Raw genomic sequence first — 72089 nt, forward strand, 5'->3', positions numbered from 1 at the left:
ATTAGGCCGAGTCACACTCCGGTAATAATACGATTTTAATTGTGCAGGGGCCAGCCTCTAATTCCACTATCTTTGGATCGCTTGCTGGGGTTCCAGAAGATTTAATTTGTGTGGGAATGAAGTGAAAGCAGAAGAAAAGTCTCAATTGGGCTCCCAATAAGCATCACCATAGGATGCAGGAAGTGAAATATGTCATCAATGCACACCACACACTAAAAAATGTGTTAAAAAATACCCCAATTTCAACCCAACTGCTGGTTCAGAAAAGGACAAACCCCTTATTTGAGTTATTTTAACTCAACATTTTGGGTTAATTTTTTTAACCCAACTTTTGCGATGAATTATTTAACCAAAAAGTTGAGTTATGATAACTTAATGTTGGGTTATTCCTAACCAAACTATTGGGTTGAATTATTTAACCCAAATTTGAGTTATGCTAACTCAATGTTGGTTGATTCATAACCCGACCATTGGGTTGAATTTATTTAACACAAAAGCTGAGTTATGATAACTTAATGTTGGGTTATTCCCAACAAAAACTTTTGGGTTGAATTATTTAACACAAAAGTTGAGTTATGATAACTTAATGTTGGGTTATTCCTAATCAAACTATAGGGTTTAATTATTTAACCCAAAAGTTGAGTTATGCAACTCAATGTTGGTTGATTCATAACCCAACCATTGGGTTGAATTTATTTAACACAAAAGCTGAGTTATGATAACTTAATGTTGGGTTATTCCCAACCAAACTTTTGGGTTGAATTATTTAACCCAAAAGTTGAGTTATGCAACTCAGTGTTGGTTGATTCATAACCCAACCATTGGGTTGAATTTATTTAACACAAAAGCTGAGTTATGATAACTTAATGTTGGGTTATTCCCAACCAAAACTTTTGGGTTGAATTATTTAACCAAAAAGTTGAGTTATGATAACTTAATGTTGGGTTATTCCTAACCAAACTATAGGGTTTAATTATTTAACCCAAAAGTTGAGTTATGCAACTCAGTGTTGGTTGATTCATAACCCAACCATTGGGTTGAATTTATTTAACACAAAAGCTGAGTTATGATAACTTAATGTTGGGTTATTCCCAACCAAACTTTTGGGATGAATTATTTAACCCAAAAGTTGAGTTATGCTAACTCAATGTTGGTTGATTAATAACCCAACCATTGGGTTGAATTCATTTAACACAAAAGCTGAGTTATGATAACTTAATGTTGGGTTATTCCCAACCAAAACTTTTGGGTTGAATTATTTAACCAAAAAGCTGAGTTATGATAACTTAATGTTGGGTTATTCCCAACCAAACTTTTGGATTGAGATATTTAACCCAAAAGTTGAGTTATGCAACTCAATGTTGGTTGATTCATAACTCAACCATTTGGTTAAATTTATTTAACACAAAAGCTGAGTTATGCTCACTACATGGTTGGGTAATCATAATCATATTTATTTTTATATTGTTTTTATATTGGTTTATATTTATTTATTTTTTGTTTTTATTGTAAGGATAATGTTTGAATATTGTTTTTAATATTGTTGTGTAGCACTTTGGAAACATTTTTGTTGTTTAAATGTGCTATATAAATAAAGTGGATTGGATTGGATTGGATTATTCCAGACCCAACTATTGGGTTGCGCAATTTAGTGCTCTTTGACGCAATAGTTGGATAAATTTTTTTTTTTTTTTTGCTGGTTTGTCCTACTCCTTCCCAACTACTGATCAAAATGATTTGTATTCCATCAAAATGTACTCAAAAGCAATATACGAGTGAGTCGGGGTCGCATTTTACTGTGTGGATCCTTCTCCCAGGATGCAGACGGGACTCTGGAGGCAAGGTGCGGGTAAGGAAATGATTTATTGTCCATAAATCATGCGGGATACAAACAAGAGAACACCAGTGTGCTGATAGCACGGGAAACTGACGGAATAGCGAACAAGAAAAGCTTAGCAAGTAAACAGGAAAACAAACATCCTAATCTACAATTTGACTCCCTCGAATGGTCTTGACGCTGTGAACAACAGGACCAGGCTGTTCTGAAAACATCCCCGAGGACACCTCAATGATGGACGCTTTTGACCTCCCTCCCTCCTCAACGACACGCATGCAGAACGGCCCCAGGCCTATGAACACTACATCAACACACCCAAGACAATGGGCATATACACACACACACACACACACTCCCCCACCCCACACCTTCACCACCGCTTGATTCCCCTCGGGGTGATGGACGGCTGGCAGCGCTTCATAGCAGCAGTCAACCTCCAGGGTCCCAACTCCCCGCCACTCTGTTGCGAGTTGTCGTGATTATATGTAACATGTTTATGTGTGCACTGCATGGAGGTTTTTTCCCACTCCCGACTAGGCCCCCTTAGGAGCCAAGTCTAGATTGTATTTTTTTACTCATCTTCTTCCACAGCATTTTACCTTTTTCTCATCTTTTTACGGGGCGTCTTTGGCGACCCATCAGCGTTCCTGGCGAAGGAATCAAATTAGTAGCCCTCGTAACTGTTGCGTGGAAGCAAATAAGAAAGCCAGACTGAGTGTGGCGAAAAGCAGGGAATAAGTAGCTCTCTGATTAGTGCCCAGGAGCAGGTGAGCGTCCCGAACACTAATAAGAGGCAGGTGAAAACATTCTGCAGTCATGGCAAGTAAAAGACAAACTCAGGGGTGCTCAAAACAGGAACGGAGGGAGTCAAAAACTAAACAAACATGATCCAGGCAGCGGATCATGACAATAGTAGTTTTATACAGCATGCTCAAATATTTTCATGTACATAAGATGTGTGATTGTAAATAATGTTAATGAGGTTAATCCTTAATAAAATTCCCTTCAAGAATTAGAATGGCTAACCTCCTCCAACCTCCGAGGACAAAGCTACGAACAATGGGAGACCGGGCTTTCTGATCCGCCGCTCCTAGTCTGTGGAACGCTCTCCCTGACCACCTGAGGGCACCACAGACTGTGGATGCTTTTAAAAAAGGCTTAAAGCCCTTCTTTTTAAAAAAGCCTTTTTTTTTTAGATATATGCATACTAGTTATAGCTATTTGGCTGTTCTAGTTTTTATTTTTTTTCATTGTATTTATTTTTTTTAATTTATTTTTTAATACACTGTAGCACTTTGAGATTGTTTACTCAATATAAAGTGTTTTATTTTACAAATAAAATATATTATTATTATTACTTAAAAAGTACCTTTTTAATAAAAAAAAAGCCTTCCACTCATTGAAAAACAGCCCAAAAATGGTTCATAGTTTTGATATCCCAGAAATTGAGTTGAAATAATACCATTATAACCCCAAAAAATGGATTTCTCTTCATAAAAAATAACTCCAAAATTTAACCCAATACTCGTAACTCATGAATTGGGTTATCAAAATAACCCAGCCTTTTTGTTAGTGTGCAGAATGATCGGGCCAGGAAATAGAACACGAGCCAGGCGCTCCAAAGCAATATGAAATGTTTACTTGTTGAATGTTCTATCACTTTAGGTTTATCTCCCTCCCTCCCCTCGCGTTATCTATGCGGCGGGTAGTGGGCTTTGCATCAGGGCTGTGTCGGGCTGATTAGAGCAGTGATAGATGGGAGGGTGGATGACCTTAGCTTCCGACTAAACACAAGGTTGGACATTTGTCTCCGAACAGCATTTGCATGCTTTCCGCCCGCTCCTGGCAATTTGTCACCTCGCTGGCGGTGCCAAAGAGAGAGAGACGCCAAAATTTAAAGAAGCACGCTCGGTGTTAGAACCCCAAGCAGGTTATGATGAAGCGCTTTCATCAAGATGAATGTGCAAAAACTCAAATAAAGCGATTAATTAAATGCACGTTGGTGCAAGGATTACTCTTCGGGGAAACTTATGTGTTGTATGTGGGGAAGTTTCAGCTCAACAAAAAAGTACACACACAGAGACAAAGTGATCAACGGCCTGTCAGGCTGTTTAGTCGTCAGTGTATCATTCACAGTCCTAATAAATCAGGGGCCTCATCTTAGCAAAGGACTGCACGTCATCCTAAACCGCAAAACAGGTTAGTGCGAGATAGTAAATATGTCTGGTGTTTAATTCATAACAAGTACAACTTCATTTTAAAGGGCAACCTTGTCAGATTCAAACACCGAACTATCTATTACACTGAACACCACAAAAACCAAGGAACTCATCTTTGACTTCAGGAAAAACACTGCAGACTCCGCCCCCCCCCCCCCCTCTACATCAACGGCGAGGAGGTGGAGAGAGTCAGCTCCTTCAAGTTCCTCGGCACCCTCATATCTGCTGACCTCTCCTGGACCCAAATTATAACTGCGGTCAGCTGATGGTGACCTTCTATCGCTCGGCTGTCGAGAGCCTGCTGACGTACTGCATAACAGCGTGGTACGCCAGCTGCACTGAAGCAGACAAACAGGCGATTCAGAGGGTCATAAAGTCTGCACAAAAAATCATCGGCTGCCCCCTCCCCTTCTTGAAGGATTTACACAACTCCCGTTGCCTCAACAGAGCAAAACGTATCACCAAGGACAGCACACACCCTGGCTTCCACCTGTTTGACCTGCTACCATCGGGCAGGCGCTATAGGTGCATCAGAGCCAGAACAAACAGACTCAGAGACAGCTTCTTTCCCAGAGCTGTCACCATCTTGAACTCTAACTTATAATAATAATTCACCCCTATACAATATCCTACCCTACTACGCTACTGTGCAATATTACCCTTCGAGTACAATACGTCCGACACTGATTGTTATTTATCACTCCGGTACTCTTGTCTTGTTCTGTATATTGTACCGTATTTTGTATTTCTATAGTGTTTTGTATATTGTACAGGATTGCTTATTAATTTTATTGGATAGTAGTCTGTTTATTTCAATTGTTAGTTTTTTCTTTATTACCTGTTGTGTCATTTAATTTATTTTTACCCCATATTTGTTCCCACTACCGCACCTTAAGTTGGAGTCCTTAATGTCGTTATATACAAATATAATGACAATAACGTCCATTCTATTCTATTATATTCTATTATATTATATTACACAAGACAAGAAGAAGGAATCAGACAGAGACAGAGTTCAATTTTGCTCATGAGGAGAAACCTATTGGGCTGCCCACTCAGTTACAGTTTCACCCTACGCTCTAAGGTGCAGCCCCCGCGCTCCTCTATTTATTCAGGAGTTCCCTAGTTAACAACACTGAGGCTGCTTCTGAAGGGAGGGGTAATGCAAGCAGCCCCAGTAGACACAATACATGATAATTCAGAATGGAAATGTGCCGACACTCGTGATTTCGCCCTGTCTCTGTTTTATCTGTGTTGAGGTACTCGATGTCAGTCCTTGGCTGTCAGCAAAACAAACTGCTGCTGTGAGACAACTCGCAATGGAGGATTACATGTTGTGTGCCTTTGCACGGATAGAAAAGTACAACTTGAGGACAATAGATAATAACTATAGCAACGGCCTTTAAGCATAAGAGAGTGGTGTGATAACTTATACATAATTATTCTAACAAACCTGCACTTTTAGGGGGGAATTGTGCCTATTATTCACAAACCCTGAGTGAGTACACGCATGATTTTCTCTTTTATGTGCGTTCGGAATAGTGAAAAACTGCGGCTGACAATGCAAGTAATGGGATTCAACTGCTTGGCCTGTGAAGCGCTTTAAAAACAACCAAAAAAAAAATGCCAACAATTAACAAAGCTATAACAATATAGTTATTGTAAGAGCTAGCACAGAGGAAGTACTTTTCTGGCAGAGAGGTACAGCGCCTCGCTTACACTGCTCCTCCTACTGTTGGCAGCTTTGGCTGCTAAAAACAATAATTGTGACCCGTCATAAAATAAAGAAGAAGGATCCTGGATTTTTAACTTTGCGCCTATAACAATCCGGATGGTTATTTTCCTCTTTGGTCCGGAGGACACAGTTTCCGAAAAAACAATTTGAAATGTGGACTCGTCAGGCCACAGAACACTTTAAAACTTTGCGTTGAGCTCGGGCCTGGCGAAGCCGGCGGCGTTCCTGGGTGTTGTTGATAAATGGCTTTTGCTTTGCATAGTAAGAATTTTAACTTGCACTTACAGATGTAGCGACAAACTGTAGTTACTGACAGTGGTTTTCTGAAGTGTTCCTGAGCCCATGTGGTGATATCCTTTACACACTGATGTCGGTTTTTGATGCAGTACCGCCTGAGGGATCACATGTTGTGTAAATGGTAGATAAACACAGAATACGATGATTTGCAAATCGTTTTCAACATATATTCAATTGAATAGACTGCAAAGACAAGATACTTAACGTTTGGACTGGAAAACTTTGTTATTTTTTGCAAATATTAGCTCATTTAGAATTTTATGCCTGCAACATGTTTAAAAAAGCTGGCAGAAGTGGCAAAAATAGACTGATAAAGTTGAGGAATGCTCATCAAACACTTATTCGGAACACCCCACAGGTGAACAGGCTAATTGGGAACAGGTGGGTGCCATGATTGGGTGTAAAAGCAGCTTCCATGAAATGCTCAGTCATTCACAAACAAGGATGGGGCGAGGGTCACCACTTTGTCAACAAATGCGTGAGCAAATTGTCCAACAGTTTAAGAACAACATTTCTCAACCAGCTTTTGCAAGGAATGTAGAGATTTCACCATCTACGATTTGTAATATCCTCAAAATGTTCAGAGAATCTGGAGAAATCACTGCACGTAAGCGATGACATTATGGACCTTCGATCCCTCAGGCGGTGCTGCATGAAAAAGTGACATCAGTGTGTAAATGATATCACCACATGGGCTCAGAAACACTTCAGAAAACCACTGTCAGTAACTACAGTTGGTCGCTACATCTGTAAGTGCAAGTTAAAGGCCTACTGAAAGCCACTACTACCAACCACGCAGTCTGATAGTTTATATATCAATGATGAAATCTTAACATTGCAACACATGCCAATACGGCCAGGTTAACTTATAAAGTGCAATTTTTAATTTCCCGCTAAACTTCCGGTTGAAAACGTCTATGTATGATGACGTATGCGCGTGATGTCAATCGTTGAAACGGAAGTATTCGGACACCATTGAATCCAATACAAAAAGCTCTGTTTTCATCTCAAAATTCCACAGTATTCTGGACATCTGTGTTGGTTAATCTTTTGCAATTTGTTTAATGAACAATGGAGACTGCAAAGAAGAAAGTTGTGGGTGGGATCGGTGTATTAGCGGCGGACTACAATACAACCAGGAGGACCTTGAAATGGATAGCAGACGCGCTAGCCGCCGACCTCACCTTGACTTCCTCCGTCTCCGGGCCGCCGACCGCATCTATGATCGGGTGAAGTCCTTCGTCGCTCCGTCGATTGCTGGAACGCAGGTGAGCACGGGTGTTGATGAGCAGATGACGGCTGGCGTAGGTGGATAGCTAATGTTTTTAGCATAGCTCTGTGAGGTCCCGTTGCTAAGTTAGCTTCAATGGCGTCGTTAGCAACAGCATTGTTAAGCTTCGCCAGGCTGGAAAGCATTAACCGTGTAGTTACATGTCCATGGTTTAATAGTATTGTTGATCTTCTGTCTATCCTTCCAGTCAGGGGTTTATTTCTTTTGTTTCTATCTGCATTTAAGCACGATGCTATCACGTTAGCGCCGTAGCTAAAGAGCTTCGCCGATGTATTGTCGTGGAGATAAAAGTCACTGTGAATGTCCATTTCGTGTTCTCGACTCTCATTTTCAAGAGGATATAGTATCCCAGGTGGTTTAAAATACAAATCCGTGATCCACAATAGAAAAAGGAGAAAGTGTGGAATCCAATGAGCCAGCTTGTACCTAAGTTACGGTCAGAGCGAAAAAAGATACGTCCTGCACTGCACTCTAGTCCTTCACTCTCATGTTCCTCATCCACAAATCTTTCATCCTCGCTCAAATTAATGGGGTAATCGTCGCTTTCTCGGTCCGAATCGCTCTGGCTGCTGGTGTAAACAATGTGGAAATGTGAGGAGCCTTTCAACCTGTGACGTCACGCTACTTCCGCTACAGGCAAGGCTTTTTTTTATCAGCGACCAAAAGTTGCGAACTTTATCGTCGATGTTCTCTACTAAATCCTTTCAGCAAAAATATGGCAATATCGCGAAATGATCAAGTATGACACATAGAATGGATCTGCTATCCCCGTTTAAATAAAAACATTTCATTTCAGTAGGCCTTTAAGGATTGTAGATGATGGGCAAGGTTTGAAAAAAAAGTTGCAGTTCCCCCTTAAGTGTTTTTCTTATCTTTACTGTTCTGTTTGTAGAAATATGTTTAATACCTGCCTTGACTATGTTTAATTTATCATACATTGTCTTCATATCTCTGTCTGGCATCCCTAACAACCTTTGCTGGCACCTTCCGTGTCACTCACCCGGGCTCTTGTGTTTATGAATACTAGGACAGATTAGGTCGTGGCGACAGGGCCACACATCACACACGCAGATGACACAGAGTGGCCCCATCTAGACACTTTCAGGTCCCTAACGAGGTTGCTAATTAACTCTGCCTCTTGCGGTTTTTTTTTTTGGTTTTTTTTGAATGTGGAAAATTGTCGGGCAATTAAATCATCTGAAGATGAGCACTTCTGCAGCTGGTGTTTAATGGCTAAATGTTAACGTTCATTTTCACAAGTGAAAGCGTGGAAGTGAGAGACAGATGTCACTCACACGACAATACGTCGTACCGCATCACGTAAACGCTTCACAATACGTTTTTTTTTTTTTTATCAAAATGGTTTACAGTTTTTTGTCAGGTTCAAACACTGATGACATCTAATAATCCGACAAGAAGCAAGGAATCATGCAGAGACAGAGTTCAATTTAGCTCGAGGAGACACGTGTTTTGGGCTGTATTCTAGTTACAGATCCAAACTACGTTCTAAAAGTCAAGCCCGCGTGCCTCCTATATTTATTTGGAAGGTCCCTATTACCAGGCCTGGCCCTAACCAATCTGGCGCCCTAGGCAAGATTTTAGGTGGCGCCCCCCCACATCGGCATTGAAGTGTATATACTCACAAGAAACCGAATAGCTTTGTCTTTGACCTTTTTTTTTACTTAAAGAAAGCAAATTAACATATTATATGAGAATGTTTTGTTATGATTATCTTTAACCGAATCACAGCAGTGCTTAAATCAAAAAACAGCATTCCCTCTCATGTGATATTGCTTAATTAACATTAATGATGTGCACTTTAACAACTAGGCTTACAACTATACCTAATGTACAAAGGAGTGGAAAAGTGACTATTACCTGCAAGGCAAACATTAGCTAACCAGAAGGCAATAACAATGTAAACAAAAAACAACTGCTTAAAAGATTTAATACAAATGTCCCTGAGGAATGTAAGGTGGGAGTACTGTAATTACCTAACGTTACATTATTATTGTCCATAGCAATTTAGCCCCCTCCACAATATTAAAAATTACGTTAAAACAGAACTAGCTATTTATTGATTAGCAATTGCCGAATCATGTAACATTAGCTTAATGCTAAAAAGCCAGGTTACTATCACATTCTGTAACAGACACATAATTTCATGTAGGCTAACGTTACCTACCTGCTACTTCTGTCTTTTTCTCGTTTCCCCTCCTCTTCTTTTCTATTTTTTTCTTCCCTGGGCACCTGACAGTTTTGGCCGTTTTGACATCTTGTGTTGATTTCTTAAAGTGGTACGTCCAAAAAGAGTCAGGATACGGAAAGGGAGGGGGCGCATCGTGCGGGGGGAGGGGGGGGGGGGGGCGTAATGTTGTAACAAATAATATTTCTATTAAATAGGCTTTACTTTGCATTTTAATTAATGTGCGATTATTTTTTGTATTTAGAAATAATAGTACCAACTTTTTTTTTTTTTCTTTTTTTTTTCTGCAACATTTGTGGCACTAGCGTGGCGCCCCCTGATGGACGGCGCCCTTAGCATTTGCCTATACGGCCTATGCCACGGGCCGGCCCTGCCTATTACATCACTGAAGCTGTCGCTGAGGGAAGGGGGTAATCTCCACAACTCCAGTTAGACACAATATATGATTATAGAATAAATGAAAATTAGTTGACGCAGGTCATATCGCCTTGTCTCTGCCCTGTCTGCGTCACGGCGGTGTTCGGCCTTGGCCGTCAGCAGGCCGAGTCTGGACACAACACTGATAAAGACGACTGGCACAGATACAAAAATACCACTTCAGCACAATTGACAATAATTTATAACAACGGCCCTTACGCATAAAGTTAGTGTGATAATATATACATAATTATTCTAACATTTTTACAATGCCTTGATTTGGTAACTACGGAACTCTCCCGGGTCAGCCTGGAGGATATGCCGCTGCAGACAACAACACAACACAGACAGTTTTGTGTTTGTACTGCATTGATATCAATGGGGCGAGTTTGCACAGTATCTGCACAATTGAACGCAAAGGACGTTTTTGGGAACTTTTTCAGCAGACAGCAGCTTTAATATTGTCCATTCTTAACATGTACAAGACACATAAGAACTGAAATTACATTTTCGGCACAATCCCACTGAGAGCAGACATACGTTACAGGGAGACAAGACGGGACCGCCAACGGATCAGCCACTTTCAGCGATCCTTAAAAAGGTGGGAAAAAGGCGACATTGGGAAAGGGGGAAGAGTAAAACAATATCAGTCTGAGGCTGGACCCTCAGGAGGGGTCCAGACTGAGTCCGAGGAAAAAACCTCACATAGCATGGCACACATAAACATGGTACATGTAATCACAACAACTCGTAACAGAGGAGGGGGGAGTTGGGACCCTGGATGCCGGCTGCCGCTATAAAGCGCTACTCAGCCCCCACAACCCCAGAGGAATTAAGCTGTTTGCACATGCAGGTGCAAAGTTGGCAAATGCCCGTTTAAGTTTTATTCATCATTTTTATGTACATACACTATATTGCCAAAAGTATTTGGCCACCTGCCTTTACTCATGTATGAACTTGAAGTGTGTTAGAATAATCACGTATATATATTATTACACAACTTTAGTATGCTTAAAGTCCGTTGCTATAGTTATTAGCTATTGTGCTCAAGTTAGACTTTTTTGTATTATGTGCAAGGACGAAACTTCTTGTCTGAGGGGTGGCCTCAGCCTCAGATGTTATCTTTGTTTTAGCACGCTAACAGCCAAGGACTTCAAGGACCTCAACGCAGAAAAGACAACAGCACGCAGACGAAGCAGAGACAAGGCGAAATCACAAGGCCCCCAGCACATTCCGTCACGTATTGTGCATACTGGACCTGCTTTGCATGATATATGTGACCACTCCTTTTAGAGGCGGCCTCAGTGATGTTGATTGTGGAACTCCTGAATAAATAGAGGGACGCGGGAGCTGAACCTTAGAGCGTAGGGCAAGACTGTGACTAAGTGTGCAGCTCCATGCGTTCTCCTCATGAGCTAAATTGAACTCTGTCTCTGCATGATTCCTTGCTTCTTGTCTGATTAATAAATGTCATTAGTGTTTGAACCTGACAATATAAATGTTTTAAATTACACTTTTCCCTAAGGTTATATTTCTCCTCTTTTTTTAAAACAATTGTTGTATATTCTTGGGTAGCAGGCTATAGTTTGCTTTGTAGATAAAGAAATGTTAATGCTTAAACACACTTTGTGTTTGTGTATGTGGGCTCTGTACCGAGGATGTCGTTGTGGCTTGTACAGCCCTTTGAGACACTTGTGATTTAGGGCTATATAAATAAACATTGATTGATTGATTGATGATTTGTCTTTATGTATGAATAATAGTATTTTTCAAAATAAAAGCAAATAGTTACCAAGTAAAAGGAGGGTGATGGTGAGTGGGGGTTAGGGGCAGGAGTGTGGACATGGGTGGTGCGCGGGGGGGAGGGTGCATCTGCGATTTTTGTGAGCCAGTTTGGAACAAAATGTCCAAGTCAGGGCCACATTTTGTGTTAATTTCCCCCTCTGGACAGTTCTTTTGTGAAACCAGTGTCTCTGACCGGTTCTAAGGAAGATATTAGACTAATGCGAGTACACACACAATCAATGTTCATCTCATCGCAGCTCGCCACGTCCCCCGGCCTCCTCTCAAACTGATTTGTGTCTCCTATTTTGTTAACCTCGCTTGCAATTAACCCCACGCTGCGAGCCGGCCACGCACGGGCCCATAGAGGCGAGTAGAGTACGAGTGCCCGGCTCGGTGTGAATCCCCGCTTTTGTGTCATCCATCCTCAAAAGAAAATAGCGTGGAGGCTGCAGAATGGGAGACAGTTTTTGGCACCCCCCCCCCCCCCCCCCCCCCCCCCGGGGGTGACGACAGCAGTAGAGTGTGTGTGCAGTGGGGAGGAGGCGGGGACGGGGGTCCACCAAGGGCAGGTTCTTTTGTTAAAAAAAAGGGGGTGGTGAGGTTGTGTGGGGGTGATGGCGTGGGGGGGGGTTAGCGAGGGGTCATTAACCCGCTCCACTGTTCCTCGACACTTAAAGAACGGATTAAATGGCTCAGAGTACATATATATATAACACACATGATCATACCCCACACTAGGGTAGTACGGTATACCGGTATTAGTATAGTACCGCGATACTAATGAATCATATTCGGTACTATACCGCCCCTGAAAAGTACCGCCTGCCACCCCCGTCGTCGTCACGTCATGTCGTTGCTAGTTTACGAGCAGAAGAGCATGTTCGGCAGTGCACGCACACAGAGTACATACAAACAGACACAGTGTGTAGACAGAAAAGGGAGAACAGACGCATTTGGGCCTAAAAAATAACGCTAAAGGTGAAGGTATGACACTGAAGACGCCCTCAGGAAGAAGTGCTTTAAGACATTGCAAGCTAGCGGCTAAAGTCCAGCCCCAGTCGGTAGTGTTTTAGCTACTTCTAAATCACTAATAATCGCATCCATGGCGACACATAAAGTACGTTTCTTACAAGTATCATCCCTGCAGGACGAGGTATAGCTAAACATGCCTCACTACACACCATAGCTCGCCGGCGTCGAAATGTGAACAAACGCCATTGGTGGATCTACACCTAACATCCACTGTAATGATACCAAGTACAGGAACGTATCTAGTCGATACTACTATGTTTACGTCAATACATTTTGGCATTAAATCTTCTTTCGTTTTTTTTTTTTATGTATATTATGTTTATAAACTCAGGAAATATGTCCCTGGACACATGAGGACCACTCAGTGGACTAGTGGGATCGGTAGGTTGTGAGTTCAAACCCCGGGCGAGTCATGCCAAAGACTATAAAAATGGGACCCATTACCTCCCTGCTTGGCACTCAGCATCAAGTGTTGGAATTGGGGGTTAAATCACCAAAAATGATTCCCGGGCGCGGCCACCGCTGCTGCTCACTGCTCCCCTCACCTTCCAGGGGGGTGAACAAGGGGATGGGTCAAATGCAGAGGACACATTTCAACACACCTAGTGTGTGTGTGACAATCATTGGTACTTTAACTTAATTTTAACTTAACTTGACATCCATTGTAATGATACCAAGTACAGGAGCGTATCTAGTCGATACTACTATGATTACGTCAATCATTTTTGGTATTGCATCTTCTTTTTTTTTTTTTTTAATGTATAATATGTTTATAAACTCAGGAAATATGTCCCTGGACACATGAGGACTTTGAATATGACCAATGTATGATCCTGTAACTACTTGGTATCGGGTTGAACCCAAATTTGTGGTATCATCCAAAACTAATATAAAGTATTCAAATAAAAGAGAAGAATAAGTGATTACTACATTTTAACATAAGTGTAGATAGAACATGTTAAAAGAGAAAGTAAGCAGATATTAACAGTAAACGAACAAGTAGATTAATAATTCATTTTCTACCACTTCTCCTTAATAATTTTGACAAAACAATAGAATGATAAATGACACAATATGTTACTGCATATGTCAGCAGACTAAATTAGGAGCCTTTTTTTGTTTACTTACTAATAAAAGACAAGTTGTCTTGTATGTTCACTATTTTATTTAAGGACAAAATTACAATAATAAACATATGTTTAATGTACCCTAAGATTTTTTGCTAAAATAAAGCCAATAATGTAATTTTGTGTGGTCCCCTTTATTTAGAAAAGTACCGAAATAATTTTGGTACCGGTACCAAAATATTGGTATCGGGACAACACTACCCCACACATAGCAAGTGTGTGTGCGTGTAGGTTTAGTTTGTGCCATTACACTCTGTAGCACTTATTTGCATTGCTGTACACTGCAAAAATTCAGTGTTCAAAAACAAACAAAAAAATACAAAAATGAGGGGTAATTTATTTGAACTAAGCAAAATTATCTGCCAATAGAACAAGAACATTTGGCTTGTCAAGACTTTCCAAAACAAGTTAAATTAGCTAACATCAATGAACCCAAAAATACCGTAAAATAAGTATATTCTCACTAATAAAAACTGTACTACTATATGAGTACGTATTTTCTATTGTTTCATTGAAAATAAAACAGCAAAGTCAATTTGGCTGTCATCTGTTTTAATTATGAGACACAATTGTTACAAAGTCATGATTTTTTTTTTCATGCTTGAAATAAGAAATTATTACTTTGAAAAAGTAGTTTTATACTTGTGAGTGTTGATGACACAGCTTTGCAACAGTTGATATCCTAGTTTCAAGCGTGTTTTACTCAATATAGCTCATCAAATCTCAGCAACAAGCTGTAATATCTTACTGAGATCATTTAGGACCAAAACCCTTAAAACAAGTAAAACACTCTAACATCAAATGTTATGTATGGCCAAGCAAGTCCCGGGATGCCCAAAATGTCCATAACACACCCAGCCGGGATAATAGTTGGAAAGGACGGCAAAAGTCCCAAACATTTCAAAATACCTACCCAGGTTGGAGTCCCACAAGTCCCGCCGCCGGCCGGAATGCCCAAAATGTCCAAAACGCGCCCAGCAAAGTCCCACGGGAAGGCGGGCAGAAAAGTCAGAAAAGTCGGTAAAATGTTCAAAAATCACACCCAGGTTCGAGTGCCACAAGTCTTAAGACTTGTGGCACTCCATGTGGGACTCGAACCTGGGTAGGTATTTTGAACATTTTTGGGACTTTTGCCGACTTTTCCAACTTTTATCCCCCCTCCCCGTGGGACTCGGCTGGGTGTGTTATGGACATTTTGGGCATCCCGGGACTTGCGCGGCCGGCGGCGGGACTTGTGGGACTCCAACCTGGGTAGGTATTTTGAGCATTTTTGGGGGCTTTTGCTGACTTTTCTCACTTTTCTCCCCCACTTCCCGTACGACTTTGCTGGGTGCGTTTTGGACATTTTTGGCATCCCGGGACTTGTGCGGTCGGCGGCGGGACTCGTGAGACTGGAACCCGGGGAGGTATTTTCGACAAAATTGGGACTTTTTACCATTTTGGCCGCCTTTTCCCCTCTTCTTCCCCGCCTTCCTGTGAACCATTGCTGGGTGTGTTTTGGATATTTGGACACAAATAGTTTCAAGCATGTTTTACTCAATATAGGTCATCAAATCTCAGCAACAAGCTGTAATATCTTACTGAGATCATTTAGGACCAAAACCTTTAAAACAAGTAAAACACTCTAACATAAAATCTGCTTAGTGAGAAGAATGATCTTATCAGACAGAAAATAAGCAAATATCACCCTTATTTGAGATATTTAATATTACTCAGATTTCAGTTTTTGCAGTGTAAACTGCAAAAAGTCAGTGTTCAAAATCAAGAAAAAAATATACAAAAATTAGGGGTATTTTATTTGAACTAAGCAAAATTATCTGCCAATTGAACAAGAAAATTCGTCTTGTCAAGACTTTCCAAAACAAGTAAAACTAGCTAACCTCAATGAACCCAAAAATACCTTAAAATAAGTATATTCTCACTAATAACAAGTGCACTTTTCTTGGTACAAAAAAAAAGACCTTTCTGCTCAATATGTTGAAAAATATTCTTAAATGAAGTAAATGCTAGTGCCATTATCTTGACATAATGATATGCGCTCGGCATTACATTTCTTGAAACCAGCAAACTTATACTAAAAACTAATTTATTGTTCTTAATGGAAAGGCAACAAGGCAAGCGCTTGTTACTCTCGGGGTCTCCCAGGCATTACATGGTCTAAAAATTCATTTTTCCATCGACAACATGACATCATCGCGCCAAGTGTGTGCTCTTTCAGTCAATTAGTGCGCAGCTGTAATATCTTACTGAGATCATTTAGGACCAAAACCTTTAAAACAAGTAAAACACTCTAACATAAAATCTGCTTAGTGAGAAGAATGATCTTATCAGACATAAAATAAGCAAATATCACCCTTTTTTGAGATAATTCATCTTACTTAGATTTCAGTTTTTGCAGTGTATGCAATGCAAATAAGTGAGCAGAACCCGTGCACTCTGAACGGCTTATTTTAATAGAATTTCTGCATGTGCTCATTAAGACGGAAAAAAAGGTCAGAGTCTAGTACTGTGAAAGGTAGAGGGTGTTAAGCCGAGACCCTCGATTTCTTTACTCTTCTCCAAGTTCTCCAACTTAAACAAATGAGCAGCCAAGGGGCTTTTTTATTGCAAATGGAATTCATTTCTCTAGACAACTGTGAAATTTGCCATTGACATTAGTCATTAGCCCAAGGCTAACGAAAAGATGATCTCGGTTATTAAATGATGCCTAACAAGAAGCGCTCTCCGCCGCACTCCCATTGTGCTAATGTCAGGGGCAGCTGTTAGCAGATCAGCGCTTCTAACACAAACTCCGCTTTCATTTGGCTGCTGGGCGCCGTTTTCCTTCTCCTCGTTTTTTTTCCCGCCTCCTTCTGACCTATCTCCTTTTGCCGCTTCCCCCCCGACCCACACCTCCCCGTCGCCGCTCTCTGCATCACCCCGGCTTTACCAAGTGGCCTCATTAGAGCCTGGGCTCCGGAAGCTTCCGGCGTAGTTTTTTTGGTATTGCGGCGCTTCCGGGGGCCGACAAAAGGCACATTTCCGAGACGAGCGATCCATCGGGAGCAGATGTGAGTGGCAGCGGAAGGCCTGTAGAGACGTGCGCCGCATGTGTCGTGTCTGTTCGGGGAAGGAAGGCACTCATTAAATGGCTCATCATCTGGAAAGGACTCTGACCCTCCAGCTGGCCCCGGCCATCACTGATATCAAACAAAGAGGAGGCAGCCCGGAATCAGATTACGTGCGGCTCACTACTCCGACGTTGTTATCCGACAATCTACCCTTCCTAATTTTGTCTTAAAATGGTACAAACCCCATTTCCATATGAGTTGGGAAATTGTGTTAGATGTAAATATAAACGGAATACAATGATTTGCAAATAATGTTCAAGCCATATTCAGTTGAATATGCTACAAAGACAACATATTTGATGTTCAAACTGATAAACTTTTTTTTTTTTTTTGGCAAATAATCATTAACTTTAGAATTTGATGGCAGCAACACGTGACAAAGAAGTTGGGAAAGGTGGCAATAAATACTGATAAAGTTGAGGAATGCTCATCAAACACTTATTTGGAACATCCCACAGGTGTGCAGGCTAATTGGGAACAGGTGGGTGCCATGATTGGGTATAAAAAACCGCTTCCCAAAAAATGCTCAGTCTTTCACAAGAAAGGATGGGGCGAGGTACACCACTTTGTCCACAACTGCGTGAGCAAATAGTCAAACCGTTTAAGAACAACATTTCTCAAAGTGCAATTGCAAGAAATTGAGGGATTTCAACATCTACGCTCCATAATATCATCAAAAGGTTCAGAGAATGTGGAGAAATCACTCCACGTAAGCAGCATGGCCGGAAACCAACATTAAATGACCGTGACCTTCCATCCCTCAGACGGCACTGTATCAAAAAGCGACATCAATCTCTAAAGCAGTGGTCCCCAACCACCGGTCCGTGGACCGATTGGCCGCACAAGAAATTAAAAAAAAAAAAAAAATGTTTTTTTTTTTTTTTTTTTTTTTTTTTTTTTAAATTAAATCAACATAAAAAACACAATATATACATTATATATCAATATAGATCAATACAGTCTGCAGGGATACAGTCCGCAAGCACACATGATTGTATTTCTTTATGGAGAAAAAAAAAAAAATAAATAAATTAAATACATCCCCCGCCCCACCCCCACCGGTCCGTGGGACACATTTTCAAGCGTTGACCGGTCCGCAGCTACAAAAAGGTTGGGCACCACTGCTCTAAAGGATATCACCACATGGGCTCAGGAACACTTCAGAAAACCACTGTCACTAAATACAGTTGGTCGCTACATCTGTAAGTGCAAGTTAAAGCTCTACTATGCAAAGTGAAAGACATTTATCAACAACACCCAGAAACGCCGCCGGCTTCTCTGGGCCCGAGATCATCTAAGATGGACTGATGCAAAGTGGAAAAGTGTTCTGTGGTCTGACGAGTCCACATTTCAAATTGTTTTTGGAAATATTCGACATCGTGTCATCCGGACCAAAGGGGAAGCGAACCATTCAGACTGTTATCGACACAAAGTTCAAAAGCCAGCATGTGTGATGGTATGGGGGTGTATTAGTGCCCAAGTCATGGGTAACTTACACATCTGTGAAGGCACCATTAATGCTGAAAGGTACATACAGCTTTTGGAACAACATATGTTGCCATCTAAGCGCCGTCTTTTTCATGGACGCCCCTGCTTATTTCAGCGAGACAATGCCAAGCTACATTCAGCACGTGTTACAACAGCGGCGCTTCGTAAAAAAAGAGTGCGGGTACTTTTCTGGCCCGCCTGCAGTCCAGACCTGTCTCCCATCGAAAATGTGTGGCGCATAATGAAGCGTAAAATACGACAGCGGAGACCCCGGACTGTTGAACGACTGAAGCTCTACATAAAACTGGACTTTCACAATATTATGTCAGACCCACTCGACATCCATTGCTTTCGGTCTCCCCTAGAGGGGGGGGGGGGGGGTTACCCACATATGCGGTCCTCTCCAAGGTTTCTCAAAGTCATTCACATCGACGTCCCACTGGGGTGAGTTTTCCTTGCCCGTATGTGGGCTCTGAACCGAGGATGTCGTTGTGGCTTGTGCAGCCCTTTGAGACACTTGTGATTTAGGGCTATATAAATAAACATTGATTGATTGATTGATAAAACAAGAATGGGAAATAATTCCACTTTCAAAGCTTCAACAATTAGTTTCCTCAGTTCCCAATCGTTTACTGAGTGTTGTTAAAAGGAAAGGTGATGTAACACAGTGGAGAACATGCCCTTTCCCAACTACTTTGGCAAGTGTTGCAGCCATGAAATTCTAAGTTAATTATTATTTGCAAAATAATTGTCTTTGTAGTGCATTAAACTGAATATGGGTTGAAAAGGATTTGCAAATCATTGTATTCCGTTTATATTTACATCCAACACAATTTCCCAACTCATATGGAAACGGGGTTTGTATATATAATATATATATATATATATATATATATATATATATATATATATATATATATATATATATATATATATATATATATATATATATATATATATATATATATATATATATTTTTTTTTTATTATCATCCATCCATCAATTTTCTACCGCTTGTCCCTTTTGGGGTCGCTTTATACACTACCGTTCAAAAGTTTGAGGGTCACATTGAAATGTCCTTATTTTTGAAGGAAAAGCACTGTACTTTTCAATGAAGATAACTTTAAACTAGTCTTAACTTGAAAGAAATACACTCTATACATTGCTAATGTGGTAAATGACTATTCTAGCTGCAAATGTCTGCTTTTTGGTGCAATATCTACATAGGTGTATAGAGGCCCATTTCCAGGAACTATCACTCCAGTGTTCTAATGGTACAATGTGTTTGCTCATTGGCTCAGAAGGCTAATTGATGATTAGAAAACCCTTGTGCAATCATGTTCACACATCTGAAAACACTTTAGCTCGTTACAGAAGCTACAAAACTGACCTTCCTTTGAGCAGATTGAGTTTCTGGAGCATCACATTTGTGGGGTCAATTAAACGCTCAAAATGGCCAGAAAAAGAGAACTTTCATCTGAAACTCGACAGTCTATTCTTGTTCTTAGAAATGAAGGCTATTCCACAAAATTGTTTGGGTGACCCCAAACTTTTGAACGGTAGTGTATATATATTTATATTATATATATATATATATATATATATATATATATATATATATATATATATATATATATATATATATATATGAAATAATTGAATTTCAGTGAATTCTAGCTATAAATATACTCCTCCCCCTTAACCCCGCCCCCCCCCGGCCCCGCCCACCTCAATCTCCCAAATTCGGAGGTCTCAAGGTTGGCAAGTATGTAGCTGCTACGCAAGGCCCTAACCACGACCCATCAGGAGCAAGGGTGAAGTGTCTTGCTCAAGGACACAACGGACATGACAAGGTTGGTAGAAGGTGGGGATTGAACCAGGAACCCTCAGGTTGCTGGCACGGCCACTCTTCCAACCACCCCACACCGTCCCCGTTAAAATATGAACGATCGGGATGCAGGGGCTTCGGCGGATGTCCGCTTTTGAACAGTTTTTTTTGGGCCAGGCCAGCCTTCAACATCTGATGCGTAACACACATAACACAATAGATCGCCATCTCCCCCCCCCCCCCCCCCCCCCTTGTCGCAGGTCCAATTTATTGAAGTAACCGAGCAGAAAATGCACTGACAGCTGTAGCACTTTATTGCGAATTAGTATATACATTCCAACCCCGCGAGAAAAGCCAGGCCTCATTGTATTTCTGTAATTGCGGCGGCACGGCGGGACGAAGGCGCAACGGCGGGCTGTGGCAATTACAAGCTCAGACTGACAGGAGAGAGGGCGACTGTGCCAATTACTTGAAAAAAGTCAACATCTATTTCTTAATACTTGAATCAGACAAGGAAGTGATTTTTTTTTGGTAACACTTTAGTATGGGGAACATATTCACCATGAATTAGTTGCTTATTAACATGCAAATTAGTAACATATTGGCTTTTAATTAGTCATTATTAACTACTTATTAATGCCTTATTCTGCATGGCCTTATTATACAACCAGTAAGCCATTAACTAAGAGTCTTCCCTCAATAACATCAGAATTATTGCTTATTAGTAACCCTAACCCTAACCCTTACTTGGGGACAAGTTGGGAGAGTGGCCGTGCCAGCAACCTGAGGGTTCCTGGTTCAATCCCCACCTTCTTACCAACCTCGTCACGTCCGTTGTGTCCTTGAGCAAGACACTTCACCCTTGCTCCTGATGGGTGGTGGTTAGGGCCTTGCAGGGCAGCTCCCGCCATCAGTGTGTGAATGTGTGTGTGTGAATGGGTGAATGTGGAAATAGTGTCAAAACGCTTTGAGTACCTTGAAGGTAGAAAAGTGCTGTACAATCAATCAATCAATCAATGTTTATTTATATAGCCCTAAATCACACGTGTCTCAAAGCCACAACGACATCCTCGGTTCAGAGCCCACATAAGGGCAAAGAAAAACTCACAACCCAGCGGGACGTCAATGTGAATGACTATGAGAAACCTTGGAGAGGACCGCATATGTGGGTGATACAGTACATACAGTAGTTTTATGTAATAATACATTATAATGGTATAGCTTTTACTTTGGGGAACAGACAAATTCCAGTCTCCTTTGTGGATTCTCCGTCCAGCCTTGCCAAGTCCACACATTATGTGTGTTTTTCTCGTGGCCTCTGGCAACCCAATACACGAGGGACGGACATGAGATGTCACTTACGGGTTGGAAAAACAGAACTCCCCTGAAGAGCAGGGACACCTGCGATACAGCCTTGTAAGGAAGAAATAGCCTGTGTGTTTTTTCCTTGACCTAACGTATATTCCACTCTACCCCGGTATTGAGCACTTATAAACCACAGTAACCTCGACTATATATATATATATATATATATATATATATATATATATATATATATATATATATATATATATACACTACCGTTCAAAAGTTTGGAATCACCCAAACAATTTTGTGGAATAGCCTTCATTTCTAAGAACAAGAATAGACTGTCGAGTTTCAGATGGAAGTTCTCTTTTTCTGGCCATTTTCAGCGTTTAATTGACCCCACAAATGTGATGCTCCAGAAACTCAATCTGCTCAAAGGAAGGTCAGTTTTGTAGCTTCTGTAACGAGCTAAAGTGTTTTCAGATGTGTGAACATGATTGCACAAGGGTTTTCTAATCATCAATTAGCCTTCTGAGCCAATGAGCAAACACATTGTACCATTAGAACACTGGAGTGATAGTTGCTGGAAATGGGCCTCTATACACCTATGTAGATACTGCACCAAAAAGCAGACATTTGCAGCTAGAATAGTCATTTACCACATTAGCAATGTATAGAGTGTATTTCTTTCAAGTTAAGACTAGTTTAAAGTTATCTTCATTGAAAAGTACAGTGCTTTTCCTTCAAAAATAAGGACATTTCAATGTGACCCCAAACTTTTGAACGGTAGTGTATATATATATATATATATATATATATATATATATATATATATATATATATATATATATATATATATATATATATATATATATATATATATATATATATATATATATATATATATATATATATATATATATATATATATATATATATACATGCACCTGGGGATAAGTTGATTGGCAACACTAAATTGGCCCTAGTGTGTGAATGTGAGTGTGAATGTTGTCTGTTTATCTGTGTTGGTGTACCCCGCCTTCTGCCCATGTGCAGCTGGGATAGGCTCCAGCACCCCCCGCGACCCCGTAAGGCACAATCAGTAGAAAATGGATGGATGGATATATACAGGTATATATATATATGCATACATATATACATATTTGACAAGGCAAATGTGACAAAAAATTGTTTTTAGGTATGCAAACTAAACATTTTTAAGTAATTGGAGATGTTTTAGTAGGTAGGTAGTGTGACAAATATAACTATTTCTGTACTAAACATCATTGGCCAAAACGAGATCTATTTGACACAAATCTTCCATTCCATTCAACGGTTATCCGACGTTAAAAAAACAAACCGGGTGTCTGCAAATCAAAGTACAAGGAACAGAGGGTCCATAGCTAAGTAGGCCTCTGCAAATTATTACCAGGATGAAAAAGGGTGCCTATAATTCCTATCATTTATATGGAAAGGATCCGACAAGAAATCTGCGTTCAAAGAACTCCGGTTTATTAGTGATTCCCAGAGCCAAAAAAAAGTCTGCGGGCTATAGAGTGTTTTCTATTCGGGCTCCAGTACTATGGAATGCCCTCCCGGTAACAGTTAGAGATGCTACCTCAGTAGAAGCATTTAAGTCCAATCTTAAAACTCATTTGTATACTCTAGCCTTTAAATAGACTCCCTTTTTAGACCAGTTGATCTGCCGTTTCTTTTCTTCTCTCCTCTGCTCCCCTCTTCCTTGGGAGGGGGGATTGCACAGGTCCGGTGGCCATGGATGAAGTGCTGGCTGTCCAGAGTCGGGACCCCGGGTGGACCGCTAGCTTGTGCATCGGTTGGGGACATCTCTGCGCTGCTGACCCGTCTCCGCTCGGGACGGTTTCCTGCTGGCCCCACTATGGACTGGACTCTCGCTGATGTGTTGGATCCACTGTGGACTGGACTTTCACAATATTATGTCAGACCCACTCGACATCCATTGCTTTCGGTCTCCCCTAGAGGGGGGGGGGTTACCCACATATGCGGTCCTCTCCAAGGTTTCTCATAGTCATTCACATCGACGTCCCACTGGGGTGAGTTTTTCCTTGCCCGTATGTGGGCTCTGTACCGAGGATGTCGTTGTGGCTTGTGCAGCCCTTTGAGACACTTGTGATTTAGGGCTATATAAATAAACATTGATTGATTGATTGATCTTAAAGATACATCGTTGTCACACCTCTCACTTTAGTACACTCAGACTTGGCCAATCATGCTTGGGCTCAATTTATACCTAAAGTCCAGTATATTTGGCTAATATTAGAAAGATCTAATTAATGTGATCGCTCTTCTGGCAAGTGTAATCAATGGTCATTGTATCAGAAAGACTGGAAATAGTTCACTTAGTCAGAGAAAACATTTAAACAGTGTAGAAGTGATCGGAAAAAAAGCAACTGTACAACTTTTGGATTTGTTTGCACACATTCAAAAAAGAAAGTTAATGGCAAGTATGCCATTGTTGTAAATGTAATGACAATGTTGAAGTAGTTTTTTTTTTGAAGTTACTGAATTTTTTTGGGGGGCGGGGGCTAAAATATGATAGGTCTATACCAGGGGTCGGCAACCCAAAGCGGTGAAAGAGCCATATTGGACAAAAGATACAAAAAACAAAACTGTCTGGAGCCGCAAAAAATTAAAAGCCGTATATAAGCCTTATAATAAAGGCAACACATGATGTAAGTGTCTATATTAGCCTACTATCAAAATGACTATGTGTCGCAGGCTGTAGCAAATCTCCGTTGACAGAAATGTTGAAATGGAATATTCATTCTACACATTTTTACAACAAAAAAATCGGAGGGAAAATTACTGGCTTTTTAATGGCCAAAAGTATAGATGTGTGTGTCCAAGTTAAAGGAAACGGCAGGCTGTCTTCTTTTAATAGATTTATTACAATCTAGGTAATGTTTTCCTGTGGTCTGGAACAACATGGCACACAGACAACTATCTCAAATGCAGCCAATATTACATATAGATAATGTGTCATGAGACATGCAAAGCTAAATTATATACAAAGAGGATACAAGTAAAGGATATCAAATGAGCTCAAATATACCTACAAATGAGGCATAATGATGCAATATGTACATACAGCTAGCCTAAACAGCATGATAGCATTGATTAACTTGCAGTCATGCACTGAGCAATTATGCCTGATTAGCAATCCAACAAGTCAATAACATCAACAAAGCGCACCTTCGTGTATCCACGCACAGCATAAAACGTTTGGTGTACGAAATGAGACAAAAGAAGGAGTGGAAGATATTACATGTAAACAAACTGTTGAGTCCACAGTCCACACTATGGTGAGTTCAAGAACCGCCGAAAACTAGTAGGAAAAAACGATGTTCACCAAATACTGTCATCAGTGAAGCATACACACAAACATATTAAATCAATCAATCAATCAATGTTTATTTATATAGCCCTAAATCACAAGTGTCTCAAAGGGCTGTACAAGCCACAACGACATCCTACACTTCTCTTTTGTAAAGTCAATCTGAACAGCCGATATGGGCATCTCAGCAACTATATGATTTGCCTGAGAAGCTGGACAGGACAACAACAAAAGATTTTTTAAAAAAATTTTAAAAAAAAATTATAAAAATAATTTTTTATTTTATTTGTGGCAGACGTAATTATTTCGTGGCGGGCCGCCACAAATAAATGAATGTGTGGGAAACACTGGAATATGAAATCAATACAAAATCAAGAGTACAGTTCCTGATTTAGTGTTAATATTTGAGTGGGTCCCGGACCCCTCTGTTGTGTAAAAGTTGGGCCCCGAGGTCAGGACCCCTGGATTAATTGATACACAGGATTATCACCAGTGGATAATATGTACAATATATTTCCAAAAGTATTTGGCCACCCATCCAAATGATGAGAATCACATGTCCTAGTCCCTTGGATGAACTTGACTGGCCTGCACAGAGTCCTGACCTGAACCCGATAGAACACCTTTGGGATGAATTAGAACGGCAACTGAGAGCCAGGCCTTCTCCACCAACATCAGTGTACGATAACTTTATTTTTAAGTTATCGTGCCGTGGCACTGACAAAGCTTAACCTATTGTTACTATAACAATCTACAAGGTTATATAGGTTGCTTCTCTTTCTCCCCCTCCATTTTTCTGCATTCTTTTATATCTCTAGTTATCGTTACGTATATGCATCGTTGCATTTGAACAACTGTATCGTTGATAATAGAAGTATTGAAACTTTTATTAGTAGATTGCACAGTACAGTACATATTCCGTACAATTGACCACTAAATGGTAACACCCCAATAAGTTTTTCAACTTGTTTAAGTCGGGGTCCACGTTAATCAATTCATGGTAAGTAATTTATTGGTATTGTTCATTATCAATAACGCTATTTCTATTGGTATTTGTATTGATCCATTTGTAGTGTAATAATGCTCATTGTCATTTCTGTATTATTATTTGTTTCGCTGACTGCGTCTTTGCTATCACTTTTACCATCATATTTGTACATATCCTATTTGCTGATGTTGCTCTGTTGTTGTTGTTGTTGTCTCTCTGTCTTATCCCCTTCTTGTCCCCACAATTTCCCCCTCTGTCTTCCTTTTTTACCCTCTTTCTATCCCCTCCTGCACCAAATGATAATATAAATACATTTAATAAAGTCAAAATACAAATAAGGCAACAAGAGAAGTATCCTGCACTTCTCTTTCGTAAAGTAAATATTAACAGCCGATATGGGCATCTACCCTCTACATCAAAAATATGATTAGCCTGAGAAGCTGGACAGGACAAAAAAAATAAATAAAATAAAAATAATAATAAAAATTAAAAAAAAAAAAAAAAATTAAAAAAAAAAAAAAAAAAATATATATATATATATATATATATATATATATATATATATATATATATATATATATATATATATATATATATATATATATATATATATATATATAAATAAAATACAACTGTATTGTTGATAATAGAAGTAAATTATTGGTATTGTTCATTATCAATAGCGCTATTTCTATTGGTATTTGTATTGATCCATTTGTAGTGTAATAATGCTCATTGTCATTTCTGTATTATTATTTATTTCGCTAACTGCTTCTTTGCTAGCACTTTTACTATCATATTTGTAGGTTTTACCCTTTAAAATCGTTTTTAATCATATTTATTTTGTATATTGTTTCTGTATTAAACAGTGGGCTAACAATTGGGAAGGTTTGTGTCATGTTACTCTGTTAGAATAATCGTGTATATATATTATCACACAACTTTAGTATGCTTAAAGTCTGTTGCTATAGTTATTAGCTATTGTGCTCAAGCTGCATTTTTTCTATCTGTGTAAGGACAACATTTCTTGTCTGAGGGGTGGCCTCAGCCGCAGATGTTATCTTTGTTTTAGCCCGCTAACAGCCAAGGACTTCAAGGACCTCAAAGAAGATAAGACGACAGCACGCAGACGAAGCAGAAACAAGGCAATCACAAGGCTTCAGCACATTCCGTCAAGTATTGTGCGTACTTTGCATGATATATGTGACCACTCCTTTTAGAGGCGGCCTCAGTGATGTTGACTGTGGAACTCCTGAATATATAGAGGGACGCTGGAGCTGTACCTTAGAGCGTAGGGCGAGACAGTGACTAAGTGTGCAGCTCCATGCGTTCTCCTCATGAGCTAAATTGAACTCTGTCTCTGCAAGATCCCTTGGTTCTTGTCTGATTAATAGATGTCATCAGTGTTTGAACCTGACATACTCCTTAAACAAAAAACATACTAAACAAAAACATTATTTCCCCCCCCATCTTTTTCCATTTTCAATCCTTTTTTAAAAATCCAGGGAGCCACTAAGAGAGCCGCGGATTTCTGACCCCCGGTCTATACCATAATAACAATTGTATGATGTGAACTTAATGAATGGATGAAAGCTTGTATCTTATTATTTAATTGAATTGAGTGTATTCTAACATCAAATAGTCTTCACTGTTGAACTATAACCATATGAAGTGTCCTGTGAGAAAACGCCATGTCTGGAGCACAAAATCAGGTAAATCAAGCAAAAGTGATAACCATCAAGAACTGTGATCGGCATCATCCAAAGAGGCACTGCTTCCTTTAGTTTGCACAGAGTTCCTGTGGCCCTGGGGTGCTAACAAACGAGATGCAGACTACTTGGCATGTAAAACGCACAGAGCTGCAATGTAAACACTTGTCTGCCTTCATATTAGATTTTTCATCACCTTCATTGTGGCATCTTTTAGCAAGCAAGGAAAAAAATGCACGCCGGCATTTCAATTTGCAACAGCGCCTCTTTTCCAAACAACATGCTCATTTGTCGCCGTTATCACTTTATCATGTCCTATAAATTTATGACAAGGCAAAATAAATTTGCATGGCTTGTTTTGCCGGCAGTCTGATTATGAGGTCAAGTGTGCTAACGGATGATGCAGGCGATGGGAGAGGCGTCGCACAGTCCACTTCTCATCTGACTCATCCTAACAAGCAACTTACAGTAAGTGGCTCTCGTGCTGATTTCTCTCAGACTAGAAATTGTTTTCTGAATGTTCTATTACGCCGGACACTCGGCGGGCAAACTGCCTCCAGAACCCCCTAGTCCTAATCAGTGACTTTACAGTGAGGTTAATGGCTAGTGTGGGACTGAAATTTATTGCAAAAGTCTGTCAGTCACTTTGTCTCTCTGTAGAATAACATTTATCTGCCGAATAGCAAGAATAATGATGTTAAACTTACTTTAAAGACAAAGGATGTCATGGTGTATAAATAAAAGTTTCTGCAAAAATTATATTAGTGGTATGCTGAAAAAGAAACAGGTATGAGCCATCCAACAAAGTTCTCAAAAGATTGTGCATAGGGGAGGCTCAGTTCGTGCCCAAGAACATTTTAAAAAACTATTGGAATCATACAGAAAGTGCATTTACAACACAGTTTAACTGACCCATACTGTTATGTTTACAGGAGGAGTAGACGGCACAGACAACAGGGGGCATGATAAAACTCTATATTTAATTATTATATATGCACAATATATAATCGTATTCAGGACTGAAGTGTGACTAAATCCAAGAGTGTATGGTGTGCGACTATGTGTAGGAATTAATGAGTGTTGAGCGAGTGGTGAGGAAGTCCAGGGGGGTACAAGACAAGCTCGGAGGTCCGTGAGCAGGCAGGAAATCGGGGCGATAGAGAGACGTCGAAGGTCCGTGTCCAAGCGGGAGGTCGAGATCCAAGAGGCAGCCAGACTTCATGTGACCTTTCAATTAGCCCACGTACAGTACGCAGAGAGCTTCATGGAATAGGTTTCCATGGCCGAGCAGTTTCATCCAAGCCATACATCACCAAGTCCAATGCAAAGCGTTGCATGCAGTGGTATAGAGCACGTCGCCACAGGACTCTAGAGCAGTGGAGACGCCTTCTCTGGAGTGACGAATCACGCTTTTCCATCTGGCAATCTGATGGACGAGTCTGGGTTTAAAGGTTGCCAGGGGAACAGTACATTTCGGACTGCATTATGCCGAGTATGAAATTTGGTGGAGGAGGAATTGTGGTGTGTGGTTGTTTTTCAGGAGTTGGGCTTGGCCCCCATAGTTCCAGTGAAAGGAATTTTGAATGCTCCAGGATACCAAAACATTTTGGACAATTCCATGCTCCCAACCTTGTGAGAACAGTTTGGAGCGGGCCCCCTCCTCTTTTAACATGACTGTGCACCAGTGCACAAAGCAAGGTCCATAAAGACATGGATGTTAGAGTCTGGTGTGGATGAACTTGGCTGGCCTGCACAAAGTCCTGATCTGAACGGAGACTGAGAGCCAGGCCTTCTCGACCAACATCTGTGTGTGACCTCACCAATGTGCTTTTGGAAGAATGGTCAAAAATTCTTATAAACACACTCCGCAACCTTGTGGACAGCCTTCCCAGAAGAGTTGAAGCTGTGATATCTGCAAAAGGTGGACCAACATTATATTGAACCCTATGGGTTAGGAATGGGATGGCATCTCAAGTTCATATGTGAGTCAAGGCAGGTGGCTAAATAATTTCCGCAATATAGTGTATTATATTATTTCTGTGACCACGGGTGAGATAGTAATCAGGTAACTCGTATGCCCCCAACTTATCTTGTGTGTATAAGCTCAGGTTTTCCACCAAATGTGTGTATATATATATATATATATATATATATATATATATATATATATATATATATATATTCAACCACTTGAATCTTCCGTCCGCTCGGTGATACCACGGTGATCTGGAAGTTGGTTATTGTTTGTCAAAGTAAATTTCCATCCATCCATCCATCTTCTTCCGCTTATCCGAGGTCGGGTCGCAAGGGCAGCAGCCTAAGCAGGGAAGCCCAGACTTCCCTTTTCCCAGCCACTTCGTCCAGCTCTTCCCAGGGGATCCCGAGGCGTTCCCAGGCCAGCCGGGAGACATAGTCTTCCCAACGTGCCCTGGTCTTCCCCGTGGCCTCCTACTGGTCGGATGTGCCCTAAACACCAAACACCTCCCTAGGGAGGCAATCGGGTGGCATCCTGACCAGATGCCCGAACCACCTCATCTGGCTCCTCTCGATGTGGAGCAGCGACTTTCCTTTGAGCTCCCCCCGGATGGCAGAGCTTTTCACCCTATCTCTAAGGGAGAGCCCCGCCACCCGGCGGAAGAAACTCATTTCGGCCGCTTGTACCCGTGATTAGCTGGAGGTGGCGTGGAGGGAGAAGATCTACCTCGCCGGCAATGTACCCTCCTGAACCGCCTTCGCACAGGGGTTGGTTGCTTCAAAGCGTCCATGAAGAAGTGGGGCCTAACAGACAGTGCAGCGTGTGAGTGCGGGGAGCCTGAGCAGACTGCCGACCACATCATCACCACCTGTCCCCGGCATAGACCACCTTCAGAGGAGGGCCTCTTCCAAGTGGGACCTGAGACGAGGGAGTGGCTACACGACACAAAGATGGACATATGAAGACGATACACGAAATAAGTACCCGTGATCTTGTCCTTTCAGTCATAACCCAAAGCTCATGACCATAGGTGAGGATGGGAACTTAGATCGACCGGTAAATTGAGAGCTTTGCCTTCCGGCTCAGCTCCTTCTTCACCACAACGGATCGATACAGCGTCCGCATTACTGAAGACGCCGCACCGATCCGCCTGTCGATCTCACGATCCACTCTACACAAAGTAAATTTATTAAAGTAATTTTCGCAATTCTCTGTCGTTAACTCTACACTGCCATACCTCTGGGACCTAAATGTGCGCACATCTACAACAAACGTAATCATTATTTACAAACAGTTCAAGTACCTATAGAACAGCTAAGTATTCAATTTGCAGTAGTTAGATTCGACCATTAACCTTACATTCGAATTGTCGGACATTGAACCCCCTCCTCCCTCCGTGGGAGGCAGGAGTACCCGAGGCCTCCCCATCTAGAGCAGATGTATAGTGAAGATGTTCCGAAATGGGGTACAGTGAGAACGTCACCAAAAGGAGCTTGCCATCGGGAAAAACCTGTTGTCTGCCCTTGTGGGACTAGCCGGAAATTAGACATGAGCGCCACTTCAGGTCAGAGGTGTAGCTTTGACCAGTTTAGGCAAGAGACCTTCCTCACCGGTCCCTTCTGGTAACGGTGATGATCCTTAAGACGAAACATGACACGACAATTGTGGGACATCTGTAAACCACTCATTTAAACAATGTACAGATTTTTTTTATGTTGTTGAGGTGGAAAAAGTCACAAAAGTCTGTTTAGTTGAAGGAATCCTCATCAGCTGTTCACGTAAGATGTTTTTTTTCCCGGGTGGTCGACAGTGGGCAATAGCTAGCAAATCAGACATGACTATGAAAATCCTTAGTCGGCGACAGCCCTCGTTATCATTTTTCTTTTTTTCTCTTCTTTTATGACTGCCTCTCCGTAGGGCATGTCACTGATCCTAATAATGATAAAAGAAAGGCCAGTCCTTTAATGTGAGACAAAGTTTGGAGCAAGAGGCCAGGATAGGTCTCAGAGAGATCATTGCAAGGGTTGCCCAGGATTCTGAGGATGGTTGAAATGATGCGCAAACTTGATTAAAAAAAATAAGAATATATGTACAGGATGTCCAGCTCAATTGGTGTGATTTATTGTTTTGACAGGCCAAATTTAAATTTAGATTTAGATTATTTTGGATCATTTTATTTTAGGGTCTTATTTCAAGACTATGAAGTGCACAATTTTAAAGTCACCTCTTTTATGTATTAGCAATAAAGATTGTAAAAAAAATCTCTCAGCAAAAGAAGGGAGAAGGACGGTGAAGGGACTTAATGAAAAGGGAAAAAAATCAGTGCTCAATAGAGCACTTAAAGGGTTGATGTGCAGACAATGCGGCCCCCACCTTCAGGGTGTGAGCGTATCTTCGGTCCTCAGGGGACGCCTGCGCTGTCAGACAGTCCCTATTATGGATTATCACAAATTTCAGACGGCAAAATCTTCAAAACCAGTGTCTGTGATGGGCTGAGCAATAGCTGACAAGAGAGTGCTGGCCACCCCTCTCCTCCCCCTGGTTCAGTCACTTTGAAAACTTAGTGGATCCACCTTTTAACAACCCTACGGGGATAAATCAACCTTGCACTCCTATCTTAGACGAAACAACCAGCGCACTAGAATTACAATGGAGAAACATCAAGGGACAGCCAAGCCTGACTGACAAGCATTACATACAAGCGCTGGGCATGTGCACAACGGGCTATGGCCTGGCGAAGGGCGTTAATCAGGGCTTCGCAGGGTGCCATCACGGGCAGGCGCACCGCTCCAAGCAGAGCACCCTGCCTCAATGGGGCACAATCCTCTTAGCCCACCAGAGCTCACCCGACTCATCTCCACAGGGACTGACCTCCCATCCTCCACCTCCAAAAAAAAATATGGTTGGGTTGACTTCTTACTACAAGGCTTTTATGTCTTTGTTGTGAAGTGACAACATCCGCTTTCTGACAACACTCTTTCTTGACACCCTACCTAAGGCCCCTTCTACACTAAAGTTATCCAGGGTAAATCCCACCTAACCTTATCTTTGTCTGCACACACACAATGGTCTTTTAAGACCCCCTCCCCTCCTCCGTCCGCCGACGCAACGCGACCTAGTACCCATGCGTGGAAAAGTGGTGCTTTGTGTGCAAGTTCTTAAATTAAATATAACTTATCTGAACAATATCTAGGGGTTGTGGTATGTCTATTAACTGGAATCCAGTGTGCTGTGGGGCCTTATTGTAGGGAATCACACCTAAACCATCATAAATTAATCAAATCTTTAATGGACATGTGAATGTAAACAATGTGATAAAGAACATTTTACATCAATCAAACTAGGGATCTAGATATCTGGTCAGGACACTCCTCACTCTTTTGCCTTCACCTTCATTGTCCATTCGTTTTTGGTGACGTTATATACTCTGGACCTAGACGTTGAGTTTGCGACATACATGGCGGAGAATGACTGAAAGAGTCTGCTTTGCCAGTCTAAAAGCATTCACCGTTTTCCGTAGTCTTCCCTCGACGGCCGGGTAATACAAAGCACAGGCTACCTTTTTTTATCACATCCACAGGAGCCGGCATTCTCGTTTTCTCTCCTTCGACAAATGGACAAAGTTTTTCGGTAAGTAGAATCACAGCTGACCTGGACATTCGAAAGTGTTGTATCCCAAATAGCTGCAATCGCTTTCTCTTAAGGTATTCATGTGTGATTTCCACAAGCGTCTGTACAGACGGAAGAAGAAACACGGGCATGTCTGGATGACTCGCTTCCTTATTTCCAGTGGTTAGCTCCGAGTTACGAAACCGCTTTATTATGAAGCTGGCTGTGGCGCGTTCTTTCTGACGTCACTTCCTATGTGGGGCGAGGCCTTTCTAGCATCACTCTCTCTCCGAACTCAGTTTGTAAACGATCAATGAGTCTATACAAAGCTAAGAGCCGGAGATTCAAGAAATAGACGGCGCACTTACCCGTGTAAAAAATTGTTTGAGGAGGGGAACCTTAAACGATGATTTAGGCTTAGGCTAGATAATTATTCGTTTAAGGCATGGGTGTCAAACTGTAAATACCCAGAACCCTTTGCAGCCGACAAGGTGTGTGTGTGGGGTGGGGCAGGGGGGGTTTGGTGGTAGCGGGGGTGTATTTTGTAGCGTCCCGGAAGAGTTAGTACTGCAAAGGGTTCTGGGTATTTGTTCTGTTGTGTTTATGTTGTGTTCCAGTGCGGATGTTCTCCCGAAACGTGCTTGTCATTCTTGTTTGGTGTGTATTCACAGTGTGGCGTATATTTATAACAGTGTTAAAGTTGTTTATACGGCTACCCTCAGTGTAACCTGTATCGCTGTTGATAGAGTATGCGTTGCATTCACGTGTGTGTGCGTACAGAAGCCGCACATATCTTGTGACTGGGCCGGCACGTTGTTAGAAGGGATGAAAAGCGGACTTGATGACACCTCGTAGAGGACGTTAAAGACAGTGGCTTTAAAGCACACCCCCAAGACTGTGGTTCCGGGTGGACTACGAGATATAATGACTGATGAACACCTTTGTTCGATAAGGAAGGTTGCCTCAGCTCAAAGCCTGAGCCCCGACATTAATGAACTAGCATCCAAGAAAAGATGGCAGGTATCTGGCTTGGGCACGTCAGATTAGATCAGTGTGTTGCAAACCGAGCAGTTTAAAGTCCTGAATGGTTGGTTTATTCATTGTGATTTTATTTTGTAATTTATTAGCCTGTGGAACAAGTTAATGTTGATATTTACCTCAGAAGGCTGCAAGTAGAAAAGAGGCATTCAATTTTTAATTAAATTGTATTTGATATGCCATTGATTTTTTAATTATTATTATTATTATTTAAAACTCGATTTTGCATGTCACTATAAAGTTATATAAGCCTTGCTTGTTCAATATTCAATGCAAAACTTGTTTGAGTCCCCATTAAAAGGTTAATTTTCAACCTTGCCCCGCGGCTTTGTTCAGTTTTAAATTTTGGCCCACTCTGTATTGAGTTTGACACCCCTGGTTTAAGGGGTTATCCGGCTTAGTGTAGACATAGCCTAAAAAGGCCCTCATTGTGCTAACAACTACACGGTATCAGTTATTGCTGCAGAGGGACCTCTTGATTTATGGTTTGTCTGGTAATAAATTTATGCTATCACTAACATGGTAAAATGTTTCCCAAATGCCACGTCTGCCTTCTCGAGCCATGTGTAATTTAATTAACTAGTGTACCAATTAAGTAGTAAATAATGACAGTTTGAACACAAATTGGGCGAAGCGAAGAAGTGCAGTGAATGTCATCGGAAGTGAGGTGAAACCTATTCAGTTTGATCATTATTGTTACTATGGACCATCAACATGCTCCGGAAGGAGTGGAAGTGATAATTTATTAATTGTGTCATCTTTGCAGCTTCTTTGAAAAGCCGTATTCTTCACAGGGAGTTTTTTTTTTTTTAACTTGAATTAGAGAAATAATACTTGGCATGGACGTCTGATAAAGCCATTTATCAAATTGCAATTTTGCATCCCTGCAAAAATACCAATTTCTTGTTGGGGCCGCGTCAGCTCCTCTTCAGCGTACAAGTGACAGGTCTTTGACGATTCACTCACACACTCGTTTGGAACAAAAATGCATCCTGATGCATAAAGGGAGTGTTATTTACACTGATTAATGGCCTCAAGGCTTTGGCAGGTACACTGTTTGTGTCCGCAGAGCACTGACAAATAAATCTATCAATCATAGGTGGGATTTTCTAATCCCAACGCCATCAGACAGACCTGCAACATAAACACTTCATCATGGACCAGAGAGAAGACGCTATAGTTAGTGGCAATGGAAAGAGTAAAATTCAGATTAGAGTGTAATCAGGAATACTTTCATCGAGTTAAAGCAAAACAAGATGATTGCTTAAGTTTATTACAAATTTTGTGAAGAGAAAAGTTTCACTGAACTCGATAAATGAATGTGCTTTTAACCTGACGCTCTGCGTTCTCTTCCATGTACGCACATCACCATCTTTCAGTGCAGAGTGCGATTCTATGAGCCAACCCACGTTACGCAAAAACCCTGTTACGCATAAATCATATAGCCTACTACCATGTCAATACACAAAGTAGAAAATCATTACATGTAATGCATTATGTTGTGCCAAGCAAATACCAGCCCGTATGTGCCTGGTGCACATACAGTACCAGAAACCGCAATTAACCGCGTTAATGTTGGAACCCATTTCATCAGCGTATCAGCATATTGAGAAGGAAATAGGCACTGACACTACCCATATCCACATAGGTTTTATTTGTCGAAATTATATTTTGTCCTGTCAGTTGGAATACACATCGACATACAGGCTAACGGGCATAAATGTTGACGTGTCATTGACCGGGATAGCATGCTAAGTAAGCATTACACCAGTGTGATGGTGCTTCGCTTCTAAGAATTTGTTGCGCGAACATACTAGCTTTGTTAGACAAGGTCATAGACTGTATTGGACAATATAGTTTGCGTACCAAATGTCCATGTCCATTTATTACAAGTAATAAGAAAACATAAATGCCCGACTTACCTATCATGGAGGAAATTAGCAAGTTTGGCGTCAGATGACAAAAAAACCTCTCCGCCTTCAATCGTCTCCATCTTTCAAAGGCATCCCCAATGCAAATCTTTGTTTTGTTCCTGGTTTTATCATGGATAAGTTGAGAATCGTAACGACACCTTTTAGATTTACTAAGGTCTGACATGTTTAGTAACTTTACCAGTGGCAGTAGCTAGATGCTGACCCCCGGCATAAGGGAGTAGCTGCTCAAAAATAACAACTACGACAACATATTTAGGAACAAATACACAAATTCAGTATATACCTACACACTCAAAGTTCGTACATCCACACGCACATTCACTGTACAAACATACATATACACATACATGTACATATACGTTCTCTGTACAAACATACATATACACATACTGTACATATACATTCACTGCACAAACATACATACATGTACATATACATTCACTGTACAAACATACATTTACACATACTGTACATATACATTCACTGTACAAACATACATATACACATACTGTACATATACAGTCATTGTACAAACATACATATACACATACTGTACATATACATGCACTGTACAAACATACATGTACACATACTGTACATATACATGCACTGTACAAACATACATATACACGTACTGTACATATACATTCACTGTATAAACATACATATACACATACTGTACATATACATTCACTGTACAAACATACATATACACATACATGTACATATACGTTCTCTGTACAAACATACATATACACATACTGTACATATACATTCACTGCACAAACATACATACATGTACATATACATTCACTGTACAAACATACATATACACATACTGTACATATACATTCACTGTACAAACATACATATACACATACATGCACATATACATTCACTGCACAAACATACATATACACATACTGTACATATACATTCACTGTACAAACATACATATACACATACTGTACATATACAGTCATTGTACAAACATACATATACACATACTGTACATATACATGCACTGTACAAACATACATATACACGTACTGTACATATACATGCACTGTACAAACATACATATACACATACTGTACATATACATGCACTGTACAAACATACATATACACGTACTGTACATATACATTCACTGTACAAACATACATATACACGTACTGTACATATACATTCACTGTATAAACATACATATACACATACTGTACATATATATTCACTGTACAAACATACATATACACATACTGTACATATAAATGCACTGTACAAACATACATATACACATACTGTACATATACATACACTGTACAAACATACATACACATGTACTGTACATATACATTCACTGTATAACCATACATATACACATACTGTACATAAACATACATACACTCATGCATATAATCATGTTTCATTAAACATATATCAACTTGAAACTGGGTAACACATGGTACACTGACAAAGCTATTGTTACTATAACAATCTACAAGGTTAATATAGCTGGCTTCTCTATCCTCGCCTCCATGTATTTGCTTTCTTTTGTATTTCTAGTTATCATTGCATATGTGTATTGTTGCATTTGAACAATTGTATTGTTGATAATAGAGGTAATTATTGTTATTATTCATTATCAATAGTGCTATTTATTTTGGTATTTGTATTGCTCCATTTGTAGTGTAATAATGTTCATTGTCATTTACGTGTTATTTATTTCACTAACTGCTTCTTTGCTATCACTTTTACTATCATGTTTGTACACATCGTATTTGATAATTTTGTTCTATTGTTGTTGTTGTTGTTATTGTTGTGTCTCTCTGTCTTATCCCCCTCTTGTCTCCAAAATGTCCCCCTCTGTCTTCCTTTTTCTCTCTTTCTATCCCCTCCTGCTCCGGCCCGGCTACACCAAATAATAATATAAATACATTTAATAAAGTCAAATGCAAATAAGGCAACAAGAGAAGTATCCTACACTTCTGGCGCCGTACTTATCAAGCTTCTTAGAATTACTCCTAAGAAGTCTGCTAAGAGTTGACTTAAGAGTAAATAAATTATTCGCTGAAAGCTGCACTTAAAAGTTAGTTATCAAGCGTCTTACTCACACTTTCAGCGAAGTGTAGGACTGAATCTTAAGTGTCACACTCAGAGCTGAATTACGACATTACTATGTGCCGTAAACGGAATTTTAGGTGACGTCATTTCTGTGTCCATAGAAATGACCAATCACGGAAGGGAATCCGTTGTCTAAGAATAAAGAAATATCTTGGAAATATTTAAGTGGACAATGGGAGTGTATATTTTGACAATAAACTACAAAATAATACAAAACAAACTAGTCCCCGCCGGCACTCACGCTACCGCTCCCTCTCTTCTCTCGCCCACACACTCACTGACGTCACTCACCTCACGGCCACACACATACGCTACTGTCATAACATTTTCTTTCCGATTCATTAATTAGGCAACTAATTTGAAACTGGTGTGGGTGGCTCTATATATACTAGCCCACTGCAGACACATGCAGAAATCAACAAGGAATCGAAAAGTATTAAATCTGTGACAAAAATAATATCCGCTCTGTCTAAACGATACCGTTTGATCAGCTGCTCGTCATCAAAAAAAACAAAACATTGTTCTGTTCCCTGATGTTCGCGCACGTCTCTCTCGCCTCAGTGCCATCCCCTGCTGGCAACTCCTAACCACTTAAGACACCTCTGAAGGTCTCTTAAATATCGTGGAGAGTAGGAGTGATTCTTAGACTTAAGAACGTTGATAAAAAGCTTTTATTATTAAGTTTGAGAGTAGGACTAAATTTCGCAAATTCTCAGGACTTAAGTGTAAAATGGCACTCTAAGAAGCTTGATAAGTATGGCCCCTGTAAAGTAAATCTGAACAGCCTATATGGGCATCTACATCAACTATATGATTTTGCCTGAGAAGCTGGACAGGACAAAACAAATATATATAATAAGAAAATTTAAAAAAAGGAACAACTGGGGCTGGGATGTGACTGAGGATTGAGCCGACAACTTTCAAGTTGGAAATGACCACTCTGCAACATGCCCCATCCAGCCCCACACTGCAAAAAGTCAGTGTTCAAAAGCAAGAAAAATATATATAAAAATGAGGGGTATTTTATTTGAACTAAGCACAATTATCTACCAATAGAACAAGAAAATTTGGCTTGTCAAGACTTTCCAAAACAAGTAAAATTAGCTAACTTCAATGAACCCAAAAATACCTTAAAATAAGTATATTCTCACTAATAACAAGTGCACTTTTCTTGGTAGAAAAAACAAATATGAGACCTTTGTGCTCAATATGTTGAAAAATGTTCTTAAATTACGTAAATGCTAGTGCCATTATCTTGACATAATGATATGCGCTCGGCATTACATTTCTTGAAACCAGCAAACTTATACTAAAAACTAATTTATTGTTCTTAATGGAAAGGCAACAAGGCAAGCGCTTGTTACTCTCGGGGTCTCCTAGCCGCTCAGGCAAATCATATGGTCTAAAAATGCATTTTTCTATCTATAACATGACATCATCGCGTCAAGTGCATGCTCTAGTGCGCATATATACAGCCCGGCCCCCGGCCAAAACATTTTTAATTGTAATTTTGAAGAATTTATCTGAATGTGCATGAACTATTTCTGTTCAAAATTGTTAGAAATGTCACATGTTAAATGTTTAAATATTAACTGTCAGTTTACTGTACTGTGCCAACTGTACTACTATATGAGTACGTGTTTTCTATTGTTTCATTGAAAATAAATCAGCAAAGTCCATTTGGCTGTCATCTGTTTTAATTATGAGACACAATTGTGTCTAAGTCATGATTTTTTTTTTCCACGCTTGAAATAAGGAATGATTACTTTAAAAAAGTAGTTTTATACTTGTGAGTGTTGATGACACAGCTTTGCAACAGTTGATATTCTAGTTTCAAGCATGTTTTACTCATTATAGGTCATCAAATCTCAGCAACAAGCTGTAATATCTTACTGAGGACCAAAACACTTAAAACAAGTAAAACAATCTAACATAAAATCTGCTTAGTGAGAAGAATTATCTTATCAGACAGAAAATAAGCAAACCTTATTTGAGATATTTAATCTTACATAGATTTCAGTTTTTGCAGTGCATAAACTTGGTATTTGCCCAATACTTCCCAACAGCAGTCAAATAGACACGAACAGGCGCAGTGAAGGACTGGCTAATCAATACAACTTTGACTTTAGTGCAGGCAATAAAAACTGTGAAGTCAGAGTAAGTAACGCAAATAGAAACCTAATAAGAACTTGCTGGAGCTGACGAGATGATTATCTTTAATCACTAACTCGCCTCTTGTGGCGCAACACCTTCATCCCTTATAAAAATATCCATCACACACAATAGTGGATGAAAATGAGAAGAAGCTGCGTTGGTGACGGCGGTGGAATGCCAATGGCCTCATTACTCCTTCTCGCACATTGTAACTGGAAATTGCTTCTTTCAGGTTTTGTTTGCTCAGGCAATTACAATAAACTCCCGGCTTGACATGTTGTTTGCACAGATGTAGGTTATTAATAAACATGAGCGCTAATCTGAATTATTGAACTGCTCGCCACTTGATTGTGAGCCGGATGGGGCGACAAGACGGACCCGCGATCGTTGAAATTGCTTATCCCTTGAGAGTTGACATAACGCCGCTGCGAGGAGTCTTCAACTTCGTGTCAACATCTTGCTCGGCAGACACCTTTGGTACAAGCAAGGGAGAAGTGAAGGGGTCATTAGTTTGGAAATATAATCAACTTTGCCCCTAAGGGTCCGTTTACATGAGAACAATGCTGAAGAAACAAGTCCATGTCAGAAAACTGAACTGCACCAATTTTGTCAAGAGGAGTGGTCAAAAAATCAACCGGAAGCTTGTGGGTGGCTACCAAATGCGCGTTATTGCAGTGAAACTTGCCAAGGGACATGTAAGCAAATATTAACATTGCTGTATGTATACTTTTGACCCTCACATTTTCAGTAGACCCATAATAAATTCATAAAAGAACCAAACTTCATGAATGTTTTTTTGTGACCAACAAGTATGTGCTCCAATCACTACATCACAAAAAAATGAAATAAATTGTTGGAAACTCAAGACAGCCATGACTTTATGTCCTTCACAAATGTATGTAAACTTTTGACCACGACTGTATGTATATACATACAGTATATGTATATACAGATACATATATTTGAGTATATATTATATCCTATAATAAAATGGATGTACAGTATATTTAATCATTATTATAATTGAACTGCATATATATATATATATATATATATATATATATATATATATATATCAGGGGTGTAACGGTACGTGTATTTGTATTGAACCGTTTCGGTACGGGGGTTCCGGTTCGGTTCGGAGGTGTACCGAACGAGTTTCCACACGGACATATTAAGTAGCGTAACGCACGTTGTGTAAACAATGCACACCGAGGCACAACACACGGCATGCTAGCAGCTAACGGGCTAGGATAGACTGACCATACGTCCTCTTTTCCCCGGACATGTCCTCTTTTGCGGAGCTGTCCGGGCGGAGTTTCTTAAATGCCTCAAATGTCCGGCATTTTGAGTTAGGGTTGCGTGTATTTTCAATGTACGTTCAGGGTTAAGAAGGGCTTAAAAACAAAACAAATTGTGTGCGCAGCAGCATTGGTGAGGGAGGGGCAGAGACAGAGAGAGAGAGAGAGAGTTATGATAAACGTGCATGCGTCGCCAGGCTCTGCTTTTTATCCATAGATTTATCAGATTTAATTTTTTATTATCTATAGCAGGGGTGGCAAAAGTGTGCCCCCGGAGGCCATTTGCGGCCCACAGCTAATGTTTTAAAGGCCCACGGCACATTCTAAAAATATTATTCAAATAAACAAAAACATAACAAAAGTGAAATAAAAAAGCTTAAAGGTTAAATGTAATTTAGAAAAAGTTGCAATGTTGACTAATAAAACAAAGCTGTTTTTTTTTTTATTTCAAACTGTCATTGCTCAAAACATAATATTGAATCAAAATCAAAATGATTATGAATTATTGACCAGTGGTCTTCTATTTAAACCAGTGTGGGTGGCACTGGGAGCGGGTGGGTAAAGTGTTTTGCCCAAGGACACAACGGCAGTGAATCAAATGGCGGAAGCAGGGATCGAAACTGGAACCCTCAAGTTGCTGGCCCGGCCACTCTACCAACCGAGCTATACCACCCGGTGGCAGTTTGGGGCCAGAAAAAAACCCCAAGACAAAACTCTATAGCCACGATGTTAGAGTAATTGTTTCTAAATTATCACAAAAACGTTGTATTACATTGAGTTCCTGACAAGAAGACAAAAGGCTGTCTTTGAAACCTACCAAGAGTAAGACTCGTAAAACTCCACTGTGTGTGTGGGGGGTGGAAGCAAGATGAAGGTGTTCCAGTGTTCTCTCATGTATGGTAATCAACAGAAGGATGTTGTTCTGGCCCAAGGACTTCAGAGCAGAGCGATGACAGGATCTGCCCAATTTCCAGACGACCTCTTTTTGAAGTATTTTATGAACTCTTTTTGAACTGACCTTTCCTGTGAATTGTTTACGACCTTTTTTGTGAACTTTTTGCGACCTTTGTCCTTTGGAAACAAAGGTGGCCATGTGGTCGGGGAGGGTTCAAAATAAAAGAAGGAGGCATGCAATCTTTTGCTGAGATACTGTACAAGGGTACAGTGTGTCCAGGCGTGTCTCCTCAATTGAGTCCAAATTGAATTCTGTCTCTGTTTAATTATTTGCCTCTTGTCTTGTTTAATAGATGTCATTAGGGATGTCCGATAATGGCTTTTTGCCGATATCCGATATTCCGATATTGTCCAACTCTTTAATTACCGATACCGATATCAACCGATACCGATATCAACCGATATATGCAGTCGTGGAATTAACACATTATTATGCCTAATTTGGACAACCAGGTATGGTGAAGATAAGGTACTTTTTAAAAAAAATAATAAAAAAAATAACTAAATTAAAAACATTTTCCTGAATAAAAAAGAAAGTAAAACAATATAAAAACAGTTACATAGAAACTAGTAATTAATGAAAATGAGTAAAATTAACTGTTAAAGGTTAGTACTATTAGTGGAGCAGCAGCACGCACAATCATGTGTGCTTACGGACTGTATCCCTTGCAGACTGTATTGATATATATTGATATATAATGTAGGAACCACAATATTGATAACAGAAATAAATGGGGGGGGGGTAGGTTTTTTGGGTTGGTGCACTAATTGTAAGTGTATCTTGTGTTTTTTATGTTGATTTAATAAAAATTTAAAAAAATTTAAAAAATTTAAAAAAAAACGATACATATAATTAAAAAAAAAACGATACCGATAATTTCCGATATTACATTTTAACGCATTTATCGGACGTCCCTAGATGTCATCAGTGTTTGAACCTGACACACGATAAGCACACACACACGTTTCGACACAGAAACCACGAGACTTGCAAAAGGATGGGGCCAGCGGGCTCTGGTGACAAATCTGCGGCCCTTCTGGCCCATCTTCAGGATGATGCAGAATCTTTAAACAAGATGTTATATGCGGGGGGAAACCAAAATATCTCGGTTGACAAGTGGCGGAACAATTTGCAGTGAAAACATGGTAGGTATGTTCAAAATTGACTGAAGCATACGATAACATGCTGAAGTTCACTTGGCCTTTATTGGCTCCCACATTGCAGCATCACCTATCTTCACCCAGCAAGCATCTCGCCGTGCCAGCCATGCAGCTGCACTTTTCTGGAACAATCCATCTCTCACAGGACGGCTGACAAGTCGGGCATCCATCTCTGCAACACTTAAAGGTGAACAACTTTATCTTGCGTCACTTTAAGAACATCACCTCTGTGCAATCTGGGGAAGATTGACAGCGTCAGAAATGAAACATTGTTGAGCCACATGACTGATGGGCTGCTCAGGGAGGAAGCCACCGAGGGGGGGGGGGGGGGGGGGGGTGCGACGCCTGATGAGATATTAATCAGGTGGCGGCGTCGGCAGGGGTGGAGCGGCTCGGCGGCACATGTGAGCTGTGATGGAGATGTGAGGTGTCTTTGGCGAGGTGGAGCTTGTCGAGAGGGAGAATAATGAAGCGGCTCATTAGCATATTGTCACCAGTTGTCTTGTTTATTCCGAGGTGTTTGCCAAGCTGCTCCCCCCAAGGAGAAACGGGCACCCCACAGTAACTTTTCGGAGTAAACAGCAATACGGCGTGGCAAACATGGCGCACACCCCCTCGGCGCTCGGGAGCAAACATGCAATGAACTTTCTTTTAATGACCTGCAACGGGCTGATGGGCTCTGTCAATATTGCTGGCGTAGTTGTCGTGAAACTAATCACTTACAGCTGACTGCAGTTGTTTTGTTTCTGCAGTCGAATGATGTCGAACCAAAAATGAGGGGTGTTTTATTTCAACTAAGCAAAATTAGCTGCCAATAGAATAAGAAAAATCGGCTGGTAAAGACTTTCTAAAACAAGTCAAATTAAAGCTGCAAGCAGCGTTGGTCGGGTCCGCATTTTGTCTGGTGCTAGTCCTAGGTGTCCCAATACTTTTGTCCAGTGGTAGTCCTGAGTGAGACTTATGTAGCCGAGCTAAATGTTATTTTATTTTATTTTAAATTTGGTCAATTATTCACAACATTTTTTGTTGTGAACTTCCCCAAAAGTGTTTCTCATTGTAAATAGGTTCCACTCTATTATTTTCTGTTACATACCTTTTTGTTTCCCTGGGGGGTGATTTGGCGTCGCACCTTTGTGACCAGCTTCAGAGAGCACTGACGCTCGGAGCTGGTAAGTCACATTTATGTCTCTCTCCTTTTGTTTTTTTATAAACTTTTTGGTTGTCGTTTTTAAAAGTGTTTTGTGGGAATGCACACTGTTTTGTGACTTGTTGGTGTGCATGTGTGTTGAATTCCCGAATGGCTGTTGAATTGTTGAAAAAAAAACGAACTTTTGTATGCTAAAGGATGTGTGGGTTAGCTTGGTTAGCTTACTGCAGGGGTCACCAACCTTTTTTAAACCAAGGGCTACTTCTTGGGTACTGATTAATGCGAAGGGCTACCAGTTAGATACACACTTAAATAAATTGCCAAAAATAGCCAATTCGCTCAATTTACCTTTAACTCTGTTATTATTAATAATTAATTATATTTATCTTTGTGGAAACACTGATCATCTTAATGATTTCTCACAATAAATATATATAGAAACAGATAAATATCAATATGCAACACTTTATTTTTATATTTTCTGTAAGTGTACATTTTTTAAATTGAACATTTTCAAATGATCACTTCTAAGACAGTCTTGTGAAATCACAATATCCCATTTTAACTAGCTAGCCACTAACATTTTTTAACAAATCATGAATTACTTTGCACCATGTTTGTACAAATAATAACTCATGTAAAATACAAAAGTAAACTCTCAAATTTTTAAATCATGTCACACTTTGAACTGGACACCACATATGTTATCTGTTTCTTTGTCAGTTAGTGGGAAGCCTGGCATTGCATGCTGTTAACTAGTGTGTTGTACTCTGGTGTGTAACTTGACACTACAACTCTGAGTGAGTCTTGCAGATGTGCATCAGTGAGGCGTGTTCTGTGTTTGTTCTTGATGAAGTTCATGTCAGAAAAGGCTGATTCACAAAGATAAGATTTTTCCTCATTGTTTGCGGAACCTTCTTAATCTTTTGGACATATTTTCACAGCAATCTGGCCTTAAGCTTAATTATGATAAATGTAAAATGTTAAGGATCGGAAATCTAAAGGGAACGTCCTTTCGAATGGAATGCAAAGTGCCTGTTTTGTGGACAGATGGACCAGTTAACATACTTGGTGTTGTTGTCCCAGAAAATCTGGAAGATCTAGGCTCAGTAAATTATGATAATCGACTAAGAAAGCTGGACAAAATTATGCAATTATGGAAAGGGAAATCCCTAACCTTGTATGGTAAAATGTCTATTGCCAACTCGTTAATTATTCCTCAATTTATTTATTTGTTTTTGTCATTACCAGCTCCATCACAAAACTTTTTTAAGATTTATGAGCGGAGGTTCTTCGATTTTGTCTGGAACGGCAAACCAGAAAAGATTAAAAGAAAGGTTTTGTACAAAGAGTATGAATATGGGGGCCTGAAACTTCTCAACCTTGAAGCTATGTGTCTGTCTTTAAAAGCATCAATTGTTCCAAAGATGTATTTAAACATTGAGTGGTACACAAATGTCCATGTTGGACAAAAAACATGTACTGTATCAAAAGAAATTGTATCCTTTTTTACAAGTGATCCCTTCCCAGAGAGTCTGCTGGGAAACATGGCGGGGTTCATAAAGGAAACAATCCACTCATAGTGGTGTTTTCAATTTGATGTGCCATAAAAAAGAGACGATATTTTGCAGCAGTTAATATGGATGAACTCTAGTATTGTAATAGATGGAAAGCCTTTCTTTTGGAAAAATATGTTTGAAAGAGGAATCATTTTTGTCAATGATATTATCAATGAGAATGGTAAAATTATGAAGTATGATGAATTTAGAGCTATGTATGGTGATGCTTGCTCAAGCTTTTCATTTTATTAACTAACTGGAGTAATTGGAAAAAGATGGCAACAAATAATTAATTATGGAACTACTAAATTATTAGTTTGTAAACCTCTAATAAGAAATTCTAGTTGGCAAAAAGGAACTAAAATAAATAGAAAAATATATAATTTTTATTTAATAAAGAAATCTTTGAAGGCTGCCTCATACAACACAAATGGAAAATGGGAGGACTTTTTTGACTGCCTGTTGCCATGGGATGCCATATTCAAACTAATCTATACAACCACTGTCGATGTGCAAAATCGTTATTTTCAAATTAAAATTATTTATAACTTCTTACCCAAAGGGAAAATGTTAAAATTATGGAATATGACAGAGTCAGATGATTGCCAATTTTGTTGTCAGGAGCCTGAATCCACCCTGCATTTGTTTTGGTATTGTCATATTGTGTCTTTGTTTTGGGTGGAAGTTGAAAAAATGTGTTTAAGGATTGGTTTGTTTATGAAGCTTAATGTGGTTTCTGTTATTTTAGGAGAGTTCATTGACAATCATGATTTAGTCAATTTAATTATAGTACTCGGTAAAATGTTTATTTTTAAGGCCAAAAACAGATATTTACTTAGTATTACTTTCTTTAAAACATGTATTCAGTATTTTCTAACTTTAGAAAGTTACATGGTTGAAAACGATAATGATGCCAAAAAACATTTAAAAAAAGATGAGAAGTCCTCAAAGGCTTATTTTGAAAGTATAATTATGTTTATAGATTATATGATATCTGTTGTTGTGTTCCCTAATTTGAGTGACCTGGACATAATCTGGACTGTACATAAATGCTTATTTTGAAAATATAATTTTGTTTATAAATTATATGCAATCTGTTGTGTTCCCTAATTTTTTTCTGTGTACATGAATGAAGGTGTGTGTTGCTGAGTCCGACTTGGACATTATCTGGACTGGGCCTGCTTTAAAAAACCCTTTAAACAAATCTAATTTCATTGAAAACCTGGTCTGTTGAACATAAGGCCCTTTTTAAAAAAAATAAAATAAAATAAGATAAATAAATAAAAAACATTTTCTTGGATAGAAAAGAAAGTAAAACAATATAAAATAATTACATAAAAATAGTAATTAATGAAAATGTTAGTGGACCAGCAGCCTATACAATCATGTGTGCTTCAGGGACTGTGTCCCTTGCAGATGTGTTGTCTATGTTGTGTTCAGGGACTGTGTCCCTTGCAGATGTGTTGTCTATGTTGTGGGAACCAGAATATTGGTAGCAGAAAGAAATAACCCCTTTTGTGTGAGTGGGTGTGGATGAGTGTGCATGGGGGAGGTTGTTTGGGTTGATGCACTGATTGAAAGTGTATCTTGTGTTTTTTCTATTTAGATTTAATTAAAAAAAAAAAAAAAAAAAAAAAAAAACATTTTTTTTTTTTTTTTTTTTAATTTTTTTTTTTTAGAACAGGCCCGCGGGCGACTCATCTGGTCCTTACGGGCGACCTGGTGCCCGCGGGCACCGCGTTGGTGACCCCTGGCTTACTGCTAGCTGCAGTTGTTGTGGGGTCTCCTGTCTCATGAGTTTGTGCAGGGGTCAGGGGCTCTGCTTTGTGTCTGTGTGGACATCTTGTGTGCCGCTCTAGCATTTATATGAGTGTGTATTTTTTTCTTTATTCTTTAGTGGAGAGAGATTCCGTTTGCCGTGGACTGTGTGACGCCCTGTTTTTGTTTTTTCCAAAAAAAGGTATGTCTGTTATGAGTTTTTTTGGCTTAGTTTATTGTATAAAAAATATAAAAATAATTGATGTGGGTGGGAAAGATGAGGTGTATTGCTGCACATTTAAGGATCCTTTTTCTTAATATATATTGTTATTTGCTGAAGTATATATTTTATATACTGTGTTTTATTTAATTAATTTATTTGAGACTATTATGCTTATATATGTGAATAAATCCCCGTGATTCAACTCCGGTGTGTGTGCCTCACTAAGAAAATACACAACGCAGAACGCTGACTGTTACACCTACATAGAGGTTTTTGTTTCGTGTCTCTACGATATTCGTACTGGGAGTTAGAGGAAGTTGTGTCCGTGTCTTTTTCCTAGGAGCAGCTTTAGTGGTCCTAATTCCATTGCACATTGTCATTATAGGGTATTGCGTGTAGAATTTTGAGGACAAAAAAGAAATAATTCCATTTCACGTTGTCATTAACAGCAGCGGAGCAGCATCAGAGCAGTGGTTCTTTGAAGGCTCGTAAAATCAAAACGGTTGCACGAATCTAAACACCGTCGTCAACTTTTAATCAGAAGGGTTCAATCTCTCTCCTGTAGCGGTTTGAAGCCGAAACAACAAACGCGCTCGGAGGAGATAATGTTTGATGTTTGGTGACCGGTTTTAACAAAAATGTTGTTTTGAAGGAGGGATAGCAAACTTCCTGTTGATTTTTGCTGAAGGATGTCAATCTAAGAAATGTAGGCCTAGGTAAGACCTACATAGAAGTATTTGTTTCATGTCTCTAAGACGTTCCTACAGGAAGTTACAAGCAGTTTTGTCTGAGTTTTCCTCTGAGGAGCAGTTTTGTCTCTGTTTTATTCAAAAATTGCGCTAGAGCGCAATTTTTAGTTTTGGGGTTCGGTTTTTTTTTTAGATCCCGATGTGTGTGAGAAGTTTGGTGAGTTTTGAGGTATTTTAAGAGGTTGAAATTACAGCTCAAAGAGGCAAAAATGAGTGTTTTTAGTACATTTTTGTCTTAAATGGGAAATTGCCAACTTCCTGTTGGTTTTTGCCCGAGGATGTGTCATTATGAATTGTAGGTCTAAGTGAGACCTACATAGAGGTTTTTGTTTCATGTCTCTAAGACGTTCCTACGGGAAGTTACAAGCAGTTTTGTCTGAGTTTTCCTCAGAGAAGAAGTTTTGTCTCTGTTTTATTCAAAAATTGCGCTAGAGCGCAATTCTGAGTTTTGGGGTTCGGTTTTTTTTTTTAGATCCCGATGTGTGTGAGAAGTTTGGGGAGTTTTGAAGTATTTTAAGAGGGTGAAATTACAGCTCAAAGAGGCAAAAATGAGAGTTTTTAGTACATTTTTGTCTTAAATGGGAAATTGCCAACTTCCTGTTGGTTTTTGCCCGAGGATGGATGTGTCATTATGAATTGTAGGTCTAAGTGAGACCTACATAGAAGTTTTTGTTTCATGTCTGCACGACCTTCCTAGTGGGAGTTACAGGCAGTTTGTTTTTGTTTTTTCCTAGGGGGCGCTAGAGCGCAATTTTGATTTTTGGGGTTTGTTTTTTTTTACTAAAGTGTGCTGTCCCAGTGTGTCTATGTGTGTGTAAAATCTGGTGAGTTTTGAAGCATGTTAAGGGGGGCAAAGTAGTGCGCAAAACTGCGGTAAAATAATAATAATAAACGTTACAATAACAATAGGTTCCTTTGTACAGGGTACAGGCGGACCCTAATTAGCTAACCTCAATGAACCCAAAAATACCTTAAAATAAGTATATTCTCACTAATAACAAGTGCACTTTTCTTGGTAGAAAAAAAAAAGAGACCTTTTTGCTCAATATGTTGAAAAATATTCTTAAATGAAGTAAATGCTAGTGCCATTATGTTGACATAATGATATGTGCTCGGAACCATGATTATTTTTGTTCATGCCTGAAATAAGAAATTATTACTTTAAAAAAGTAGTTTTATACTTGTGAGTGTTGATGACACAGCTTTGCAACAGTTGATATTCTACTTTCAAGCATGTTTTACTCAATATAGCTCATCAAATCTCAGCAACAAGCTGTAATATCTTACTGACATCATTTAGGACCATTAAAACAAGTAAAACACTCTAACATAAAATCTGCTTAGTGAGAAGAACTATTTAATCAGACAGAAAATAAGCAAATATCACCCTTACCCTTTCTTAGATTTCAGTTTTTGCAGTGTAGTTCTTTAGGCAAGGCAGCTTTTTCGTCACCCGTCTGTCAATGCCCTTGACTCTCAGTTGAAAGACATTTTTAGATCAGAGAACTGGCCATGTAATGAGATGGCGACTTGTCCAGGGTGCCTTCCGCCCATGTGCATACGGGAGAGGCTCCAGCGACCCCAAAAGGGACGAGCGGTAAAAAATGGATGGATCTAAGAGGACTTGCACACAAGACCACAAGACCTTCACCTATCACATTTGAATTGACAGGGTACTAAAACCTGAAACCTGTGAATTGAAAGTAGTATTTGCCATATATATACAGTATAAATACATATATATATATATATATATATATATATATATATATATATATATATATATATATATATATATATATATATATATATATATATATATATATATATATATATATAATGATAAAAGGGTTAAACTTGTATAGCGCTTTTCTACCTTCAAGGTACTCAAAGCGCTTTGACACTATTTCCACATTCACCCATTCACACACACATTCACACACTGATGGCGGGAGCTGCCATGCAAGGCCGTAACCACGACCCATCAGGAGCAAGGGTGAAGTGTCTTGCCCAAGGACACAACGGACGTGACCAATGTTCCCTCTAAGGTGCGCGCCTGTGCAATTGCGCACTGCTCAAGCGTCCTCTGCGCACAGCAAATCTATGCCACGCACAAAATCAAATAAAAAAATAAGCGCATAACAATTTTCGACACGACACGGACGCCACAGAGAAAACCGTTTTCGTCATCATTGTTCAAATATTGTAACGTCTGTCGAGACGCTTTGAGGACATGAATTCAATCCATCACTTTACTGAGCAAAACTCTTTATTGTCGGCCATAAACACATCACCAAAACATTAGTAAAAAAAAAGATATCTAGCAAAAGTGGTCATTTTCTGCAGTACAAACCAGACCAAAAGCAACTTTGTTATATCAACAGCAGCCGCTCGCTCTTTCTCACTTGCGCCAACACATGCACATATGGCACTTAGCCAGTGATGCGTTTACAGCCACACAAAAAGTCGGACAACTCCAACACCACACATAAAGTGTCATTCCAGGTCGTTACACTATGATTTACGAATCAAATGTGTGCTTATTCTAGTGTCATTTATTAGGAATCTTCATTTATAAATATGAATCATGAAATGCTGTTAGTATATTAAATAAATACTAATAAAAATATATTTTTCACAAACAGGAAGTTGCAGGAATGTACACATGATCCCCTTCTCACATCTCATTGTGCTACATGTGAATGTTTTAATGGGAACTAAATGCAATGTCTGAAAGGGGTACAAATTATTTCCAAAGCAGGACCTCCACCCAGACAAACAATACAAGTACACAGTTCATGAAAAACAATATTTGTTGTTATTGTCATTGTAAGTGGGCCTGAACACTTATATTAGAAATGCTGTCATTTGATTATAATAATAAGAGAATGTTGTCTGTCTATCTGTGTTGGCCCTGCGATGAGGTGGGGACTTGTCCAGGGTGTACCCCGCCTTCCGCCCGAATGCAGCTGAGATAGGCTCCAGCACCCCGAAAGGGACAAGCGGTATAAAATGGATGGATGGATGGAGATGTAAGTTGTTATTTAGTCAGGTTTGGGACAGGTGTGCTGCTGGTGTAGCCACAGTGTGCACGTCTGATGTTGCTCACATGGCCTCCACTCAATGCTCAGGGAGTTTTTGCGTTTGCTCACAGACATGAAAAATTAGAGGGAACATTGGACGTGACTAGGATGGTAGAAGGTGGGGATTGAACCCCAATAACCAGCAACCCTCCGATTGCTGGCACGGCCACTCTACCAACTTCGCCACGCCATCCCCATATATACAGTATATATATATATATATATATATATATATATATATATATATATATATATCCATCCATCCATCCATCCATCTATATATATAAATATATATATATGTGTAGATATATATATATATATATATATATATATATATATATATATATATATATATATATATATATATATATAGTCAAGGTTTCTGTGGTTTATCCATTATACAGTGCTCAATACTAGGGTCGAGCGGAATATACGTTAGGCAGGAAAAAACACACAGGCTATTTCATCCCTAAAAGCCTGTTTCGCAGGTTTCCCTGCTCTTCAGGGGATTGTATATAGAATATTATATATACAATCCCTGACTTGTAAGGATGAAATAGCCTCTGTGTTTTTTTCCTGACCTAACGTATATACATATACATATACATATATATATATAGCTGAGATTTCTGTGGTCTATCCGTTATACAGTGGTCAATACCGGGGTAGAGCGGAATATACGTAAAATACCCTGAAGAGCAGAGAAACCTGCGAAACAGGCTTGTAGGGATGAAATAACCTCTGTGTTTTTTATATATATATATATATATATATATATATATATATATATATATATATATATATATATATATATATATATATATATATATATATATATATATATATATATATATAAATTAACAAAGAAATTGAGGTTTTAGAGTCAATAAAAAACAGCAAAGCAAGTGAAGTTTGCTGTTTTCCATGATTTGGCAGGTTATGAACCCCTGAGAACTCCTGCTTCACTCATTCAGTTTTACAATGTCTCAGGCAAGCAGACATTTAACTCTCTGCTGTAGGAGCTTTGCAGCGTCAAGGCCCGGATGTAAAACTGGACACTTGTGATGCCTTCCGTTGTTCGGAGCCCACTAATTTCAACGGAAAGTCAAGCATATTCTTTGAGCGGTTAAAGCGATGGGACAAACCTCCTGTGGTTGCGTCTACCTGCTCCCTGCAACATGTAGTGCATTCCCCACGTTGCTCCCCAGGTATGCAGGGCCTTGAGTACTACTAGCCCAGCTGCTTGCGTTGCCCCGTCCTCCAGGCTATCCTAACGCGCTATGTGCAAATCGATACGTTGCCGCCTGAAGAACAATAGATCAGGGAGCTACAGCTGGACTTCCACCTCACTGTCCAGCCCCCCTGCTAGTTTGGAATCCGCACCCTCTTCCTCCAGAGGACCCGAGCATGCACGTATATACGCTAGAAGTTAGAGAAGCCAACCCTTGACCCCTGACATCTGGCCCCTGACCCGGCTGTCTGATGGCCTATCGATTATGTCTGGCCTTGTCTGGGTAATTGTTGCCCTGTAATTACTTCACGCTGCATACGGCTCTCCTAATGGAGTTTTATCTGTTAAAAAAAGGAAAGTACACTGCAAAAACTGAAATCTAAGTAAGATGAAATATCTCAATTAAGGGTGATATTTGCTTATTTTCTGTCTGACAAGATAATTCTTCTCACTAAGCAGATTTTATGTTAGAGTGTTTTACTTGTTTTAAGTGTTTTGGTCCTAAATGATCTGAGTAAGATATTACAGCTTGTTGCTGAGATTTGATGACCTACACTACCGTTCAAAAGTTTAGGGTCACCCAAACAATTTTGTGGAATAGCCTTCATTTCTAAGAACAAGAATAGACTGTCGAGTTTCAGATGAAAGTTCTCTTTTTCTGGCCATTTGCAGCGTTTAATTGACCCCACAAATGTGATGCTCCAGAAACTCAATCTGCTCAAAGGAAGGTCAGTTTTGTAGCTTCCGTAACGAGCTAAAGTGTTTTCAGATGTGTGAACATGATTGCACAAGGGTTTTCTAATCATCAATTAGCCTTCTGAGCCAATGAGCAAACACATTGTACCATTAGAACACTGGAGTGATAGTTGCTGGAAATGGGCCTCTATACACCTATGTAGATATTGCACCAAAAACCAGACATTTGCAGCTAGAATAGTCATTTACCACATTAGCAATGTATAGAGTGTATTTCTTTAAAGTTAAGACTAGTTTAAAGTTATCTTCATTGAAAAGTACAGTGCTTTTCCTTCAAAAATAAGGACATTTCAATGTGACCCCAAACTTTTGAACGGTAGTGTATATTGAGTAAAATATGCTTGAAACTAGAATATCAAGTGTTGCAAAGCTGTGTCATCAACACTCACAAGTATACAACTACTTTTTTAAAGTAATAATTTCTTATTTCAAGCATGTAAAAAAAAAAAAATCATGACTTGGACACAATTGTGTCTCATAATTAAAACAGATGGCAGCCAAATGGACTTTGCTGTTTTATTTTCAATGAAACAATAGAAAATATGTACTCATACAGTTGGCACAGTACAGTAAACTGTCAATATTTAAACTTTTAACATGTGACATTTCTAACAGAAATAGTTCATGCACATTCAGATAAATTCCTCAAAATTACAATTTAAAAAATGTTGGCTGTATATATGTGCACTAATTGACTGAAAGAGCACGCTCTTGGCGCGATGGTGTCATGTTATCCATGGAAAAATGCATTTTTAGACCATATGATTTGCCTGAGCGGCTAGGAGACCCCGAGAGTAACAAGCGGTTGCCTTGTTGCCTTTCCATTAAAAACAATAAATTAGTTTTTAGTATAAGTTTGCTGGTTTCAAGAAATGTAATGCCGAGCGCATATCATTATGTCAAGATAATGGCACTAGCATTTACTTTTCATAACGTGGACTATAGGGGTTTTGTTCTCCCGAGATGCAAGAATAGTTGGAATGGACATGTCTTGGAGGTAAATACATCATTTATTTTAACACTAACAAAAAGTACCAACAAAAGGCGCGCACAAAGGCGGAGGTACAAACTTGGCTCATGAAAACAAAAACGAGCACAAAGGCAGAAACTATGAACATGAAACAAAAGTCGCTAACTGTGACATGAACAAACAAAACTTACGTGGCATGGCATGAAGCATAACTATGAACAGGCATGAGTATCAGAAGTAGCAAGGGTACAGAAGTAAGCAGAGTTCATCTCGCCAGACCGACTGCCTGGCAACTACTGAAATGATTTTTTTTAATTTAAACGGGGATAGCAGATCCATTCTATGTGTCATACTTGATCATTTTGCGATATTGCCATATTTTTGCTGAAAAGATTTAGTAGAGAACATCGACGATAAAGTTTGCAACTTTTGGTCGCTGATAAAAAAGCCTTGCCTGTACCGGAAGTAGCGTGACGTCACAGGTTGAAAGGCTCCTCACATTTCCCCATTGTTTACACCAGCAGCGAGAGCGATTCGGACCGAGAAAGCGACGATTACCCCATTAATTTGAGCGAGGATGAAAGATTCGTGGATGAGGAACGTGAGAGTGAAGGACTAGAGTGCAGTGCAGGACGTATCTTTTTTTGCTCTGACTGTAACTTAGGTACAAGGGCTCATTGGATTCCACACGTTCTCCTTTTTCTATTGTGGATCACAGATTTGTATTTTAAACCACCTGGGATACTATATCCTCTTGAAAATGAGAGTCGAGAACGCGAAATGGACATTCACAGTGACTTTTATCCCCACGACAATACATCGGCGAAGCACTTTAGCTACGGAGCTAACGTGATAGCATCGGGCTTAACTGCAGATAGAAACAAAATAAATAAACCCCTGACTGGAAGGATAGACAGAAGATCAACAATACTATTAAACCATGGACATGTAACTACACGGTTAATGCTTTCCAGCCTGGCGAAGCTTAACAATGCTGTTGCTAACGACGCCATTGAAGCTAACTTAGCAACGGGACCTCACAGAGCTATGCTAAAAACATTAGCTATCCACCTACGCCAGCCAGCCCTCATCTGCTCATCAACACCCGTGCTCACCTGCGTTCCAGCGATCGACGGAAGGACGAAGGACTTCACCCGATCATCCGTGCGGTCGGCGGCTAGCGTCAGATAGCGTGTCTGCTATCCAAGTCAAAGTCCTCCTGGTTGTGTTGCTGCAGCCAGCCGCTAATACACCGATCCCACCTATAGCTTTCTTCTTTGCAGTCTTCATTGTTCATTAAACAAATTGCAAAAGATTCACCAACACAGATGTCCAGAATACTGTGGAATTTTGCGATGAAAACAGAGCTTTTTTGTATTGGATTCAATGGTGTCTGAATACTTCCGTTTAACTATTGACGTCACGCGCAAACTTCATCATACTAGACGTTTTTAACCGGAAGTTTAGCAGGAAATTTAAAATTGCACTTTATAAGTGAATAAGTTATTGGCATGTGTTGCAATGTTAAGATTTCATCATTGATATATAAACTATCAGACTGCGTGGTCACTAGTAGTGGCTTTCAGTAGGCCTTTAAATAATAGTGTCTTGATTACAACAGGTGCTTGTGTCCAAATGCATGACAGGTGAAACCAATGAGTAGTCATGGAAACAAAAACAATGGAGCGTAAACAGAAACTAAAAATAGTCCAAAAACCAAACAGGACATGACAGTACTTAATTTAAGAATATTTTTCAACATATTGAGCAAAAAGGTCTCATTTTTTTTTTTTCTACCAAGAAAATTGCACTTGTTATTAGTGAGAATCTACTTATTTTAAGGTATTTTTGGGTTCATTGAGGTTAGCTAATTTTACTTGACAAGCCAAATTTTCTTGTTCTATTGGCAGATAATTTTGCTTAGTTCAAATAAAATACCCCTCATTTTTGTATTTTTAGGGCCCGCACGGCTCATTGGAATCCCAAAAGGAGTCCTTTTGCAATGGGACGAAAGGACCTATTGAATTTGTAAGGTTGTATTATTATTTTTATTCTTTATTCTTTATTATTATTCCGCAGGTTTGCGCACTACTTTGCCCTCCTTAACATGCTTCAAATCTCACCAAATTTTACACACACATCAAAAAACGTGTACACAACAATTTAGTCAAAAAACCAAACCCCAAATATCAAAATTGCGCTCATATTAGCAAAGGTTGTGAATCTTTGGGCACCATTCGATTCGATTCAGAATCGACTCTCGATTCAAAAGAAATACTTTTTAATAACATTGGGTGCGAGTTGTGTGATTTACTACATTCCTCCAGGAAATAGATACAACTGTGATAGATTTCTATATTACTTAAAAGAAAACAGGTTTTGTTGAAAACTAGCGCCCCCTAGGAAAAAAAACAAAAACAAACTGCCTGTAACTCCCACTAGGAAGGTCGTAGAGACATGAAACAAAAACCTCTATGTAGGTCTCACTTAGACCTACATTTCATAATTACACATCCTCGGGCAAAAACCAACAGGAAGTTGGCAATTTCCCCTTCAAGACAAAAAATGACTAAAAACACTAATTTTTGCCTCTTTGAGCTGTAATTTGACCCCCTTAAAATACTTTAAAACTCACCAAACTTTTCACACACATCAGGACTGCTGGAAATTGCGATCTAATAAAAAAACAAACCCCAAAACTCAAAATTGCGCTCTAGCGCAATTTTTGAATAAAACAGAGACAAAACTGCTCCTCAGAGGAAAACACAGACAAAACTGCTTGTAACTTCCGGTAGAACGTCTTAGAGACATGAAACAAAAACCTCTATCTAGGTCTCACTTAGACCTACATTTCATAGATTGACATCCTTCAGCAACTAGCACCTGCCAAATATGCGGACCCCACCAACGCTGCTTGCAGCTTTAATTATTATTATTCTTTATTCTTTATTATTATTCCGCAGCTTTGCACACTACTTTGCCCTCCTTAACATGCTTCAAATGTCACCAAATTTTACACACACATCAAAAAACGTGTACACAACACTTTAGTCAAAAAACCAAACCCCAAAAATAAAAATTGCGCTCTAGCGCCCCCTAGGGAAAAAACAAAAACAAACTGCATGTAACTCCCACTAGGAAGGTCGTAGAGACATGAAACAAAAACCTCTAGTTGGTCTCACTTAGACCTACATTTCATAATTACACATCCTCGGGCAAAAACAACAGGAAGTTGGCAATTTCCCCTTCAAGACAAAAAATGACTAAAACACTCATTTTTGCATCTTTGAGCTGTAATTTGACCCCCTTAAAATACTTCAAAACTCACCAAACTTTTCACACACATCAGGACTGCTGGAAATTGCGATCTAATAAAAAAACGAACCCTAAAACTCAAAATTGCGCTGTAGCGCAATTTTTGAATAAAACAGAGACAAAACTGCTCCTCAGAGGAAAACACAGACAAAACTGCTTGTAACTTCCGGTAGGAACGTCTTAGAGACATGAAACAAAAACCTCTATGTAGGTCTCACTTAGACCTACATTTCATAGATTGACATCCTTCAGCAACTAGCACCTGCCAAATATGCGGGCCCGACCAACGCTGCTTGCAGCTTTAATTTTTTCTTGTTTTTGAACTCTGACTTTTCGCAGTGTATTCCGCCATTCAACACGTTTCCGGGTTTTTTTTTGCTTTAAACCCTCACAGCGGCGACGGCAAACATTGTCCACTTCCCGCACAGACAAGTGACCTGAACCGCGGCTGTGGCATCACAAAATAAAAAAGAAAACATCTTTGTGTGCTATCAACGCATCTGTGAAAGATCTCAAAATCAGATCGGCAAATTGAGTTTGTTGTGTATACAAGCACCTGCCACATTTAATTTTGAAGAGATGAGCCGAAATGGATTTTTGATCCGGGGGAAATGAGGGGAGATGTCTGTAACAACAAAAAAAAAAAAAAACTGTGACGAAGAAGGAAAAAAAAATCCATAACCCTCTCAAGCTCAAATCCTGCTCCTGGGTGCAGAATACATTATTCTCTCCCTTTGCTCCGTCTCATCCCCTTTTACCACTTGTTTTCATGTAAAGAAAAACCTATAGGCTTGACCTCCACGTCAGTCCCGCCTTTGGCAATCCGCGCATTGCGAGTTTCCCGACAGGCGCTCCTCTGGGAGAGGTCCAAATCAAATCGTATAAATATTTCAAGAATGTTTCTTGCTCCCAGGACCTCTTCCCAACACACTTGCTTATTCTGGCAAGCGAAGCCGATCTGTTTACACTCGCCACTAACTCGTCATCACTTTGAATTCAGCCTCGCGCACCGGCTTAATGAGAGTGGCACATTCCACCATATTGCTCGGTTAAATGCTTTGCCAACAGCCGAACCCTCTCGCTCAAAGGGACTTTATGGATGCCGATCAATATTTTGAAAGTCAAAAGGCTTTTTTTTTAAAAGCGCACACACACACACACACACGAGTTTGAAACTGATTTAATGCTCTTCCTCTCGTGTGTGGATGTCAAAATCGCATGTCCAGGGAAGAATCCAGTAAAAATGTAAATACTGGAAGTCTTTGGAGATTCATCTCGACATCTGGTCACCATCTGAGGGAGCCTGGAGCTCCGCCAAGCATCCTCCAAAAAAAAAAAAAAAAAAGAAAATGGCTTCATTATGAGGGAATCATCAATGAATGTGGACTGCAAAGGCAGAGGAAGCCACCAAACTTGTGACGGTAGCAACGGAACAAAAAGGAAGCCAGAATAACAAGTCAGTGAGTGTTCTGTCACCTGCTCAGTGCTCTTGTGGTGCGAGTGTCCGCCCTGAGATCGGTAGGTCGTGAGTTCAAACCTCGGCCGAGTCATACCAAAGACTCACAGCAAAAAGTCAGTGTTCAAAAACAAGGAAAATGAAATGTAAGTCTAAGTGAGACCTACATAGAGGTTTTTGTTTCATGTCTCTAAGACATTCCTACCGGAAGTTACAAGCAGTTGTGTCTGTGTTTTCTTTCTAGGGGGCGCTAGAGCGCAATTTTGAGTTTTGGGGTTCGGTGTTTTTATTATATTGCAATTTCCACCAGTCCTGACGTGTGTGAAAAGTTTGGTGAGTTTTGAAGCATGTTAAGAGGGTCAAATTACAGCTCAAAGAGGCAAAAGTGACTGTTTTTTAGTAAACTTTTGTCTTGAAGGGGGAATTGCCAACTTCCTGTTGATTTTTGCTGAAGCATGTCCGTGTATGAAATCGAGGTCTAAGTCAGACCTACATAGAGGTTTTTGTTTCATGTCTCTACGATATTCGTACTGGGAGTTAGAGGAAGTTGTGTCTGTGTTTTTTTTTCCTAGGGGGCAATAGAGCGCAATTTTGATTTTTGGGGTTTGGTTTTTTGACTAAAGAGTTTTGTTCGCGTTTTTTGATGTGTGTGTCAAATTTGGTGAGTTTTAAAGCATGTTAAGGGGGTCAAAGTAGTGCGCAAAGCTGCGGAAGAAAAAAGAAAGAAAGAATAATACTAATAATAATAATAATAAAATCTTACAATTTCAATAGGTCCTTTCGTCCCATTGCAAAAGGACTCCCGTTGGGATTCCTTTTACAATGGGCCGTGCGGGCCCTAAAAAATACAAAAATTAGGGGTATTTTATTTGAACTAATGAAAAGTATCTGCCAATAGAACAAGAACATTTGGCTTGTCAAGACTTTCCAAAACAAGTAAAATTAGCTAACTTCAATGAACCCAAAAATACCTTCAAATAAGTATATTCTCACTAATAACAAGTGCACTTTTCTTGGTAGAAAAAACAAATATGAGACCTTTTTGCTCAATATGTTGAAAAATATTCTTAAATGAAGTAAATGCTAGTGCCATTATCTTGACATAATGATATGAGCTCGGCATTACATTTCTTGAAACCAGCAAACTTATACTAAAAACTAATTTATTGTTCTTAATGGAAAGGCAACAAGGCAAGCGCTTGTTACTCTCGGGGTCTCCTAGCCGCTCAGGCAAATCATATGGTCTAAATATGCATTTTTCTATCGATAACATGACATCATCGCGGCAAGTGCGTGCTCTTTCAGTCAATTAGTGCGCATATATACTAATTAATTGTAATTTTAAAAAAATTACCTGAATGTGCATGAATTATTTCTGTTCAAAATGTTTTGAAATGTCACATGTCAAATGTTTAAATATTAACTGTCAGTTTACTGTACTGTGCCAACTGTACTACTATATGAGTACGTGTTTTCTATTGTTTCATTGAAAATAAAACAGCAAAGTCCATTTGGCTGTCATCTGTTTTAATTATGAGACACAATTGTGTCAAAGTCATGATTTTTTTTTTCCGAAGCTTGAAATAAGAAATTATTACTTTAAGAAAGTAGTTTTATACTTGTGAGTGTTGATGACACAGCTTTGCAACAGTTGATATTCTAGTTTCAAGCATGTTTTACTCAATATAGCTCATCAAATCTCAGCAACAAGCTGTAATATCTTACTGAGATCATTTAGGACCAAAACCCTTAAAACAAGTAAAACACTCTAACATAAAATCTGCTTAGTGAGAAGAATGATCTTATCAGACAGAAAATAAGCAAATATCACCCTTATTTGAGATATTTCATCTTACTTAGATTTCAGTTTTTGCAGTGTAGCAAAGGAACAAAAAAGAAGCCAGAATAACAAGCCAGTCAGTGTTCTGTCACCTGCTCAGTGGACTTGTGGTTCGAGTGTCCGCCCTGAGATCGGTAGGTCGTGAGTTCAAACCCCGGCCGAGTCATACCAAAAACTATAAAAATGGGACCCATTACCTCCCTGTTTGGCACTCAGCACACTGCAAAAACTGAAATCTCAAATATGAAATATCTCAAATAAGGGTGATGTTTGCTTATTTTCTGTCTGATAAGATAATTCTTCTCACTAAGCAGATTTGATGTTAGAGTGTTTTACTTGTTTTAATGGTCCTAAATGATCTCAGTAAGATATTACAGCTTGTTGCTGAGATTTGATGAGCTATATTGAGTAAAACATGCTTGAAACTAGAATATCAACTGTTGCAAAGTTGTGTCATCAACACTCACAAGTAGAAAACTACTTTTTTAAAGTAATCATTTCCTTTTTCAAGCATGAAAAAAAAAAAATCATGACTTTGACACAATTGTGTCTCATAATTAAAACAGATGACAGCCAAATGGACTTTGCTGTTTTATTTTCAACGAAACAATAGAAAACACGTACTCATATAGTAGTACAGTTGGCACAGTACAGTCAACTGACAGTTAATATTTAAACATATAACATGTGACATTTCTAACAATTTTGTACAGAAATAGTTCATGCACATTCAGATGAATTCTTCAAAATTACAATTAAAAAATGTTTGGCCGGGGGCCGGGCTGTATATATGCGCACTAATTGGCTGAAAGAGCACGCACTTGGCGTGATGATGTCATGTTATCCATGGAAAAATGCATTTTTAGACCATATGATTTGCCTGAGCGGCTAGGAGACCCCGAGAGTAACAAGCGTTTGCCTTGTTGCCTTTCCATTAAGAACAATACATTAGTTTTTAGTATAAGTTTGCTGGTTTCAAGAAATGTAATGCCGAGCGCATATCATTATGTCAAGATAATGGCACTAGCATTTACTTCATTTAAGAATAATTTTCAACATATTGAGCAAAAAGGTCTCTTTTTTTCTACCAAGAAAAGTGCACTTGTTATTAGTGAGAATATACTTATTTTAAGCTATTTTTGGGTTCATTGAGGTTAGCTAATTTTACTTGTTTTGAAAAGTCTTGACAAGCCAAATTTTCTTGTTCTATTGGCAGATAATTTTGCTTAGTTCAAATAAAATACCCCTCATTTTTGTACTTTGTTTTCTTGTTTTTGAACACTGACTTTTTGCAGTGCATCAAGGGTTGGAATTGGGGGTTAAATCACCAAAATGATTCCCAAGCGTGGCCCCCGTTGCTGCTCACTGCTCCCCTCACCTCCCAGGGGGTGGAACAAGGGGATGGGTCAAGTAATTTCACTACACATATTGTGTGTGTGACTATCAGTGGTACTTTAATTTTTAGTTCTGCTCTCTCAGCGCAGTAATTTAAACTGACATTGTTTGTTCACATGAAAACAAGAGTGGTTTAAAATATATATATATATATTTTATCAAGGCTCTTAAACCATTTATCAAGATTAGAACAACGGAGACAATTGTCAGTGGCTTAACTGTTTTAATTGTCGCTTGAAACAGAAGCATGGAGGCAGCGTAAGAGGATCAGTGTGACAAACAGTCCCAGCGGCCTCTCCATCATAAGCAATATTCCCAACATGAACAAAAAAGAAAGCAACAGCACAACAACGCTGGAGGACTTTCACGAAAGGAGTTTTAATGTCAGTTCCATCTCAGTCAAACACATGAAGATGTAGACAGATGACTTCATTCTTTCTGGGCAATAAAACAATATATATTTGATAACAGTATGAGCAACTAAGGGTCTGATCTACTACGATCCCAAATAAAACAAAATATTTTTCTTTAAAATATGTCACTTTGAGAAAGTTGCAACTAGCCCCTTTAAGTGAGGATTTTGCATGTTTGTATTTTCCCTCCACATTTGTGAGTTCATACCAGAATCAGAATCAGAAGTACTTTATTAATCCCCGAGGGGAAATTAAGATTTTCAGCACAATCCCAATCGAGATCAGACAAACATTACAGGGAGACAGAACAGGATTGCTGTTCTGGGTGAGAAACAGGTAAAAGCTGGGGGAGAGCAGACCCAACAAAGCAACCAAGAGAGTCCCGACTCCACCCTCGGACAGTGTCCGGTCTGCATGGATGAGCCAGGATGCGTCTAAGGAGACCGAGGCGTCTGATACATGCTCATTCAGCCAAGACACTGTGAAGCTTGTCCGTCCCAGCTCCGCAAGCCCTGTCTCTTCATCCGCATCTCCTCCAGTCTCTCCAAACGGACTCTGGTGTGGCAGAGACCCAGCAGCTGGTCTCCATGGCCAAAAGGCTCCCGGGAGGCAGATCCAGAAGTTCACACGAAAGTGCCACCCCTTGCCGCACAGTCCCAAAGGGTACCGAACCAAGTTTTGGAACATGCAGAGCACAACTGCAATGTGTACTATCTTTTCCAGGCTAAATAGAAGAGTGATCCAGACAACAAAACCTAATTTTAGGACGCCTAGGCCTCTGTTCTGTGTACGTTCCGCCCTAGTATGTTTGAAGCCTTTATTAGATTAGACCCTAACCGCTTACTGCAGTGGTTCTTAACTTTGTTGGAGGTACCGAACCCCACCAGTTCCATATGCGCATTCACCGAACCCTTCTTTAGTGAAAAAAAAAAATAAAAAATTCAAATTCAAGACAAAGTTATATGTTTTTGGTAACACTTTAGTATGGTGAACATATTCTAAGTAACAAAGACTTAATTTAGAGTTATTTGGTTAGGGTTAGGGTTAGATGGTTAGGGCCAGGGTTAGAGGGTTAGGGTTATAATAAGGCCATGCTGAATAAGGCATTAATAAGTACTTAATAATGACTAGTTAAGAGCCAATATGTTACTAATTTGCATGTTAATAAGCAACTAATTAATGGTGAATATGTTCCCCATACTAAAGTGTTACCATGTTTTTTTTACTGGTGCACAAAATGGACTGTGCATGAACATCACCTTGTTCAAAGAACAAAACCAACACAGTGCATAAACTCACAACAAATTACACACCTGCAAATCAGTGTGACTTCTGCTGTTGCCGTATCCGTAATACGCCGATAGGGAGAAGTTTTTATTTACACGATGAGTCGGGTGTGTTTTGACCTCCGCCGAACCCCTGAGCCCGACTCACCGAACCCCTAGGGTTCGATCGAACCCAGGTAAAGAACCACTGGCTTAGTGTCATGATCTGTGGTCTGGATCATGTTTTTGTTATTTTCTGTTAGTTTTAAGACTCCATAGTTCCTGTTTTTGTACACCTTTGTTTGTTTTAGTTTCCATGACGACTTATTAGTTTCACCTGCCTCATGTGTTCAGGACACACACCTTCTCTAATCAAGAGACTATTATTTAAGCATGTCTTTTCTAGTTAGTCGTCCTGGCGTCATTGCTCTTTTCATGCCACAGTTTCATGCTTGTTTCATGCTGCTCGTTCCATGTCCGATTCCAAGTTTTTGCTAGTTATTTGTTTCATGCCACAGTAAGTCTTGTTTGTTCCATGCCATAGTCCATGTTAAGTGTTTTAGCTTCTATGTTTCCTGCTTTAAGTTGTTTTTGTTCGTTAGCTTCTCATGTGAACTGCAAACTTTCCTTTTGTTTTAGTTCCTGTCTTTTGTCATGTGTAGGATTAATTGAATAATTAAATGTGTTCCTACCTTCACGCCTTGTCCGGAATAGTCCGATTGCTTCCCGGGAAATCCCCCCGTTATGACACTTAGACGGTATGGCAGTAAGTTAGTGGAGCAGCAACTAGTTGTTGGAGTGACGCCAGTCTACTTCCAGAGTACTGTTGAGGCGCTTACCTGACCGTGTGTGGTCTGTTTTAATGTGGTGTGCAACACCAAGAACGTTTACAGCCATTTCTCTTCACGGCTGAACAATTAATTGCATTTGCAGTTTAACCGCAGTGGGATGAAACGCGTTTTATTGAACACAAAAGATGCGTTTTGACTGGTCTCATTGACGAGCGGGCAGGGAAAGAAAGAAGTCAATGCTGTGTTGTTAAACTCGTAAATTTTTCAATCAAATTGTGAAAAGAAGAAATAGATATTGTGTCAAGGTGTTCAGGTCGCGGTCAAAGGTGCATTTATTTATTTGTATTTTTTTAATTTTAGTTATTCTCCATTGTGGATGCCAGAAAGGTGGCGTTTTACCTCAAATCCTCAGTGCCTTGTTTTGTTTTTGCTTTGTTATTGTCAACAGTGATGTGTGTGTGTGTGTGTGTGTGTGTGTGTGTGTGTGTGTGTGTGTGTGTGTGTGTGTGTGTGTGTGCGTGCGTGTATTTCAGTAGTGTTTATAAGAGTGTTTCAGTCGTGTATGTAAGAGCATTTCAGTAGTGTTTATGAGAGTGTTTCAGTAGTTTATGTAAAAGCATTTCAGTAGTGTACGTAAGAGTATTTCAGTAGTGTGTATAAGAGTGTTTCAGTAGTTTATGTAAAAGCATTTCAGTAGTGTATGTAAGAGTATTTCAGTATTGTGTATAAGAGTGTTTCAGTAGTTTATGTAAAAGCATTTCAGTAGTGTATGTAAGAGTATTTCAGTAGTGTGTATAAGAGTGTTTCAGTAGTTTATGTAAAAGCATTTCAGTAGTGTATGTAAGAGTATTTCAGTATTGTGTATAAGAGTATTTCAGTAGTTTATGTAAAAGCATTTCAGTAGTGTATGTAAGAGTATTTCAGTATTGTGTATAAGAGTGTTTCAGTAGTTTATGTAAAAGCATTTCAGTAGTGTATGTAAGAGTATTTCAGTAGTGTGTATAAGAGTGTTTCAGTAGTTTATGTAAAAGCATTTCAGTAGTGTATGTAAGAGTATTTCAGTAGTGTGTATAAGAGTGTTTCAGTAGGGTGTGTGAAAGAAAAACATTTCAGTTGTTTATGTGAGAGTATTTCAGTATTGTATATAAGAGTGTTTCAGTAGTGTTCATAAGAGTGTTTCAGTAGTGTTTATAAGAGTGTTTCAGTAGTGTGTATAAGAGTGTTTCAGTCGTGTTTATAAGTGTTTCAGTAGTGTATGTAAGAGTGTTTCAGTAGTGTTTATGAGAGTGTTTCAGTAGTGTTTGTAAGATTGTTTCAGTAGTGTTTATAAGAGTGTTTCAGTAGTGTATGTAAGAGTGTTTCAGTAGTGTATGTAAGAGCATTTCAGTAGTGTATGTAAGAGCATGTCAGTAGTGTTTATAAGAGTGTTTCAGTTGTGTATGTAAGAGCATTTCAGTAGTGTATGTAAGAGCATTTCAGTAGTGTATATAAAAGTGTTTCAGTAGTGTTTATAAGAGTGTTTCAGTAGTGTATATAAGAGCATTTCAGTAGTGTATGTAAGAGCGTTTCAGTAGTGTGTATAAGAGTGTTTCAGTAGGGTGTGTGAGAGAATAACATTTCAGTTGTTTATGTGAGAGCATTTCAGTAGTTTATGTAAGAGGTCATTCTGAATAATGTCCCTAACAGCCCCTCATACTGTTCTGTCCCCCTGTAATGTTTGTCTGATCTTGAATGGGATTGTTCTGAAAATCTTAATTTACCCTCAGGGATTATTAAAGTACTTCTAATTGTGAATCTGTAAGCAAGGGTCATATAAAGATGGCCACTTTTGAGGTCAAAAATTAACGTGAAAGAAGGAAGACATGATTTCAAACATATGACTTAACCTCAGCAATGATGTGTTTACACAAAGCAAACAGCAGGATAAGTGGCTTACCTCATCCTGTACTGGAAGTAGGATGGGATATGGTGGAGTTAAGCCTATTGACAGGTTTGGGGATGTTTGAGAAGGATGACCCACTACGTTGTGTTTTCGTGCCACTGTAAACAGGATTAACATCGGCAGGTGTGAGACTGCGAGGGATACAAACGACTGAACGCTCCTTTGGGACTAAACTCATGCAAATAGCAGATAATGAACTGGGTTCATGGCAACAAATGAGAGACTGAAAAAGGTGTGGGACAAATGAACGAGTGCAAGATTGATTGGTTTGGATTTTGTCCAGCAGGTTTAAAAGCTTGTGAGCATTTCCAAGCCTGCTCATCGTTCTTTTGTCTTAAGGAGAACAACAAGGCAGGTGATCTAGTATCGGCCCATTCAGACCTCACGGTGCGGCACGAACCTGTCTTGTCTGAAGATGGGACTTTATTGGAGCCGTCTAAATCGGTCTTGTACGCAAAGCCCAACAATGAGGTCCGGGAGGAAAAAATGGACGCCACCTGGCAGTTTGAAAGAAGGACAGCCGTTTCCCCTGCTGTAATTCATTCAGCGTAATCACCTGGGGGATGCGAGAGAAGCACGGCCGCCCCTCCCTCGCCTCCCTAAACACCATTCAGCGCCACGCCGTGATTAAGTGCAGGGTGAGGAGGGAGCCAAGTGCCCCTGTTAGAGATGATCATGTTTTTACAACCGTTTTTCCTTCCCCAGTTCTCTCTTCACACTCCCTCAACTACCCGGCAACAAACCCTGATACTTTTTGTTTCTCTCTCTCCGGCCCGTACACGCTAAATATTTGGTGTCAGCTATCAGAGGTGGGTAGTAATGCGCTACATTTACTCCGTTACATCTACTTGAGTAACTTTTGGGATAAATTGTACTTCTAAGAGTAGTTTTAATGCAACATACTTTTACTTTTACTCGAGTATATTTATAGAGAAGAAACGCTACTTTTACTCCGCTCCATTTATCTACATTCAGCTCGCTACTCGCTACTGATTTTTATCGATCTGTTAATGCACGCTTTGTTTGTTTTGGTTTGTCAGACAGACCTTCAAAGTAGGATCTATGGTATGCCTGCGTTTCACCAATCAAATGCAGTCACTGGTGACGTTTGACTCCGTTTCCCCAATCAAACAGAGCCAGGCGGTCACATGATTAACAAGTTTAATCTTACATGAACTCAACAAAGCACGTCGCGGTAAGTAACGTTAGTAGATATTTTGGCTGTCACCGTAGGCTGATGTTAGCTTCCCTGCTATGAATCACTGTCAAATGTACATCGTGTGGGGACATTTATTAACGTACTGCAGCCTCATAGACACACACACACACACACACACACACGCGCTCACAGTCGCACACACGCGCATGCATAGAAACACCAATCAGTGTGTTCCCAGATGCAGTCCACACCTATCAGTTTATGGTTTGCGTAAAGGCTAACTTGTTATTTTCCTTTGTAATCTCTGCCTACTGAGCATATGGTGCTGTTAAGTTATTGTGGCTCAATTTGCCTTAATTGTTTTTATGTTAATGTATTATTATTTAATATATATTATTGCTTGCTCTTGAACGCTTCATAATTATCCCCTCAACTCCCCCCCAAAATGGATTAACTCGCTGGAATAAAAAAGACAATATAACATACATCCATAAACGCGAATGCAAATGAAAAAGTGCAATATATTTATCCGTACAGTAACCTATTTTTTTTATTTATATCTGCACCTTATTGCTTTTTCATCCTGCACTACCATGAGCTAATGCAACGAAATGTCGTTTTTATCTGTACTGTAAAGTTCAAATTTGAATGACAATAAAAAGGAAGTCTAAGTCTAAGTTTTAGTTGCTTAAGAGATATTCCTGGCTCTGAATTTGCTCATTTCTATTTTCATGTTTTTGTGCATTATTTGTTGCCGTCATCATTAAACGAACAGGTTACTCATCAGTTAACAAGTTTAAGCTTACATGAACTCAACAAAGCACGTCGCGGTAAGTAACGTTAGTAGATATTTTGGCTGTCACCGTAGGCTGATGTTAGCTTCCCTGCTATGAATCACTATCAAATGTACATCGTGTGGGGACATTTATTAACGTACTGCAGCCTCATAGACACACACACACACACACACGCACAGTCGCACGCACACGCATGCATAGAAACACCAATCAGTGTGTTCCCAGATGCAGCCCACACCTATCAGTTTATAGTTTGCGTAAAGGCTAACTTGTTATTTTCCTTTGTAATATCTGCCTACTGAGCCTATTAAACGATCAGGTTACTCATCAGTTACTCAGTACTTGAGTAGTTTTTTCACAACATACTTTTTACTTTTACTCAAGTAAATATTTGGGTGACTACTCCTTACTTTTACTTGAGTAATACATCTCTAAAGTAACAGTACTCTTACTTGAGTACAATTCCTGGCTACTCTACCCACCTCTGTCAGCTATTAAGGAGAGGAACCGTCTGTCTACCAAGAGAGATCGAAAGCAATTACCATCAGAAGGTGGCTCGCGTGAGCATCGAGTGCACTTCAGACGACCATTGACTCTCGACGCCGGCTTTTTTCTGCTAGTTCTGCGCACACAATTTAACCGAGGGATCGATAGCCAAAGGCAGTTAGCGACCTGGCGGGTCCTCTGCAGGACATGCCCCGGCTTTAACGTGGAGATCAAATGTCGAAACTCCACACAGGGGGAGAAATTGTTCTAGTGAAATATTATTGACACACTTTAACCCACGTTTCCACCCCGCTCGAGAGTCGATTCTCATTTAGAGAGGCGGCGTGATAACTGCAGGTCAGGAGGATCCGGAGGGTCGCGGGGTCAGGGGTCAGGGATTGGCCCATGGTCAAGGTGACAGCAGGGTGTCAGCGCATGAAGGCCCCCGTCTCCACCGTGGCCTTGGACAAAATCAATACCGCTGTAGCCTCTGATGCATCACTACCTCCTCTCTCACACCTCGTTTTACTTTCACTTCTTTTTTTCTTAGCTCAGCTCTATTCACCCTTTTGTGGATTCATTTAATTGGCTGTCGCCTCACTACCCCTCTGCTTTCAGCTTCGCTTATGAAGGAGCGGGTCTCATCTTGATAGTGACCCCCAGCGCCCACACAGGAGAACCTCCTGACTCCCAGGCAGCCGCTGGAAACGGACAGGCGAAGATAACTTGGGCCCCCATATTGTTTGAACAGCATTTTATTAAGCCGAGCGCTCTCTTTAATATTTACACGGGTGCATCGGAGGCTTCGGAAATGCTTTAGGCAATTACACACATGACCAAGTCGATAGCCACAGAAACAGCAAAAAAAGCCTTTATCATGCCGCCAGGAGAGTATTGCCAATTCCGGCGCCTGGCCGTTGATGTAGTTTGCATTTCAATTAAAAAAAAGGCCTGCAATACAGGTCTTTTATTCAAAGACCATGTTGTAAGAAGGATCCACAAAATGCAGTATTTTGTGTGGAGTCTGATAATGCATAGGCATCACACGCGCTCGCGTTCACGGCTCAACGGACAAACTTTCAGGAGAAACTACTAGTGAAAGCAAATGGGTGTATGTAGAGTTGGTTATATGGCTAAGGCAGAGTAGTCAATAAGGATAGTCCCTTTTAATAGGGCTGTCTGTGAATAGTTGTAATTTTGACCATTCGATTCGGAGGAGTCTGGTTCGACTATCAACCTCACAGTCGAATCGTCTGATATTAATAATCCATCGCCCCTACATGGGAGGGAGGGAGTTAGTGCCTGCTGAGACCCCTGCAGACTGCAGGTTAAGTTAAAGTTAAAGTTAAAGTACCAATGATTGTCACACACACACTAAGTGTGGTGAAATGTGTCCTCTGCATTTGACCCATCCCTTTGATCACCCCCTGAGAGGTGAGGGGAGCAGTGGGCAGCGGCGGTGCCGCGCCCGGGAATCATTTTTGTTGATTTAACCCCCGATTCCAACCATTGATGCTGAGTGCCAAGCAGGGAGGTAATGGGTCCCATTTTTTATAGTATTTGGTATGATTAGGACGGGGTTTTAACTCACAACCTACCAATCTTAGTGCAGACACTCTAACCACTAGGCCACTGAGTAGGTGTGTTGGAATGGTTTTCTTTGAATATTACAACAATGTAATTGTGTGCAGACGAGGGTTGTACGGTATACCGGTATTAGTATAGTACCGCGATACCAATGAATCATATTCGG

The sequence above is a fragment of the Entelurus aequoreus genome, linkage group LG01 (genome assembly GCF_033978785.1).
Source record: "Entelurus aequoreus isolate RoL-2023_Sb linkage group LG01, RoL_Eaeq_v1.1, whole genome shotgun sequence".
In the NCBI taxonomy this organism is placed as follows: domain Eukaryota; kingdom Metazoa; phylum Chordata; class Actinopteri; order Syngnathiformes; family Syngnathidae; genus Entelurus; species Entelurus aequoreus.